The sequence below is a fragment of the Zalophus californianus genome, chromosome 4 (assembly GCF_009762305.2).
Source record: "Zalophus californianus isolate mZalCal1 chromosome 4, mZalCal1.pri.v2, whole genome shotgun sequence".
NCBI lineage: Eukaryota > Metazoa > Chordata > Mammalia > Carnivora > Otariidae > Zalophus > Zalophus californianus.
The window spans coordinates 86,497,045-86,569,133 of record NC_045598.1 but is presented as its reverse complement, the minus strand read 5'-3'; the positions used below and the strand labels follow the sequence as shown (position 1 = coordinate 86,569,133).

The following is a 72,089-nucleotide window of genomic DNA, read 5'->3' as shown; positions in this document are numbered from 1 at the left end:
AAAGAAAAACAAACAAAATAAACAACAACAACAAAAACTATGAAAACAACATTTGCATGCCCCAAATTGGAGATATTTGGTACCATTAAAGAAAGGCATAAGCAGATTTCATATGCCTGAGAGGATCATTATATTAGGAAATATATTATTGTTTCCACTGATGTCTTCAAGAAAAATTAAAATGTTTAAGTGTTCTTTTGAGGGGAGATACAATTATATACCTTAATATACTTGAAAAGATCTGCATCCCTTCATTTATTCAACCAATAGATATTTAGCATTTTCTATTATAGACATCCCAACATCCTAAATGTTGGGACTCTAATATCAAAAAGAAAGAGAGAGGCAAACCAAGAACCTTAACTATAGAGAACAAAGTGATGGTTCCCAGAGGGGAGGTGGGCAGGGACATGGGTGAAATAGGTGATGGGGATTAAGGAGGGCACTTGTGATGAGCACTGGGAGCTGTATGGAAGTGTTGCATCACTATATTGTACACCTGAAACTAATATTACATGTATGGTAACTAACTGGAATTTGAATAAAAACTTTAAAAAAATAAGACATATAGACCTTGATCTCTAATCTATTAGGGTTTGGATAATGGGAGGCAGAAAATTCTCTTCTTCCTCAAACACAATGGAACATCATGAAGCATAGCTTGGTGAGTGGATTACAGGCTGTATTTCAATCTTTCTCTTTTTTTAAAGATTTTTTAAAGATTTTATTTATTTATTTGACAGAGAGAGACACAGTGAGAGAGGGAACACAAGCAGGGGGAGTGGGAGAGGGAGAAGCAGGCTTCCCGCCGAGGAGGGAGCCCGACGTGGAGCTCCATCCCTGGGATCATGACCCAAGCTGAAGGCAGACGTTTAACCAACTGACCCACCCAGATGCCCCCATTTCAATCCTTCTTTACTGAGTTCCCTTGTGTGGGAATGACCTGTCCTAACATGTGTGATTACAGGGTACTGGGCATGATAAGAGCATTTAATTCAGTCTGGAAGTTGCAGATGAGGGTTTGACAATTGATAATATCTGAGGGAAAGAAGATCAAGAATGAGAATTATTATAATACAGGGAATGAAGCATTATGATGAAAGTATATACAGGGGATATATACATCAGAAAACATCTTTCCCATATTGGGGAAACTTCACTTTGAGATACCTATGATGAGCCTGGAAAGACCATTAACATATAGCCAAGTAAATAAAGAATAAAATACATTCTAAACAGAAAAAGCATTTTCTCTTTAATGTTTTGTGCTTTAAAGAGTAATACAATCTGTTTTTAAAATATTACAGTTTCCCATAATCCTTGTAGTCCTTATAAATATTGTAATTATTACTTTACCAAAATATACCAAAATCTATGCCAAAAGCTGGGTATAATCAATACAGTACTATTTAACTTTGAATGCAATTGGAAATGGAAATAAGGAAATCTAGTTTTATATTTGGGTGGTTTGACTTATCAGTGAGAGCCAAAAGAAGAACTGATTCTGCATGGTTATCGGCTTCAATGCCTGTTTTTATTTTAAAATATGTAAGAAACTCTTACAAAAGCAAAAACTGTCCTAGGTAAAGTTAAACAAACAAGGAAGATTTTATTCAAGATTATTGCAATAGGGAAGAGAGACCAGAATGCGTTTTAATGTCAACCCCAGTGAAATTAAAGGTGTGATGGTTTTAAATGTTAGGGTGAGCTAGTGAAAAAGTACTAGGGTACAGTGTTGGGGGGGAGAATGATCAATGGCATGTGTGGGTTATTTCTGAATTTGTGAATGTTTTTCCCTGTGGTTAAACCATCCTTTATGCTAATTGGTGTCTATGGAAGTTAGGCTCCTACTCTCCCACAGAGACTAGAAGACGAAGGAGCTCTCTTCCTTGATGTTTACATTTCAAAAAAAATGGATCCTAGGTCCTTGGGGAAGACATTCTTTGGTTTCAATACTGGCAAGAGACTTTTTAAAAAATTTACATATATATCAAAGGGGCAGAGAAAGAATTCACAATCACATGTTTTCTAAAGAAAATACTCTGAGAAAAGGGAGGTCAGGGTCTAGAGTCAGGAAGAAGCCTCTCTGAAGTCTAATAAAGCTGCAGGAAATATTAAGGCTGTCTTGGTGAATCCAATTCTACCCTTGGTTCTAAATTTAGACCAAGTCACCCTGTTCATGAAGAGTACTGAAGGTAGGATTTCCTAAAAAATTCTTTTGTGATTATCTCTTTGAAATGTAAAAGCTACACCCATAACTTTAGCTATTAAGTATAAAGTTCATTTGGTTTGAATATCCAGTGAAACAGACAAAAGACATTATATTTGTTAAGTAAAAAAAATCCGGACTTAGGTAAGAAGAGATTTTATTCCAAAAAATGACTGAAATAGGCGGATGAACTATTACTATCGAATGTTTCCATGTTAAGAGCTGTAAGCATCTCAAAGTTTAGGCAGAAAAGACAGAGTAAGTAAACATGGAAAGAACAGTGTGTGGGGGAATGGGATGAGTGGATAGCATGATAGAACAGTTGAACAGAATATAGGCATATAGGATCCAACATTTGGTTAAGTTCCCGATACTTGCTTAAAATCAAGAGTGGGTCAAAGTTCAGGGACCTGGGGAGAAGAAGAGATACCTGATTAAATTTTGGCCATTCACATTTAGAGGATGTTTTATTCATTTGGGTTGGTGGGGACAAACAAATGTCTAGCCTTGTCATAGGTAAATCACAAGTCATCTGTGAGTCTTAGCTAAATCAAATGGGGAAGGATGGTTCTTTGCAATATACCATTTCCTAGCACACAAAATTGTGGCAGGATTTTTCAACCATCAATATATCCGAGGAGCACAGGCTCAGATAAATTTCAACATTCTCATATTAAAACCTAGGCATAAGAATATAATTTTATCATTTGATATTTGAATCCCTAAATTTGAATGGTAAATAAAATAGAACCAAAATGAATTAATCTCACTTCCATACCTTTTAAAAGTAAATAAGCCAAAAAATGTAGTTCTTACTTCTGACATTACAACTTTAGAGAAGTTGGAGCAGTTCAAGTTAAGACTCCTTCAATGACCAGGACCTGTATGGGGAACTTAAAAATGTCTGAGCCCTCATTGTAGCTCCAAATATTTGGAGGTAGAATTGCATTGATCCAGTTTCACTGAGGGCCTGAGATCCAGACTGAAGTTTCCAATTTTCCTCTACCTAAGCAGCAGTTACTGGGGGCAAAGGGGGCCAACAAACTGAATCATGATGCTAGTGGAGCCATTAAGACCACCTCCAACAGTACTTACATTAAAATGTTTAAATTTTGATACAGCATTATTTCTGTTCATGTCCCTTACACCATCTAGCAATCTACTGAATTTTCCTCTTTCTCTTAGTCCAGGGTAAACTGTTTTTATTAAAAATCATAACACCAACGAAATTCTACCTCACTATTTATATAATGACTGTCACTTGTATAGTTGTTCTTAAATATATTTAATTGTTGGAATTTTATATCTCTTTTTATATATTTGTATAATACTTTGCCTATTAGACTAAAAATTCCTTGAATATGAGACTTAACTTCTGAAATCTTTTTCAAAGTCCAAAACAGTAATTTGTACATAGTAAATTAAGATGTCATTTATTGTTTAGTTTTTACATATGTTTCATAACATATGTAAAATGTCTCATTTAGTATATCTTTAGATATTTTCTGATATTTGATCAGTTAGTATGTTATGTTCCTTACAAAATAAGTTATTAGAAAGCATTAGACACTGAAGGTTATTTAATTCAATTCACTTATTTTATTGAAGAGGAATTTGAGATCCAGAAAGATTAAGTTTTTACCTCAGTAACTAGTTGGGTGGCATGTAATAACCAATTTTGATGGCTACTTAATTTAAGTAATAATATTCATCATTTCTTCACTTACTCAAAGGGACTTCTGACCACCGCCCACTCCCAAATGGTTAAGAAGTACTGACCTAGATGATTTCTAAGAGCTTTCACACTTCTCACGTGACTTAAGCACCATTTTGCTCTGTATACTTACTCATGCAAGTGAGAAGTTGGGATAACTATTTAAGTAATTCAAATTGTAATTGTTCAGATAACTCAGTTCAAAGTGTCAAAGTATCTGGAAGAATTGCATCAATTCTTTAATTTATAATTAAATCTACCTTTGATGAAGCATTGTTGCATAATAAATGCTTCTACTCAGACCAAAATGCTTTACAATTAGAGGACATGAATGATTGTTGGCAAGATTAAACCCTTCAGGCCATAGATAACCCACTGCAGTCTCAGTCACAGGAGATACCAGACAAATGCTTCTTCATCAGTAGGAGTCAGAAATAATTTGAGGACTCATGCAAGCAAAGAAAGGCATATTTCCTTCCTGAGGAACCCAGAGACATAATTAGACATATGGATGCAACATTTAACCCTTAAATGGGCATTTAGTTATTTAAAATTTTTGAACTGCTGTCTCATCCTGGACTAAAAATAAGTACAGATGTACAAAGTTCATACATTAAAGAAATAGTTCTTTGGAATAAGCAGTTAGGAAAATATTATAGAAATGCAAAATTCATAAACATGAAAATTGCACAAAATTAAGTGATAACTTGCAAGATTTGACATTATGTTGCCTCTATCCAGAGGCCTTCCTTGCTTGTCAACATGAAATCATTTGAGAAACAAAATAAAACAAACAAGAAAAAAGATCTGGTTATCAATTATCTATTGATGATAAAATGTTTAGGATAATATGAATTGATTATTTTTTAAGTGTTTTGAGGTCTTAGATCGTGTGTGGGGCGGTAAATCTTCTCCATCAATATAGATACATATATATACATTTAAGACAAGATTTTGCACACATTTTACAGTATTCTTTATTAATTCCAATTAGGATTAAGTTAATAACCATTGAATTGATCTGGATAAAACACTTAAATTCTCTGAGGATTAGTTCCATTTTCTATAAAAGTTATGCTAGATTAAAGAAGACCAATTTGGAATGCAGGGGAAAAAATTTACTTTCTTTTGGCGCTTTAATAATGGATTTCCTTGTGAACTTCACTCTTGAAGAAAAACATTCTAATAAGGCTTCAGGACAGAGTTAAGATTGTTTTTAATTTCACCCTTTGAAACTGAGTCACAATTATGACGTTTTCAGCTGTTTGTGAAATATAAAGTTGAAAAGCTTCAGTCTTTGTCTTCAACGAGCTTATAATTGAATGTTAGAATCAACCATGTGAATAATTATATTACTGGATAAAATGAAATTAAGTAAGAAATATAGGCATGAAATCATAAAAGAAAAAGTGAATTAACTCTGCTAGAGAACATGAAATAATTACTAACAAAGGTGGTAAGAACTCTAGCTACTAAAATATGTTTACATAGTAGAGTGAAAACGCTAGTTAGGGAATGGCATGGAACACAGGACACAAAGTTTATAAAGAATTAGTGTATGTCTGAGTACTTTCAAAAGACAAACCTGTTAGAGTCCAAAGCAAAATGCTCAGAATGGTTATCTCTACATGATGTTAAAAAAACATATATATTCTGACCCTTGTTAAAATGGTAAAAGAAGACTTTATTCAAGACTGTTGTAATGGGCGGAAGTGTCAAGAGTATTGCATTTGGAGAGAGATCAAGCCTGACTCTACCTACAAAGAAAACAAGGGGGATTTATCACCAGGGAGCAGGCTGGGGGAGAAGATCAGTGGGTGGAAAATTACTAAGAGGAGACATCAGGGGAAGAAGAATTCTTGCTAAAATTGACCTCACAAGATTCTTGTTGAAGGCAGGCCAGGATGATCAGATATCACAGGTTGGAAGATTTTCTCTACACTGACTTAGCAGGATTCTTGATAAAACTGGGCTCTGAACGGATAAACATGAAAACCTAATGTCAAGGCCTAGTCAAGAAAAGGGTTCAGAGGAGCCTGACTAAAGTCTGGTCAAGGAGAGTCTTTGTCACCATCAAGTGCCAGGGGCAGCAGGAGTGCTTGAGTACAAAGGAGCAGGATCCTTTTTTGGGGAGTTATAGAACTGTTCTGTATCTGAATTGTGATAGTGCTTACACAACTTTACATATTTATTAATATTTGTAGAACTGCACATTGAAATAGGTGTATTGTCATGTAACATATACCTCAATAAAAAATAAAACCAAAAAATCAAATGTATAAAATGTAGGATAAATAAATGTGTGCCCCAAAAGTATCATACACACACCCTGGGACAGCTTTGCTGCTGAGCAGGTGGATGATCTATTTGTAATTCTGGACAGCAGAAATATATAGGAAGGGCTAAAAGGAAAACAAAGGCAGATTTTGGCTCAATTAAAGAAATGCTGTTAATTAAAGTATCACTATCGAGTATGACTAGTGGTTCAGTGACACTGTTATCATAAATATTGTAGGAGGGGATTTGAACATACAATTGGGAATTGTACTGGATAACCCAAGGCTCTTCTTGGATTCCTCCTCAAGTTCCTATAATCCTATGATTTTAAAATCTTTCCATCAAAGTAAAGAAAAGGGTAAGTGTTGGGGGTATGTCAAGCCCTTTCCAGTGGGAATCAGAGAGGTGATCATGGAACATAAACAGAGAACATAGACTGAAAATAAGCTTGGAGCACTCCAAAAGACCTTTCCAGTTCTATTGGTTGGAAAACACTATGCAAACTTGGAGGTAAAAAAGGGAAAGCATGAGTCATGCCTCTTAGTGTCCTACCTCCTGGGAGGGTGCAAAACCCACTTTTGTATTCAGAAAAGGATGCAAGAGTAACATCTTTCTTTTACCCTAGATATTTTTAGCTCTTGCTTATTTTCTGTTCTGTATTTTACTGTTTTCTTTTTATGTTATAATGGACAAAGAAGCTAGGTATACATGGTAATTACATCATTCAAATGATTATAGTAACCAATATAGATTTGACATTTTTATGCTGAATGACTTAACCCATTATCTGAGTAATAAATATTCATAAATGAATGTGGTTATAAATTATGAGTTTAAAATATTTACCAATCGATTGAAACAAAATAATTCAGCAGAACATTATCAGAAGCTTTACCCTTAAGATTCCTAAACACAAAGATGAATTATTGCTTATTATCCAAAATTTGATATTTTTTGTGTCTTACCAACACTCTTTAAGGCAGAGAGATTGATACAATCTTCCTTCTTAATTACTTTCCATTACCAGATGCATGACACAATTCCTGACAACTAAGACTTCTTATCTGTTTTTCATGTAATTGTTGGCGTAATTGGAAATTTTTCCTTCTGAAAATCTGTGTTGATCCCCCCCATCTTTTCACTACATTCCCTGAATTGTATTTTTTGTGTATTTCTCTTTTCGATTTTCAATATTATATAGACACATAAACACACATACATTTTAAGGAAAGAACACAGTTGAGTTCCCTATGGTCAATCAGAATGCAAGTAATATATCTAGAATAACACATAGCATAGAAGAAAATATAATTTAATAATGATATTTTTATCTTCACACACACATACATATGTATATGTAATCATAGTTCATAGAAAAAATTATTATTGTTGGGGCGCCTGGGTGGCTCAGTTGGTTAAGCATCTGCCTTTGGCTCAGGTCATGATCCCAGGGTCCTGGGATCGAGCCTCGCATCGGGCTCCCTGCTCAGTGGGGAACCTGCTTCTCCCTCTCCCTCTGTCCCTGCTGCTTCCCTTGCTTGTGCGCTCTCTCTCTCTGTCAAATGAATAAATAAAATCTTAAAAAAAAAGTATTATTATCGAAAAGAACAACAGGAGCTTTTTTATTCTTACAAAGTTAGAACCCTAATTCAATCCATACTTCCTCAGAATTATGTCTCCCCATAACTTAGTGATCTGAAAAAGGAAAACAATCATAAATAAGTGAAACATGTTTTCTTTTGGTATTGAAAACCCAGGGAGATATAGAAACTCATTTTTAAATAGCTTATTTAATATGGATTTAACATCATGTTATATTCACTATTCTTTTATGTAGGTAGATTCTTTAAGAAACTAAAGTTCAGAGATTGGGTTTAAAGCTATGTCATAATCCTTAATAAATAAAAATAATATCATATAATTGTCAAAAATTATTAGTTAAAATCTAAGAAAGTTTTTAAATTTTTCAATTTAAATCCAATTTAATTAACATATACTGTATTATTAATTTCAGAGGTAGAATTCAGTGATTCCTCAGTTGCATGCAACACCCAGTGCTCATTACTTCAAGTGTCCTCCTTAATGCCCTTCACCCAGCTACCCCATCCTCCAACCCACCTCCCCTCCAGCAACACCCAGTTTGTTTCCTACAGTTAAGAGTCTCTTATGGTTTGCCTCCCTCTGTTTTTGTCTTATTTTATATTTCTTTCCCTTCCCCTATGTTCATCTGTTTTATTCCTTAAATTCCACAGATGAGTGAAATCATATAGTATTTGTCTTTCTCTGACTGACTTATTTCCTTTAGCAAAATACCCTCTAGTTCCATCCATGTTGTTGCAGATGGCAAGATTTCATTCTTTTTGATGGCTGAGTAATAACCCATTGTATAGGTTTAAATTATTCCATCCAACTGAGCCTCTGATAAAGGACACTCTCAGGGCACTGGGGTGGCTCAGTCAGTTAAGCATCCAACTCTTGATTTCAGCTCAGGTCATGGTGTCAGTTTCATGAGACAGAGCCCCACGTTGGGCTCCCCACTCAGCGGTGGTCTACCTTTCTCCCTCTCCGTCTGCCCCTCTGCTCACATGTCTCCTTCTCTTTCATTCTCTCTCAAATAAATAAATAAATAAATACATAAATACATCTTAAAAAAGAACACTATCAATGCCAAAAGAGTGACTACTTAGGTCCAGTTAGTTAAAGAGCTAGGACTAGATCACAAAATTCTGATTCTTAATCTCATTTTCTTCACTCTTTAGTCATCAAGTACTGTCATATATATTTTCAGAATAATTATCTAAGTGTACCAGGGATGTTATTAAACTATTTTTGCAGGTAAGAAATATGACACTTAGAACAATTCTGTGATTTTATTGGAGTTGCACAGAAGGCCTTACTTCAGAAAATCTTCTGAGACATTCTTTAACTTAAAAAAATTAATATACATTCATTATTTTGTAAAGCTTCTTAAATAGCCTCCCTTCACCTTCCCCTCTGTATCAGTTTGAATTCAGCCCAACTTTATACTGCCAGGAGGAAAAACCTTTCCCTACCACCTTAGATTTAGTAACTGGGGGCTTGTGAATTAAACTAATAAAATAAATTAACAGAAGAAAAGGCACACACTTTTTATTAATATTTATCTGCATGGGAGTTCACAGAAAAGAAATGATACTCAACGAAGAAATTCAACTTGGGGGCTTATATAACTTTTTAACAAAGGGAGGGGGGTTTGGGTTTCAAGGGATGGTAATATGTGGGGAAGTAACTAGAAAATATATGAAGGAACTAATGGAAGATAGGAACTATTTTAGTAAGGACTGCTTATGCAATTTGATCTTGGTATCAACTCCTCATCTGAGGTGATAAGAGTCCCTTTCTCTCTCTCTGATGCAGGCTTTCCTGAAAGGGAAATTTATGCCCAGCTTTTGGGCAGATAAGAGAAGGCAGAAAACCCTTCCTACGTCTGTGAATTCTCAATTGCATTCACATCAAAATAATACTCATGCCGAAGTGGCATACTCAGGGTTCTGGAGGTGCTTCACAGTTATCAGAGACCCAAATCCCTTCCATATATCTGCTCTGAATTTCCACTGCAAGTTCATGCCATGGTCCAAGATGGCTGTCAGAGCATCAGTCAGATCCATTACAGGCTTCAGGAAGAAGGAAGAGGGTGCAAATGGAACATTCCAGCTAGCTCCATCCTCTTGTAAGGAGCATGACTTGAAGTTCCACCCATCAATTTCTATTCATGTCTGAAAGAGAAGTTAATCATGTGGCTATGTACAGATAGATGCAAAGGACATTAGAAGAGCAGTCTTTTAGCTGGGTGTTTTCCTACTCTGCATAAATAGGATCATTTTTATGGAAGGAAGGAAGGAACGAAGGAACGAAGGAAGGAACGAAGGAAGGAAGGAAGGGAGGAAGGGAGGGAGGAAGGAAGGGAGGAAGGAAGGAAGATAAGTGGTTCTGCTGCATAATTTCTAGTTGCACTTCCAATCTACTTCACATCATCATCTACTTTGTTTCTTTCCCCTAGGAGGCTAACTTAACACAGACTGCATCATCAGAACACCCTTACCCTCTGGCTGCCAAGTAGAGTTAGCCAACAGGACAAACAAGAACACTGAAGGACAGAAGTAGTTAAGTGTTGTGGATATTTATTCTCCATGCTTCTTTCCTGCCAGCCTACAATTCTTTGGCAGCTACATTCAACTTCTTGAGATGATAGCTTCTCCAAGGGAATCTTTTTCTACAGTAACAGCTGCCTTTGGACCTAGAAGTAGGGACAGTTCTTTAATTTGTTTGTCTGGAAGTACTCTACCATTCCTATCTCTGTCCGCACGTTCATGAATAGACCTGTATTAGTTTGCTCGGGCAGCCAAACAAGTACCAGAGACTGAATGGCTTGAACAACCGAAATCTATTTCCCTCACAGTTCCAAAGGCTAGAACTGTGAGATCAAGGTGTTGGCAAGATTTCTGTATTCTGATGTCTCTCTCTTTGGTTTGTAGATGGGTGTCTTCTCCCTATATCTTCACATGCTCTTCCCTCTCTACCCATCAGTGGCCGTATTTCCTCTTCTTATAAGGACACCATTCATATTGGATTAAGGCCCATTCTTATGACCTCATGTTAACTTTATTACCCCTTTAGAGACCCAATTTCCAAATACAGACACATCCTGAGATACTTGGGGCTTTAATATAGGAATTTCTAGGCAGGGAGAGGTACACAATAACAGCCCATAACAAGTCACTTCAAGGGAGAGGTACACAAGTCATAAGCCCATAACCTTTCTTCAATTACTCCTTGGGAGTCCATTTGTCCTTGATGGGAGGCTAACAATCTCTGTCTTGGTCTCCATAGCACTTATGGCAGTGTTTCTCAAACTTTAATGTACATGCACATTACTTGGAAGTCCTGATAAAAATACATTTGGATTCAGTAAGGAGGAGGAGTATTGCTATCCTGCATGCTTCCAAATGATGTCATTATAATGCACCACATTTTGAGTTGCAGAGTTCTCTCTCTCTCTCTCACTATTTTTAATTTTTTTTAAATTGAAAAAATTTTGAGAATGCTTTAAATTTCCCAGTTTCTGGGAATTTTTTTTTAATTTCCCAGTTGCTGCCATGAATAATCATTCCACTCAGCTGGTCCTGTCTCACCTTGGACTTACTGAGGCTAATTGATGTTCTGTTTTGTTTTATTTTGTTTTTTTTTCCTGGGTTCCCAATAAACATCTTGACATGAGGATTCATACATCTTCATTTAATAAAACAGTGTGACCTAACTTACTGGAAGTGTGAGTTCTGGTTTTCAGTGCAGTTCAATATAACATAGATAATGTTTATTGTAACTTGTTTATAAATGTCTCCCCAGAGTAACATGTTAATGAACTTTCACTTTAATTCTTTAATTCCTCAAAGTTGTTTGAACTAAAATGCAATCTAAGTGGCATTATAAAATAAAGAGTAAACATAAAATAAAACATTATAAAATCTTTATAAATTAAATACATTGACATTTCCTGGGCTCTTCTTATTTTATAATAGCTCATTAGCACAAAAATAAAATTATTTTAATTTGGACTTAAGAATTACTATCAGTCACTCCTCTGGGAGTTAGGCATTACTGGTTTTCTCAGGAAGTTCACATTTTTAATCTTAAATAATAATGTAAAAGAGGGATGCTGCCATCAATGTTACATTATATACATAATGGCAGGTTTTTTATAACCATTACCTTAAAACTAATAAATATTAACATGTCAGTTGAATTAATGGATGGATATATAAGGGACTGATTGGTGGAGTAAATGAGTGTGATATATTTACAAAATATCTAAAAATAAAGGTGAAGAAGTATTGGTGAAACATCTAGTTGCATTGTCAAAGCTGTTAAGAGTCTTTCTGGGGAGTTTATAGTTGATAGTGTAGGAAATGAGGTCATGAAAGTTTTTGGTTTTAGATACATGCTTCCTGATGGGGCCTCTTTCCTCAAGTCACATGAGCTTGTACTAAAAATATGGACAGCAGAATAGTAAAAATATGGTAAATCTGGCTTCAGCTACACCGGCAAGACGCATGAACAACAGCCCCTGTACTTCCCTGAAGGAAGCTCACGTATTTATGCCTGCTCATGAGAGTCAGCAGCAGAGCCTCTGCCGATCCCCTCCATTATTTGTTTCCTTTAGACTCCTAACAGCAACTCCTGCTACTTGTCACAAGCTTGATACACTCCCTATTGACATCATCTCAAATTTCTTCTGTCACCATTTTGAAGCGAAGGAACTAAGACAAGTCAGAGCTGCCTTAGGCCCCGAGTGCATGCAGATACTTACGATGCAAGAGGAAAAAAAGATGAAGCCACGGGGTGAGATCACTGTACAAATATACACTGTCACATTCTTCACACTAGCCAGAGGTAAGTCACAAATTCCATTATCCGAAAAAAATGAAACAAAATCAGCTATATTAATCAGATTATATTCAGCCATAAAACTTGTCATTTATTCTATATAGGAATATTTTTCAGGCCCTGAAAACTACTGAGAAAAATCTACCCCTGAGGAGTTTCCCAGAATATGGCACATGAAATGTGAATAGCATTATAGTCTGTCCCGTAGACGTGATTCAAGGAATATTTATTGATTTATATAATTGATTTGCTAAAACAATTAGAGTAAGGTATTAGTTCCTCAGTGTAGGCTAAATAGACACTGTCATGGTTGTATAAAACTAATTTAACAAAGGAATAATACATCTAGATTTTAAATCTTTAATGATCTGACTTATCTGAAGTGTAGAAGATCTAGAGGAATAAATGTGTTGCATTTCTTTAGTAAAATGTGTTTACTATCTCATTACTGTAGGCTGAGCATATGGTTTCACAGTTGCTGTTAATTTCCCTGAATCACAGGTCTTGGGTGACAAAATGTACTTCAAAAACAAAGTAGTAGAGTTCTAATTGTGGGAGGAAAGACCAATCCTGTCAATTCTGAATTTATTTTATGATTACATTACTTGCATACCACCTTAATTCAGGGTTCATGTACTGTGAAAGACAATGGCTTAAGTACTGAGGGTGAATACGAATAAGAACAGGCTGTACCTACAGTTCATAAAGTAAGGTAAAAATTTAATAGACATGATGAACAATTTGTTTGTCTAAACCCAAAAGTTTATTTCAAATCAGGTTGCATGGAGTCTATAAAATTATCATATACACATAAAGAATTGCTCTCACTCCTCTAAGTAGGTTATATTCAAAGAGAGAAAGTGAGCCCCACCACTCCAGGAAAGAGTTTTCTAATAATTTCAGTGACCCAAAAGGAAGTGGTTCATGCAACAAATAGATGGTTAATTGCTCTACAAAATTAAGTTTAGACAGCCTGTGAAAAAAACCTGAATTCTTGTACATTTCAATAATACAATTAGGAAGGGATACATCCTTCAATTCACTTTTACTTGTAATGTTCTGATACTTACCCATATATGTTCAGTTACTTTTTCAAAAACTTAAATATTGCTATGTTCCACTAGAAAGTTCAGAGAGCCCTAGGGTACCTATTGAGTGAAAACATTTGAAGTCATAGCACTAAAATAGCTTTAAGAAGATGTAAACATTACTTACTAACAATTTTCTTGAGAAATGTAGACCTTTATAAACAAATATTGGTTAGGAAAATGGATGTCTAATGTGGGACACATGCTCTAAAACAATCCTACTGATGTCCATTTAATTAATTTTGGTATTCAAATGTAAAGCTGATTTCTTAACTACCTCTTATCCCTAGCAAATTATGGTGGAAGGTTTTGCTAAAGGTTAGAGCACTAAACACAAAGTTACTCCCAGTACTTAAAGGAAAAGGGACTAAGCCATAGTGAAACAATTATAACAGGTGGTGTGCAAGTAATGTAATCATAAAATAAATCCAAAGAAAAATCAGTTTACAAATGAATATGAAATTACTGAAATCAGTGACATTCTGAGAAAGTTAATAAGAAAAATTAGGGCCATTCTTAAAAAAAAGATTATATTGAAATAAAATTATGTAAAAAATAATTGAAATGTTATTGAGAACTCTCCATTTTAAATGTTTGTCTTTATGGGGTAAGATTGTCTTTAGTTAAATACCAGGCCTTCTCAATAGAAAATAAGAAGATAAGTATACTCCCAGAGACTAGTCATACAATTTTAATGAATTAGTTACAAAGAATTTTGGAATCTATCCATTGTTTGAAAAAAATGCATCAATATTCTATATGAAAAAACTAAAAGTAGTTGTTTCTAAGAGGCAGTTTTTAATTTCAGATCTTTTTTATTTCTTCAAATTTATTTAACAGGAGTGACTGAAATAAAAATATATTAAGTCTCATCATTATGGAAATGGCTTTAAGAAAAAACGGATCAGATGAATATTATTGCATCCCATTTTGAACCAGTAAATAGTTGCCACTGATAAACAGCTGATAGTCTGTCAAAAATACTCTAGGTATGTTATATAGTACATGCCTGTTCACAGGGGAAAAAACTTGGTAAAAAACTTACCTGAACTAGTTGATTCCATCGCAAGACAAGCACAAAAGCACCACCCATGCCTCTGAGAACATTGCACCATGCACCCTTGAAAAAAGATTTGGCTCCTTCATCGAGAGCAATCTTCCTCTAGTAGTCAAGCATGCTCGTGTATATGAGGTCAGTTCTTTTGCGTTCTGACTGCATCATCATACTGACACAAACAGTGTCAAATGGATAGGGAGTCAACCCAGCAACCGCTGTGATGGATTGTGCGATCATCCAGCTGATGAAGATGTGAGTATTCTTGGGGTCTGGAAGCATGCTCTTTGCAGTGTCAGAGATACCAAAGTAGGCAGCTGGGTAGATGAGAATACCTTGGAGAGACACATTAAGGCCTGGTACAGGCCCTATATCCTATCAGATTTGTAGATCTTAACCAGGCAGGCACCAAGGCCTCTGAATTTCCTTTCAACTCTAGCTCTGCCCACATCAGCTGCTAGATGGGTGTGGGCAGCATCAAGAGGATACACAAAACACAAGAATGTGGCCCCACTGGTACCACCTAATGCCAGACTCCCTGTAAAGTAGTGCCACAACTGGGTTCTCTTGTCCACACAACCCAGGAAGAGCTTCTTTTATCCTTGAAGGCAAAGTTGAGAGCCTGGGTGGGGAAGCATCTCATGACATTGGTCAGGTTACCATGCCAGAAGGACAGCACTCCCTGCTCCACAGGGGGATGAGCCACACAGTCTATAATGCCCTCCCTACTGCTTATCTGTGGTGATTGGCCTTCTGGCATGCCGCACTTGCCGCAGCAGCTTGACCCACTTGATGGACGCTACCATGGTCTTGGAGATGGCCATGGCAATTCCACCTGCCAGGCAGTCCTTGGCAAACAAAGGACACAGCGCCATCTGTCATGTTGAAAGGAAAGAGGCGGTAGGAAACTGCGGGACTGCAGTAGGAACTGGCTGGGACTTTAGGAGATATATTTTAATATTTAAGGAGTCATTGTCAACTCCATAGAGCAAATTGATATGCTTTCTTAGCTTGCAATTTTTAAGAGCTTTTAAAAGCATTATTGACAAAAAATATTGACATAAAATGGATTGTACATATTTAAAGCTCTGGGAGCCTTTTTTAAGATTCTTTGTGATTATCTGTATAGACAATCATATCTTTTGTTTTATTTCTCCTCTTTTTCTTTTTTTAAAATATTTTAGTTATTTATTTGACAGAGACAGAGAGAGCACAAACAAGGGGAGCGGCAGGGGAGGGAGAGGGAGAAACAGACTCCCTGCTGAGCAGGGAGCCTGATGCAGGGGCACATGCCGGGGCTCAATCCCAGGACACTGAGTTCATGACCTGAGCCAGGACAGGCGCTTACCTGACCAAGCCACACAGGCGCCCCACCTCTCCTCTCCTTCTAATCTATATGCCCTTTTATTTTCCTTTTCCTTTCTGCCTTATTGCAAGTCTTTCTCACTAGCACATCAACATAACGTTGAATATGAGTAGGGAAAGGAGACAGCCTTGCTTTATTTCTGATCTTAGGCAGAAAGTAGTCTCTCCTCAAATATGATGTGAGCTGAAGGATTTATTGATGTTCTTTATTGGATTAAGGAAGTATCCTGCTTCTAGTTTGTGGAATGTTTTTACCAGGGACAGATATCTGATTTTGCCAAATACATTTTTCCTTCATCTGTTGATAAAATGTGTTCTTATTTAGTTAGTCTGTTAATATGATAAAATACATTTTTTTTTCAAAATTGAACAAACTTTGCATTCCTGGGATGAGCCTCACTACCTCACTGTGAGGTAGAGCTGGGTTTGTTGTTGTTTGGGTTATCCTCAGTGCATCAAATGCTACAAATTCTTCTAGTAATATCTTTTGTTTGTCTCTCCACTTAGTTTTGAGTTTTCCTTTGCACTTCTCCCTAGAGAAAGCCCATGTTTTGCTGTTCTCCCAGATGTCTTCTGCTATTAGTTTTACTAGATGCCTGTTAGCTTGTTGGTAGGGAGTTGGGTGGGGTGTTTGATGCTCTGATAAGCCTCAGTCTTAAGTAGACACTATGAGCCTTGATCTCAGCCATGTGCCCTTTGTAAGTATACTGTCCCTTCTCCAGATGCACAGCTAGGGCTAGTGAAGTCCCTAGAGCTCCTTCTCCAAGTATAAGCATTTTTTTTTAATTCCTTGTTTCCCTCCTTAACTGCAGTGCTTTTCCACTAGTACCATTAGTTTACAGTTTTGAGGCCCTAACTCCTACAGATTAAGGATTTTGTTCCTTAGATGAGATGGGGTGACACATCTGGGAGGGGAATGGGTGGCAGCCACCAATTCCACCTTGAGTTGCAATGAATTTTCACCTCTGCACCTGATCTACAAATTTGGTTGTCTTCCTACCTGCAAAATACCATGAAGAAAAAAACTTTTATTTCATGAGGGAGATAGAGAGAGATGGGTCTGGACAGAGTTTTGGCAGTGGTTATCATCCTGCAACCCCAGGAAGAACCATGAAGGAAGATTTTTTGGTTGTTTTTTTTGTTTGTTTGTTTTTTGCATTATTCAGATTTCTCCCTGACATTTCCTGAGCACCTTGTGGGGTTCCTAGAGAAAACCCTCTGCAGAAGGGACACAACTATCCTCTGTCTGTGGCCCTCAGGGGCTTTATAGTTTCACACTAACCATACTCAGCCTTTTGCAATTAATTAACAATGTCTACCTTAATATTTTCACTGACTCATATGGCAATTGGGTGCATCTAATGCAAGTAAACAAATGGCTGTGTCCTGCTTCTCCCTGCCTGTGTTTTTTTTCTCCAGATATTTGCTGAGTTCTTTTCCTTCCCACTCCAGTTCTCTCTAGAGTTCAAGAAAAATCTAATTTGCAGTCTGTTCAACTTTTTTCTCTTGTTTTAAGAGTGAAAATGACACGCTAGCTCTCTATATGTCTGAACTAAACCCAGAAGTCTGTGTAATGAAATTTGGTTACTAAACTTACAAATGATGCTGTTCTGAGATACCTAATTTGCTGTCTGCATTCATATACTGTCCAGAGAGGTTGAAGTGATGCAGAATAAAATTTCTGTGTTTTTTTTTCATTGTATTCCTAGTGGCTAGGACTTAGAAAAGTGGCTAGCAAAATCCAATGAACATTTACTGAATAAATGTCTTATGAGTAAATTAAATTAAATATATCTTTAGTTTGTTATTTAAAAAGTTATTTCTCACTTGCCTACATATCAAATTTACCAAAATAGGCAAATATATTGTTAATATTGTTTATAGTATATTGTTATTCCCTAACAAATCATGATCAATTACCTTCCTTTTCCATTTTGAAAAAGCACCCTTAAATTCAATGCAGTAGTGATAGGAGGGTTAAAACTATGTTATTTCCTTAACAATAACACTTGAGTTACATATTTAACCCAATTTAATTTAAAATAAATCACATCAGCAGGCAACAGAAAACATCACAGCATTATTTTTTCTACTTTGATATCCTGATCTTATTTTGGATCTGGCGTCTTATGGCGATCATTTGAGTACATACTCCATACACAATTTTTGTAATTTGAAAGTCTTGCTAAAGTGCACAACTTTGCAAATTAACAGAAAATTTGATGAGCCAGTAGAATAGTCCCTAACTATCCCTCTGTAATTGAAAGTTAAATAAAAATAATCCTTCCCCTGCTCACACGAATGCTTCCTTCAGATTTACTCCTGTTGTTCGAAAAGTAAGCTTAATTGCATTACATAATTTCTGAGATGAATACATAAAAAATAGTAAAATTAAGCTCATTTGTCCAATGAAGATGACTAAGAATAAAGTAAAATGTAAAATCTAATATCACATTAAAACTTTTGAACAATCGTATTAGACCAATTATCAAATTACCCCTATTATATTTTCTATTATGTATAGCATGTATGCACTAGAAAAATTCAAGAAATGCACAAGAAGACAAAAGACAAGTTAAAAGATTCACTCGTCAGCATCAGCATAGAATGATTTCTTTTGCTTGAATGAAAGACATTTAAACATGACCATATCAGTATACAAAAAAAGATTTAGAAGACAAAATTTGAAAATATTGGTGAGAGAACAGGTCATTACTGGGGCAAGTTTCCCAAAGCAACAAGAAGAGGTATGATACAAATTTTGGCATTGGAAATAGCCTTAGATGGGAGGCAGAGCACCACTTTTTCACTAAATTAGGATTAAGAGAGGAGGAGGAAAGAAAAGTGAAGGAGGAAGATAGAAGGAAGATTGGTGAGCTATAGATTTGACAATCACATTTCAGGAGATAGCAGAGAGAAAGACAAGGTCCCTACCATGATCTTTCCTGTGAAATAGGAGCCAAGGTCATCTAAGATCAGAAGGTATAGAGTAATAGGAAGTTGACTGATGAATTTGGTCTAGGAGAATAGCAAGAGGGAGAAAAAGACATAAGAAGAAATGCCTCATGTAGGAAGGAATGTAAGTAGCACTGAAGGAGTTGTGGAAAGATTGGCAACTGTCAAATTGTAATAGTTTTGTAATTTTTTTAATTAAAATGTTGAGTAATCAGAGTGCAAAAAACAAGAACTCAGGCTATTGGTTTGAACTGAGTTGGATTCAAGTGGCTTGAGTTAGAAGGGAACGATTGGAAGGACAGTGGTAATAAAGGTAATAAAGGCAAATAATATTCTCAAATGCAAGGCAAAATCTGTGTTGATAATTCTAATATATGCTACAAAAATAAATAGGCTAATATTCTGGTTGCCTTTTGCTGTAACAAACCATCTAAAATCAAGTGCTGTAAAACAATTATTTTATTATGCTTGCAAATTCTGTGAGTTAGGAAGATAGAAGGAAGATTGGTGAGCTATAGATTTGACAATCACTTTTCAGGAGATAGCAGAGAGAAAGTCACAAGCCCACCTAGATACAAGGGGAATGGAGCTTAAGCACCCCACTCAGTGAGGGGCATAGAACAATAGTCATATTTTAAAACTGTAACAGCTGGATAAATATTGCTACTACTTAATAAAATGCTTACTATGTGCCAGGCCCTGTTGTAGGCATTTTTCATATATTAACTTATCTAATCCTCCCAATACTTTATGAGGGTGATATTATCATGACCCCCAATTTGCTGTATGGAGTTTAAGTAATTTGTCCATAATCACTGCTGGGGAAGCAGCCGTTGCATGACCTGTTGCGCTTCTCTGGGTTTGCCCAGTCAGTGCCCTGGGCCTGGAACATTCCCCAATATGGAAGCCAGGTCCTGAGCTATTGTTGGCCCAGATTCTTATTCCTTGTTAGGAGAAAACATTCTCTGTTCTGGATACTCAGTGAACTTCCTTGTATTACTTAAGAGAGTCATATGTTACCTGGTCAGTGCCACCAGTATATCTGTCCCCAGATGGAAGGGAACAGTCTTCCCCACAGCATGAGAGGGGCACGTGCATTGGGAAAGATCTACTAGCCATGGCAGATCAGCGCACACTAACAAACACTGATCTTAATCTGTGTTGTGTCTCTTCTCCTTTCTGTGAGTAAAATGTTTCAACCAGTGTTTTGTATGTTGAGTCCTCCCTCAGTGCTCCAAACAAATAGAAGATGAAGTAGGTCAGTCTCCCCAAGCTCCTACTTCTGGTGGCCGGCAGTGTTATGATCCTCTCTGTCACCATGAGGTGGGAATCCTCACCTGAGATTGGTAGCTGGATATTCATGCTTGACAATCACATAATCAGAGACATCTCCAAGATTAACCTAGCCAGGCAGGCTGGGCTCGGAGTTTCTTATAATGGCCTGAATCATTGTCTTTTAAAGCAGATGGAAAATGATAATAATAATTTGAAAATAAGTCCTCATACACTCATATATCTCAATAGAACAGGTAGTCTTTTCTTGCTCTAAACATCTCTTAAAGTGATTTTCTCAGAAGCCATTTTCAGTTCTCTTTGAACAATTCTTGTTCACTAGATTGCTAGACAGAAACTATAGCTCCATGATCTATATCATGTTATAGATAAATAATAAGACAATAGCATTTCCAAATGAAATAAAATATTATTGTAAGCCAATCTGTATATTTGTTTAGCTAAAACTTTTACATCGTTTCATACTTAAAGTTAAATGTGAAAGCTCTGGGCCAGTGATCTGAATGAGAAAGAGAGCAGACTAAGAAATGTGGTTAGAAATTAGAGCACCAAGGGGTGCTTAGGTGGCTCAGTTGGTTAAGCATTCGACTCTTGGATTTTGGCTCAGGTCATGATCTTAGGGTCGTGAGATCAATCCCCGGGGTTGAGATCCGTGCTCAGCTCCGTGCTCAGCTCCGTGCTCAGCGAGGAGTCTGCTTGAGATTCTCTCTCTCCCTCTCCCTCTGCTCCTCTCTCCACTCACTCTCATTCATCCTTATGTAGAAATACTTAAGAAAAGTTGAAAGCCCCACCAGGGTTAAAGTGTTTCTATATAGGTGTGTGAGAATGACTAAAATTCATATTTTATTTATCCATTCATGCCTGAGGATATGCTAAATACTAGGTTAAGAAGTAAATTCATTAATTAGAAAAGTAGCACACATAATATCATTTTCAACTATTAGTGGTTTATTATGAATTGGGGTATGTAATTAACAGGCCAGTAGCCTAATGAGGCTTTGAAAATATAAAACAAATTAGTAGTGACATTTAGCAGTGAGAAATCAGCAGGGCAAGGTGTAGAGTAGTATCTGCATTTAAAATGTAGAGGGTTCATGTAATGTATGGTGATTAATATAACATAATAATAATAATAATAAATGTAGAGGGTTCAGACTTCAATAACAGAATGGTGGAAAACAGGGACTAAGGGGTTTCTGGTTGTCTTTGATTAGAGGTTCTCTAACTGGTCCACACTAGAACCACCTAGGGAACTTTTAAGCAATATAGAGGTATGCCCTTCTTCCAAAGCAGATATTGATTGAATCATTCTCAGTTGGGCCAAGCAGCCTTATGTGTTCATGTCTTTCCCAGTAGGTTGTAATGTGCAGCCAGAGCTGGGAACCCCTCCCGTAGCTGGAGATTTGCTATAAGGGGTCAAAAAAGCTTTAAATGAGACACCTTTACTTTACAATTTTCATATAGGATCTACCCTAGATGAGGAAGATCACTACAATCTCTTTCCCTTGAAATGTCTTGTGTTATTTCCTTTTGTATCTGCTCGGCTGGGACAAAACAGTATGATATGTTCCAGTAGTTAAAGCTGGTTAATTTGGTAAGTTCTATTTAGGCCAAATAATTGTTTTTTAAAACCTGTAATTCATTAACTTCTAGGTAGTCACTCTGCTAAGAACAATCATATTTTTAGTAATTTAATAGTAACGAATATTTTCCTAGTTTACAATCTTTAATAAGTATTGAGACATACTATGTTAGATCGGATATGGTATTGTATTCAGGCAGATAAAGTACAATGAATGTTTTAAGAAGTATTTGTAGAATTCTGTATTATGTAGACTTTTGTTTTATTATTTATTTTTTATTTTTAAGTGAGAAACTGAAATATGACAAAGATGACATAAAAAATGCCATCTAGAATCATCACAATTAATTAATATGACTAATACCATTCTGCCACAAGTAACAAAGAATGCAATATGTAATATATGTCTTAAGTCTGGATATGAAAATATATGGTATATATATATATATATATATATATATATATATATATGGCTTGAAAATTAGAAACAGAAAACTTCAAATGTCAGAAATTCTCTTTACAATGGCATATATAAACAGATATGGGAAAATAGGCTTTAAATAAGGAATGTGTGAAAAGTAAAGATAACAGAGCTTGCTATTCATTTGTTCCTCATCGATATCTTATTTCCTGGCATCCTTTAAAGGTAAAATATTAATGAATTCTAGAATCAATTTATCAAGAGAATTTGGCCATAAAGAGTGCTTATTTATCTTAGAAGCTCAGTTTTCCGAATAAGTTTTGGACTCAAGTAAACATTATTTTAGCACAGGGGAGAATTCCACAGCCTGGAAATGTGGCTTTATTTGAACTCCAGAAGTGATGGACACATTTCCCCTGTGTACTGGGAAATGAGCCTGTCACTTTTATTTTAGCACAAAAAACAGTGTCAGAAGAGCTCCCTTAAGTCCAATCTTAAGGTAGTTTTCACACAGTGGATGTCATTTAGAAGATAACAGAATTAATTTAATATAATTTTTACTAAATCTCCTCCATTTTTCTTTGAAACTTACCTGACCCTAGCTATATGAATTTCAAACATTCTAACCCAGTGCTGTTCAATATAAATGTAATGTGAACTACAGGCAGACTCCTAAATTTCCTAGTAGTCAAACAAGTAAAAAGAAACAAATAAAATTACTTTTAATAATTACCTGTTTTAACCATTTAGCCAAGATGTATGTAATCAATATAAAAAATGTTTCATGGCATATGTTATATTCTATTTTTCATACTAAGCCTATAAAATCCAGTGTACATTTTACACTTATAGCCTGTAATTAATCATACTAGACAATTTCAGTGCTCAATAGCCACATGTGACTAGTAGCTTCCTTATTGTTCAGTGCTGCTCTAACCTTCTTAGTAGTCCATAAGGTAAACTGAACACAGACTATCATAAAAGTGAGTTTGCAAATCTTATTCTTATACAGTAATATTTTCATCCTATTTTCTTCAGAGCACTCAATTAAAAATTGTATGTGTTAATCTCTTAAGATTAATATAATTCTTGCTATCTTGAAATACTTGGGCATAGATAGCTTAAACAAAAAATAAAAATATAGAGAGGTGAATATATAGATAAATAAATGGTCATTGGATATCTATCAGCCAACAGATGATTTAAAATGTACATATGCAAACAACTTACAAATTGACTTTTAACCTAATTTGTACAGCTCCCAGAACAGCAACATGGAATATATGTGCTCTAATGATGATGAAGATGATGATTATGCTGACTGGTTATAATTTTGTAAACAGTGAATTAATGTGTCCTCAATGAGAGATATGGCATCCTCATGGAACACAGAGAGGATATCCTAACACTTCTCCCCCACTCTTCAGTAACATGTAAGTATCTCCTGTTGACCTAAATACCTTGCAGAGTGAATGAACTGAAATCATGGAATTAAAACTATTTCCAGGAGCCATACGTTCTGATTCTCTGTATTTCATAATAAGTAGTTCTGCCAAACACATGTCAATATCCAGTCAAATACTGTTGTGTATTGTAACCAGTTTAAGAAATTTAATGGTTATACTATTAATGGGAACATTTCTCATTTTCATGTGCATTCCCTCACCCATGGAATGATATTCACACCTAAAGGACTGGGATAATGTCTTTCACAGTGCTGTATCCATAGAATATTGAACAACTATGGACCTACAGTATACCTATAATTTTTCCCTAAGGATATTTCATTATATCCTATTTCCCTCTTAGTCTGCGTGCAGAACTGAATCGTTGACAGAATGGTGAGATCCTCTTGCAGAAGAACAAAAATAATTTACAGTTCAGCCGCAGGCCTACAGAATAAAATCATGTATCCTAGATAAAAGACATAACAAAGGGCAATGCTGTAGCAACCATTTAAGTATGTTTTGTTTTAATACTTCTAGAGAAGCTATACGCATATTTTGTTGAAAGCAAATTTGTTGAGATCCCAAAAGCAATATATTTTTTGCAGAAATATCTGGGAGAAAAATGACTAATTGTTGAAAGATAATTCATTGTATTTAACTCAGAGATGGGAAATTATTCTTTCACTTTGTGTGTGAACTCTTATACTCTAAAATATTTTATTAATATCCCTCCACATAGATATAAAAATCCATATGTTCAGTCATGACTTAAAGCTTTCAGAATTATATTTCTCCTGTTTGTAATAGTAATATTATTAAAACACATCAACCAATATTTTCTAATTACTATGAGAAAGTATGTTCTTATTGATAATAATTGTGACTAGCACTTTTAACTCTAAATTACAGCCCTAGTCAGGGTAATATTTATTGACGGTAGATGCACAGTGTCTCCTACTAAATGCCAAGTGGTGTGCTTGGAGTTGTAATAAAATAAATAGCAGAATAAAGTTTATGCCCTCAGGAGGTTAAGACACAAATATATGCAAAGATCATTTTAATAAAATTAATAAAAACAACTACCATTTTTGAGCCCTTACTACCTAACAGACACTAAGTATTATACAGATGATATATGTTAAATTCTCAAAGAATACCATGGCATAGGTGATTAATTTAGCCCCCTTTTAGGAAATGCTGTACTGATATGAAAAATGAAAAATGAGTTGAATCTTTTTTTTTTTTGAAAAATTAGTTGAATCTTAAATGATGATATTTCCTGGAAGGCAGGAGGGATTGGTCACTCCAAAAATCTTTGCTTAAAGACGGAGAAGCTTGCTTAGGATTGAGAATGTGTCTAATGTGGCGAATGGATGTGGGGTACAAGAACACGAATTTGATGGCAATAATGAATGGACCAGGACAGTGGGATAGAAAGTTATTGCTATCACTCAGATGGGAAGAAATTACCATACAGTAGACTACGTCGGTGTTGATGGGAACAGAGGAAAAGAGAACAAGTAAGAGACGAGCAAGAATAGGTATGTTGATGATAAAATGAGTTTAATATTGGTTGTGTTACGTGTGAGGTTGCTTCAAGATATCTCCATCAAGGTATATAGAGGCTAGCTGGAAATAGAGGTTTGCATATTATGGGGAGATGGTATTTGGAGATCTGATTTGAGGGTCATCAGCACTTTGGGCTGATTGAAATGGCTCACAGATATCATGGGGAGCACTACAAGATGCCCCGATTATTATTCACAAGTTTATAACTAGGTTACGGGAAAAGTCCGTCTATCTTGTATGTTTTGACTTCAAGAGCTGAAGGCACATTAAATAATGAGCTATAAAAATATGGGATGAAGATTCAATATAAGTGTATAAATATTACCAATTTATAAAGTAGGGTTTATGTAAATAGGAATATCTTCTGCAATATCTAAAGTAAGTTTTAAGTGACAAAATGCTCAAATGTTTCAATGCAAATTTTAAGAAATACACTTATTACATATGTAAGGCACACCCAAAATCTAAGAAATATGTCTTTGTAAAGTATATAATCTTCCAATTATTGCTACACAAAACTAAACAATAACAATGTGGCCTTCCAAATACTTTTTCTATAATGACAGAAAATGTAGGCCTCTCCCAACCTGCTTCCTCACTAGTAAATTATAATTGGGTATTTCATGAAAATGCAGTTGTGCAATACAGTCTTAATGCTTGCCATAAGTCTAACATTATACTGTAGGGGAGGAAAACTTTTTCTTTCTTCCCGTCTATGTTCTTCGGCTGGTCTATTAATTAAATTGACATAAGACATCAACAGGTGAAAAACAAATTTAATTTCCTATGTACAGGAGCCCATAAAAATATGAGACTGGAAAAAATGACGAAAGCAGGCAGGTTTTATACCTTTTAGACAAAGAACCGATAAATTTGTGAAGAATTAACAAGATAAAGAAGTGTGGGTTTGGGGTAGTAAATTAGTGAGAAAGTAACAAACTTTGTTTATATAATCTTCCAGGCCCTAAAATTCCTCTCTCTGGTGATAAGTGTGCCTTCTACCTTTCTGGTACAGGGAGGGTACCTTTCACAGGAGAGATTTAGTTCCTGCTTTCAGAGGGACATATTGGGGGTCAGAGTGTCCTCCTTGTGCTGGCTGTTTCTTAAGTAACTTTAATTCAAAATAATCAATATGTCAAAGTGGTATTGAATTTTGCTCCCCTTCAATACACAATCCCAGCTGTTGCTAGTTTCTATAAAGTTATAAAGTTGTATTTTTTTATGTTTTGTTTTGTTTTGTTTTTTCCCTAAGGTAAACTCTCCATTCTGGAGTTGGTGTAGGAACATGGTTTATCATAAAGTCAGGAGAAAGTTTAAAATTAATTGTCGTATCTACTCACCTCCCAACCTATTGTAAATATGGGCATTTTACTAAAGATCTATTGCTGCTTTCTTTTGACTTGATGGAAAAACGATTTACAACCCAGAATCCCATGCATAATTATAATAAAAAGTTGTGGTATTGTGATTTATAATAAGAAATATATATATTCAGTCTTCCACTGTTCCTGGCACAGAGCTCCTAAAATTCTTGGAATTTCCTGTGATAAGAGAGATAAGAGTCCTTTTTAATGTTAATGAGGTGACTTTTGGGAAGCCCTTAGGTAACCTAAGAATGGGGGGGCGCTGGTTGCCCTTGGAACCAATTCTATGATTAGTGGGTTGGAACTTTCAGTACCCCCTTAACCTCCAGGTAGGGGAGAAGGGCTGGAGGTTGACTCAGTCACCATTGGTTAATGATTTAATCAGTCATGGGGTGACTGGGTGGCTCAGTTGTTAAGCATCTGCCTTGGGCTCAGGTCATGATCCCAGGGTCCTGGGATCAAGTCCCACATCGAGCCCTGCATCGGGCTCCCTGTTCAGCTGGAAGCCTGCTTCTCCCTTTCCTACTAACCCTGCTTGTGTTCCTTCTCTAGCTGTGTCTCTGTCAAATAAATAAATAAATCTTTAAAAAATAATAACAATAATTTAATCAGTAATGCCTATGAATTGAAGCTTCCATAAAAACCCAAAAGGACAAGGTTTGGAGAGCATCCACATTAGTGTACACATGTAGATTTGGGTAGATCGGTGTACCTGGAGAGGGGATGGGAACAGTGCCTTGCCTTGCCATGCCTTGCCCTACATGTCTCTAACACCTGGCTTCCCCTGAGTTACATCCTTTTAAAATAAACCAGTAATCTAGTAAGTAAAACATTTCTCTTAGTTCTGTGAACTGCTCTAGCAAATTAGTGGAACAGGAAAAGAGGGTCTTGGGAACCTCTGATTCGCAGCCAGTTTGTCAGAAGGGCAGGAAAAAACCTGGGCTTGTGACTACTGTCTAAAGTTGGGGTGGGGGCGGCAGGGGATTTGTTGGACAAAACATTCAACCTGTGGAATCTGATGCTTTCTCGGAATAGATAGTGTCAGAATTGAGTTAAATCGTAGGACACCCGCTGGTGTCCGAGAATTGCTTGTGGGTGTGGGAAACCACCTCCTCCCCATCACACACCCTGAAATTGGCACCAAAACTTATTTAAAAGGCCCTCTGCATTTAATTTCTTCTGCAGAATTGTTCTTAAATGTAATAATTATGCAGCTTAATATGTATCTAATAGAAACTGGGCAATCAGAAATCACAATTTCATAAACTACATATACATAGAAAATTTAAAGCAGTCTAAAGATATGAGAAGTTTTGGGTGGCAAATAGCATACTTAAAATGAACAGTTCTATGATTTACTCCTTTTGTACTTAATTACTTAGACTTTGGCTCATTACAATTGACATTCTAAACATTGTAGTACATGTGGAAATTCTGATGTTCATGATTTTTCCCAGATAAAATGTAAAAAATAAATCTGCATAAACAATAGCAATATGCTAATGAAAATTTTTCTTATTACACTTTCAACATGAAGAAACAAATACTTCAATCTTGAAAATATCACTTAAAAACCAAATTTTGATATTAATTTTATGCTAAAATGAGTATGACAAACATTCTTGAATGTTTTCTATATGGAAGTTAAAATCAAATGATGAATAATAATTTTCTTGTTGAAAATCACAGGCAAATATAATACAAAATTAAGAATAGCAAGCTATACTTTTAGATAATAAGTTTCTTACTACTTGTGTCATGACTTTATTTTTGTCCCAACTGGCACAATTTAATGAAAATTGCCTTATTATTGTAGAGAAACACAGAAACACATCATAATATGTGGGAAATAGTCCACTATATAAAAGATAAAATATGCTTTGCTTTATTTTTCTTCCTCTGTGTTCTTTTGCCTTGACTTTCTCCTCCAGGGGATCTCAGAGCTATTTTGCAATTGAAGTCTACATGTTTGCGCCCTTTCCAAGGGTCTGAATGTGTTAAAAACAAACCAAAACAAACTAAAAACTTAAAAACAATACAAAAAAAAAAGACAAGTTTCTTATTGGATCTTTTTTAACCCTTTTATTCTATGGGAATATTATAACATCACCAATCATTACTTTTTGAATGACAGAGAGAGATAAGAGTTCTTAATAAGAACTTTATTGGTGGATCCTCTCAAGAAACAACTCTCCTTCTCCATGCAAAATAAATTCACCCCAACTGATGCCCCCAAAATTGTCATATCATTATAGCATCCAGCTCAGATCTTCCCAACCAAATCAAGTATAATTTATGATATCTTACAATTATGTAGGTCAGGAATTTGGACAGAGTGTAGCTAGGTGTTTTCTTCTCCTCCATCTGGTTTGCATGGAGGTCATTTGGTAGAATTAAACATTTATATGGGCCGATCTGGAGGGTCTGAAACAGGTTCAATCACTATCTGAATCCTTGGTAGTAATAGCCAAAAGCCTGGGCTCAGTTAGAACCGTTGAGTGAGTGGTAGGCTTACTTGTGACCTATCCAGCATGGTGGTCTCAAGGTACTCAGAATTATTATGTCAGTCCATAACTCCCAAAGAGAGATTCCAAAAGATAGGAAATGGTTCCAGAAACTGGTACAGCGTTGCTTCTGTTATGTTCTGTTTGACGGAAACAGAGCCCACACAAGGTTCAAAATGAGTGGCAAATAATTTTATGAACATTTTTCATCAGTCACAACATTTATATAAAAAAAGATATGGTTTCAGTTAAATACTCAAAAGAATCCTCACTATTGTCAATAAATAGGACGATGATGGCTGCAGGTCCTTCAAGAATTGAAGCAATAGGTTAACTGGAGAGGTAGTTTGATGTAGCTGTTACAGTTTCCTTTGGAGCTTTGTACATCTGGGTTTGTGTCCTGGCTTTGCCGTTTGCTAGCTCTTTGAGTTAGAAAAGTTATTTCACATTTTGCTCCAGTTTTCTCATCTATAAAATGATGATGGTAAAACCTATTTTACAAGATTAAGCATTAGTCAGAATAATTTGTGTTAAGACATGGCACAGTACTGTGACATAGCAAACATTCAATGTCTTGCAGTTATTATAATTGAACTATCAGTAGAATGGTAGTGAAAGTCCAGGCAATTCGGTGCACAAGTGCAGCATTAGAAGAAAGCACTGGCAGGAACAACAAAATTTATTTTATCTTGTAATTGAGAATGTTAACAATCAAATCTACCCTTGGAGTTTATGGTAAACAGTAGGCTAGAATATGTTATTCAGCATAAAATACTCTATAATTGATAAGTTTAAGAACTAATAATATGAAATTTTGAGGCTGTTAAAAATTAAGCTAATTATACAAAATAAGTCAGGTATGGGGCCCCTGGGTGGCTCAGTTGGTTAAGCATCTTCCTTCGGCTCAGGTCAGGACCCCAGCGTCCTGGGATCAAGTCCCATATTGGGCTCCCTGCTCAGCAGAGACCCTGCTTCTCCCTCTGCCTGCCGCTCCCCCTGCTTGTGTTCTCTCTCTCTCTTTCTATTTGTCTCTCTGACAAATAAATAAATAAAATTAAAAAAAAAAGGAAGAGGTCAGTTAGAGAAATGCAAATCATATGATTTCACTCATATGTGGAATTTAAGAAACAAAACAAATGATCATAGGGGAAAAAAAGAGAGAGAGGCAAACCATGAAACACACTTTTTTTTAAAGACTTATTTGAGAGAGAGAGAGCAGTGGGAGAGGCAGAGGGAGAGGGGGAGAGAGACAGAGAGAATCTCAAGCAGCCTCCCCACTGAGCAAGGAGCCTGACGCAGGCCTGATGCAGAGCTTAATCTCAACCTCAGTCAAAATCAAGAGTCAGGCACTTAACCAACTGAGCCACCCAGGTGCCCCAAAACGTGCTCTTTTAACTCTAGAGAACAAACTGATGGTTACTGAGGGGTGGGGGGTGGAGGATGGGTGAAATAGGTGATGGGGATTAAGAAGGGCACTTGTAATGAGCACCAGATAATATATGGAAGTGTGGAATCACTGTATTGTACACCTGAAACTAATATTAACTGGAACTTAAATAAATATTTAATTGAAAAAATTAAGCTAATTATAGAAGCTACTGTTTGGTGACAAAATAATACTTTGCAATTAGTTTGAATAGAGATAGATCATAAAATTAATTTGTGAAGGTGGGACTATGATATTGATACCTATGATATAGATAGTCCCAAATGATATTCGGAGATATCTATCTATCTATCCATCTATCTATATATCTATGATATAGATAGTCCCAAATGATATTCGGACATATCATTTTCTATGAGGCAGATACTGCAGAAAAGTCTTTTAAGCCTTCCCTTACCTACCCAAGATGAACAATATTTAGGAATCCTCCCGGATACATATATAGCATTCTTTAAATAACACACACACACACACACACAAAAACAGATCAACAGAATCCTTTTAGGTATTACAGTTTTAGTGTTAAACTTTTTCAGAAGTTTTAAAACTACTTTCCAAACTTAATTTATATAGAAACATTTTAAAATCCTGTTTAACCCTAACCTAATATTAATTCATTCTCTCAAGAGTAAACTTGGTGCAGCCCAAAATAATTGTCATGAAAAGCCACTTACTCTGATTAAACTAAGTGTTTTCATAGAAATCTACTTTATTGGAAAACAATATTCCAAGAAATGGCCTCAATGTTCCTTTTCTAATGCCACTCCAATGCTGTTGTTCCTGAAGGAAAAACTTAAAGAGATATAAAACGTTAATTAGATATGCCACATGCAAACGATTATAATTACTCAATTAGCAGTATCCCTTAAACTGGCACAATATGTAACCTAATATGTAGCTTAATGGCTTTGTTATTAATCAATTCTTAATGTAAACAGTTTGAAGCTCTTCTTGTTTTGTAATGTTCATTATAAATAGTCCCTGTGGGAAGCACAACTTTATTTCATTAAAACTCCTGCTTGCTGCTAATTGCTGCTAGGAAAAGATGCATGAATTAATTGTGTTGTAGAAGCCAATGATGTAAATTTATAAGCTTCTGCATTGATTGCTGGGGACTGCTGGGTTGTAGATCATTCTTTCCCACTGTGATAGATAGCATGCTATAGTTGGCAACACTGACCTGCTCTAAATCAATAACACTTGGTTAGTAAGTCTTACTACTATAGAGGTTAAAAAAAAAATGTTTGAAAATTCTGTTCATCCTGCCAGCTGGGACATAATATGAAGTTAGGTTATGGGCAATTAATTTGTAAGTTTTAATGACTTCTTGTGCAAAACAAACAGTAGTCTTTAGCAAAGATAACTGAGGAACATTAAATCGGTTAGTATTTTTAAAGAAATGCTCAAATATAAATATAGTCCTGCTTGTTGACAATTCCCCCCAATCTTTTATTGTTACAGATGTCCTGTCCAGCAGCGACCACATGAGATGAATTTAAAACCCCGAATATTAAAATGCTGGATTAAAAGGGAACAAACCACGCTAGCTTTCAAGTGCAGATTGAAACCAACGAGAAGAAACCTGTTTATATTCTCAGCTGATTGTCCATGTCTTAGCTTGTTGTTGCCACAATATTTCAGAATAATAAGACCATCTGTCAACAGGGAGAAAGAATAGTAACAATCTAGGCAGAAATATCTTCATACATGATGAAATAATATTTGCCTAATGGTTTTTTTTGGTCTTGGATGGTACTGTATACATTACTTTTTTATTGCTTTTATTTCAATTATTCAAGAATGAAATAAAATTACACCTTTTTCACAATTGTTTTCCTGTACTAATCCATACAATATTTTTTGTGAAATTAGCCATATACATTACCTGATCTCTGCTAAAAATACTCTCGCAACCTATGAAAAACCAAAACACACATGTAAATTGGATTCATAGCACCCATAGCTTAGTTAAGTGGGGGAAGTGAGCAAATCTTTAAGAATCGTCAAACACATTATGTAAATATTTTACCGAAGTAAGATGTGAGATGAAGTACAGACGACTTTGTGCACCGTAAAAATAATTTGGAGAGTTGAAAATAGTGATTTTGACAATTAGTTTACAATTTTAAATTACTATTCTTAATTTTTAAAACGCTTCATCATATATGTGGCTCAAAAAATGAAAAGCATAAAAAAATTATACTATGAAAGTATTCTTTCACCTCCTAGTATTTTCTTTTCATCCAAGACAGGGATACTGTACACACTGTCATATGTTTTCTTTTATTCATGCCAATGTATATTTTGGAGAGCTTTCCAATTCTGCATGAGGGTTTCCTGATTCTCTTTGAATATTTTATAGATGTACCAAAACTTAGATAATCAGTGCTCTATCAATGAGTTCTAATTTCCTATATTGTATTATAATTTTGGTAATGAAAGTAATAAGAATAACTAATGTTTAAAAATAATCTTACACATATTATTTTGCACATATGTGAGTATATCTCCAAGAAAAAGCCCCCGAAGTAGAATTTCTAGTTCAAAAGTATCTACATTTTTATTTTTGATAGATATTTTCAAAGTGCTAGAAAAGCCACGTACCAATTACACTCCAACTAACAATACATGAGATTATCTACCCACAGTCTTCTGAGATGAAATGTTTTCTAACTTGGATTTTTGACTATTTGATAAATTAAACAGTGTCCTCTCCAGATACTTTAAACATACATTTTCTAATTATCAGTGAGGATGAATAATTTGTAAATGTTTAAAAGCCAATTCTAATCCCACCCAACTGCCAACCACACACTTTTTTCTCTTTTTCTTTTTCTCTCTTTCTTTCTTTCTTTCTTTCTTTCTTTCTTTCTTTCTTTCTTTCTTTCTTTCTTTCTTTCTTTCTTTCTTTCTTTCTTTCCTTTCTTTTTCTTTCTTTCTTTTTCTTTCTCTTTCTTTTTCTTTTCTTTCTTTCTTTCTTATTTCTTTCTTTCTTGTGAATCATTCTTTCATTTCCTTTGCACATTTTTCATTTTCCTTCTTAGACTTTTTCTTTACAACTTCTAGTGCAATTTTTACATTAGAAAGATTAGTACTTCTGATATGAGTTGCAAATATTTTTCCCATTTGTATATCTATATTTTGCTTATGTTTATTTTGCTATTCTAAAGGGTTAGGTTTTTTTCTTAATCAACTATATCAAGATATACTTAAATCCAGTTTTAGTTGAATAAATTTTTATAAAATATATAATCATTACAATAATCAAGGTATAGAACGTTTCAATCACTCCAGAAAGTTCTTTTTTGCCATTTTCAGAGATAAGCCTATCTCTTACTTTGGATAACCATTTTTCTGTCATTACAGACTAGTTTTGCCCATTCTAGAATATCATATGAATGGAATCATTCTGTGTATATTCTTTTATGTTTGGCTTCCTTTGGCCTACATAATACTTCTAATATTCATTCATCTTGTTGTATATATCAGTAGGCTTTTGTTTTATATTTTGTTTTTGTTGTCACTTCTTATTGCTCAGTAGTATTCCATTACATGGCTAGACCAAAATTTGTTTATCTGTTCACTTATTGATAAAAATTTAGTTTCTTTCCAGATTGCAATTATTCTGAATAAAGGTTCTGTGAACATTAATGTTGAAGTTCTATTGTGAATGTATCTTTTTATTTATTTTAGGTAAATACCTACGAATGCAATTCTTATGTCATATAGTAAGTGTATTTTAACTTTCTAAGACAATATCAGGTGGTTGAACCATTTTACATTCTCAGCAGCAGTGTATGAGGGTCCCATATATTGGTATTTCAGGTTTTTAATGTAGCCATTCTAGTGGGTATGCCATGATAGCTGATACTTTTAAAATTTGCATTTACCTGATGACTTTGATGTTGACCATCTATCATGTACTTATTGGCTATTCATATATCTTCTTTTGTGACATCTCTGTTCAAGTCTTTTGTCATTTTTTAAATTAATTACTTGTTTTTTATTGAGATATCTCATTATTTATTTGCATGCAAGTCCTATATCACATGTATGTCCAATAAATTGGCTTATTTTTTTAATTTATCAGTTTTTTTTGAAAAGTAGAAATTTCAATTTTGATGAAGCCTAGTGTATTATTTTATTTTATGCTTCTTATGTCATTGCTAAGATTTCTTTGCTTATCTCAAAGTCATGAACAAATTTTTCCTATGTTTACTTCTTTATATTGTTGCTTTGTAGGTATATGTTTTCGTGTTACAGAAATAGTATTATTTAATATTTTATTCTATTCTTGCTATTTTCACTAAATACTCTAATTTTAGTAGCTATTCAGAATACCGTGCATATGTCTAATCTGTTGCTTCTGTTTAATATTTTTTGAAGTGTCTCCACTATATATAACTACTGATGACAGAGTGGCCCTGTATGCAGTAGATTATGTCTTTGTAGACCTCAAACCTCTAACTCTAATAGACTAACTAGAGCCCTACATATTCTATTCATAGTTTTACTCCTACAGCTCTTACATTGGAAGTGAACTTCCCAGGCTTCTGTCTCTACCTCTAACATTCAGAGCTGTGCCAATACCACTTACCTTGGAATTAGCATAAATGATTTTGCTCTCTTTCCTTCCTAATTCTGTTACGAACCAGAAGAAGATACACGTTCCTAGGACACTATCTCCTATCCTGCATTCTAATCTCCTCCTTATTCATTTCATCCTTTGTTCTGTTCTCATGTTCCATAACATTTCTGGAAGCCCCTTATGCCTTTCAAGCCGTTAAGACAACAGCAGAAAGCCGTATATCCCGGTCTTCGTCTCTGTAAGATTTCCTTACTTTCTTCAACAAGACCAAATCTGATCTCTCCTTGACAACATTAATTCCCCTGTAACCTTTTCTTTCTTTCTTTTTTTTTTACCCGTAACCCTTTTAAATTGTGGTCAGTTTTTTTCTCCTTTAACATGAACCTTGAGATAAGTTAGGAGTCTTTCGTGCTTCCCATGTCCACTTCCAGACTGTTCTTCCTCTCTCTTCTACAAACACTTCCAGCACTGAGTCTTTGCTGATTTGTTTACACAGCTGCTGCCTTATCTTTTTAGTCGTCTACACAGACCTCACATCACCTCTCTCATTTATTCAAGGTTTTAATTCATCTTATTATCACATTCTTCACTACTACTCCTGCCTTAATGCCTAACACTTCCTGTATCCACAGTTAGCATCACACCAACACCCTGGTGCCATATTTCCGTGAACTTCTTTTCTCTAATGTTCTTTTCCTGTTTCTCATCTTCACACCTACCTCAGCCAGTCACTCACTGAATGTACTCCTAGAACTTGCCATTACCAAATCTATAACCGGTTCTGACATGCACTCAATATTGATTACCCCCTTCTCTGGCTGCCATATCCTTTCTTTTTTTTTTTTTAAGATTTTATTTTATTTATTTGAGAGAGAGAGTGTGTGTGAGAGAGAGCACATGAGAGGGGGTAGGGTCAGCGGGAGAAGCAGACTCCCCGCTGAGCAGGGAGCCCGATGCGGGACTCGATCCCGGACTCCAGGATCATGACCTGAGCCGAAGGCAGTCGCTCAACCAACTGAGCCACCCAGGCGCCCTGCCATTTCCTTTCTTAAAAGCTAACTGCTTCTGGCACAAGATTCTGATAATTCTTCTACCCCACAGGGACTGCTAATCCGCGAATCCCACCAACATTTCCTGTGCCTTCAGCCTCCTCATCTATTTAAGCCCCTCCTTACCAAGGTAAGTTCCTCAGGAAATCACAAATATACTCATCATTCCCTTGCCCTTGTCTTCAATTTTTCTGCACTTCCCTCGCTTTCTTGTAATTCCAACCTGGTTAAATCCCATTGTCCCCTTACTCTGTTCCTACGTGGTCTGCCTGAGGTCCCTTCAATTGAATGCACTTTCCCCAGACATCTCTAAGGGTTACTCCTTTCCTTCTACAAGACTTCACAACAATGTTATTTCCTTAAGGCCGGCTCTTTCCCCTTTTAAATATTGCAGTACTCCTCCTTCACCCTTACGTTTCCTATTCTTGTCTCTATGCTTTGCTGGATTTTCCTCCATAACAGCTGTTACTTTCTAATATTCTAGGATTTTATTTATTTTATTTATGTACTGTCTCTCTTCCCTACCCTCTCACACATAGGATAGAATGTGAGCTCCAGGTACCACTGTCCATAATTGTTTTCACTGAGGTATTCTCAGTTTCAAGGACAATGCTTGCTTCATAGAAGTAACTTAATAAATATGAAAAAATATGTTCAAGAAATGAATGAGCAGGGCGACTGGGTGGCTCAGTTGGTTAAGCATCCAGCTCTTGATTTCAGTCATGATCTCATGGTTGTGAGATCCAGCCCACTTTGGACTCCATGCACTGGCCATGGAGACTGCTCGAAATTTCTCTCTCTCTGCCCCTCCCCCTCCCCCTAATAGAAAAAAGAAAGAAAAGGAAAGAGAAAAAGAAAAGAAAGAAGTGAATGAGCAAATGCAAATTGCCTTCAATAACTGGTACTTGCAGCACAGATAGTCTTGACATGAGCATAAATGTGCCTTCCCCCTTCTAAATATTTTTGAGGATTTTCAAGTGTTTTCCCAAAGTTGAAACAACTTGTAAATGACCAAGTCAATACTAAAACCTCAAATCTATAATTCTTTCCACTGCACTACCTAGCCTTGGGCAAATTTAATATCATTAGATGCTTAAGTGTGAAAACATCTGTCCTCTAGTATTTGTGGTATGTTGTACTTTTATTAAAATATTATTACCACCTATTCATATATTATAAATATGGTAAGGAGACTGAACAAGAAAAAACTTGTGACTCCAGATATCAAATTTTCTATAATAGAGAATGGATAATGAGACAAAATGATTCAATTCATTCTCAGGCTACTTTCAAAGCAGAGAGACAATATTGTGAAATAAAATGTATGTATGTTCTTTTCTAGGTAAGATGATTTGCTATAATTGCCTTATTGGGATTTTAATAAGCTCTTGGAGGCAAAGGAAGTTTGTTTTTAAATTAGAAAGAGGGTACTGTTTGTCTATCTTCCATAGCAAACCACAGCAATTTACTTTGTTATACAATGTTCAACATAATACAAACCATTATTACAGATATAATACCTAGATTATACAAGGCTCAGTACTTCAGGAAGCTTAACTTTCTTGAGCTTATGAATGTAGATTTCTCCTTTACATAGCCACGTATTGTGGGGGATTAAATAGCTAATAGAAGTTTGATTTACATTTAACATAACTTCATATTCATTTTGTAAATTTCTTTCCAGATTACTAATTAAAACATCAATGGCTACCCTAAAAGGTATTAAATCAGCAAGAAGTGCTCAAATATCTTTCTACAAATTCAAAATATTCAATTGTGCTAGCCTAGGTGATTCAGCTAACCCCTTAATTATTTTTTTCTTATCAATCTTAAGCATCTTGATGCAATGTGCAGCAAAACACATACATTTCCTAAAACCTTTGCAGATGTGCATCTTTTTAGCAGCACTTCTTCCTGCACAAATTGAAAATGGTATTTAATTTTGAAAGGCAAAATAATAAGACCCCGATTAATATCCTATTAATGAGAAAGGGAGGAAAGCTGGTAATATTTTCTCCAACATATTTTACCACTTGGTTCATGAAAGTAGCTATGATGCCTAATTGCTTTCTAGAATGTAGAAAAATTACTAATAAGCTCTTTTTTTCTTTCCTAAAGATGGATCAGTCCAAGTCACCAGCACTTTAAGACATTAACTGCAGGATACATAAGTAAGTCGTAGTTGAAATAAATGGACCTTTTTGAAAAATACATAAATCAGATTTAGGATCATCATTGAGTTTCAGGAAAAATGTTAATTTTGATCATCTTGGACTAATTAGATTGCCACTGTTATAAGAATTGAAAGGTTGACTCAACTTAATATACTATTGGGTTGATCGTTGGCTAATAATTCTTAATCTAAACTTTCTTGAACAATGTGGAGGTTGGACAATGCCCCCAAAAGTATGGGAGGCATTGTCCCTGCAACCCGGAATGTTACCTTACATGACAAAAAGAGAGGGCAGATGTGATTAAGTTAAGGATCTCCAGAATGCCAGGTTATCCTGTACTATCCGGCTGGGCACTAAATGCTATCATAAGTGTCCTTATTAGAGGGAAGAGAGAGATTTGGCACAGAAAAGAAGACCATGTGAGCAAAGTAAATGGAAGAAGAGGGTGGCAGAAGGAAACAGAGGCAGAGAGAGGTGGTACTTGGCTTACTTTGGTGTTGGAAAAAGGGACCTGACCCAAGGAATGCAAGTGATGCAGCTTCAAAAGCCTGAAAGAGACAAGGAAGTGAATTGTCCCTTGGAGCCTCTGGAGAGGGTCTGGCCCTGCTAGCCCCTTGATTTTGACCCAGTGAAACTGAGCTTAGACTTCCCACCTGCAGATTGTAAGAGGATGCAGTTGTGCTGTTTTAAGTAATTTGTTACAGAAGCCATAGGTAAATCATACAATGAAATAATGACATACACTAATGGAAAACACTAATCCACTAACAAAAATTGTCTACCACACCACAGATATTGGTGTGTAATCAATTGGAGGACTATAAGACTCAACAGCAGTCTGCAACTCATAACATACAAAATATATATATATATTTTGAATTTAAATTTAAATAATATTTAAAATAACACATACAAATATATATATATATACACACACACATTCTGGGGATAAACATAGGTTATGATTTTGATGAAAAATATTTTGTTAGGTTGTCATGAAATAAAATATAAATACATAATTTTGTACTTTAAATTTTATGATAATTGCTTATGTACCTGTAAACCGATTTCTAAAAAGAAAAATAAAGATAGGTACTTTGTTTCATGCAGTTCTGTTTCAACTTTACATTCTTCTTGCCCGTTAAGAATTAAGAACACCTTAATTTTCTTTTTAGCTTTTTTCCCCAAAGCAGATAAATATCATCATGTAAGAGTAGATAGGATTTTAGTGATGCCAGAAGAAAAAGAAACTTACTCTTATTGTGTTACTGTACAAAGCAGGGTACTTTCTGTTAAGATATACATTCATTTTTTTAATACCTCTGGGAAAACCAGAAGCTAGGCATTACTGCAATGTCTGTTTTAAGCCCTACTGTCCTTTTCCCATCCTATGCTTTTCCTACCATCTACCATTTTATATACCTTGGGCACCTGTTAATGATTGGCATTTCTAAAATTTGCAGTTTCCTTTTTTCATCTGGATAGACTTGCAAAGGCAGTTACCATATTCTTATGACACAAATACCAAATGTACTTTTGGAAATTTCTCATGCAGTTGACTTCATATGATTTATGTTCCTCTATTCCTTGCATGCCTGTGTCACATCAAGCTGCTGTCATCCATGAAGTGGTGCATATGTTTTCTACTCTGGTAGGGAGAGACCTGGAAGACTATCCTCACTTACCGAAAGCCTGATTTTACTACAGAAACTGTTTATAATGATTTTAAATCTGTTTTGAAGATTTCTTTGGAATTAATTTTTACAGTTCTGGATGTCTGAGTGTGATGGGGTTCAGGACAGTGTATCCCAAAATATGTATGGCACCTTAGTGTATTAAATATTTCAAGCTAAGGAGTTTGAGAAAAGGTTCCTGACCTCCCCCCAACCCCACTTTTCTTTCCTGAAACAGGTCATAAAATCCTCCTGTGAGAGATGCCCTGTCCCTCATACCCAGAGAAAAGAAGCATCCCTATCTTTGAAGACAAAGGGATGCCAAGAAGAATCCTAACAAACCAGGCCTTCTTAAGTGTCCCCAGTTCATTACGATTATTTCATACTCCTTAGCCTATCATATCCCTACACATCTATCCTTCATCAAACTTAGAGTAAAAACACAAAGGTCCAACTCTTTAGTCTTCATTTCCTTATGAAGGCTCCCGTGTCATGTAGAATTTACATTAAATAAATCTGTATGCTTTTCTCCTGTTAACCCATCTTTGTCAGTTTCATTTTCAGACCCAGCCAGGACCCTGAGAGGGTCAAGGAAAACTTTTTTCTCCCCTCCAAGAGTAAATCATGGGAAGTATATGTAGAGTCCTCACACTAGATAAAGAGCTATGAGTCTAGTTATGCACACTCATTAATAAGAAATAAAAATGACAGAATATACCTAAAGTGCCTCAGAATTAAGAATAATTTTATCATCCACCTTCTGTTCCCCAAAAATATTTTAGATCTCTAATGCTACTAATTATTTTTACTACCATTCAGTATCTCCATAATTTATTAGTGAAAGCTTCAGTATCTAGGCCTATTTAAGTATCTCAGTGTGTAAATAATAAGGGGTTTGTGATCACTTCTCAGCTAAAGGAAAGAATACCCTAAGTACCTATTCTCCTGATACTAGACAGACTAGAAACAGACAAGTAGATGCATAGCGTGGAAGGAGTTAGTAAATGCTGTGACAAAAAAATAAAGCATAGCTTCATAGGGACTCCTAATTTTCCACCAAAATTCACACTGATACTCCTTTATCTGAGGAATTAGCTAGCCGAATCAACCAGCCTCCAGTTGAGGCAAAGTATATTCATGTGATGGAGTTTCATTCACAGAAATGTGAGCAGAAACTATGTGTATAGCCCTTAGGTCTGGCCCATACAAAGCAACAACAACAACAAAAAAACTGCTTTGCTTTCATTGTTTTCCTGCTCATCAAAGAGGCCATAAAAACATAAAAGTTCTCACTAGCAGGGATGGCAATGACTCCAGCAAGCTTGCAAGCTGCATGTTGAAAATGGTAGCTTAGCTCCACTCAGACTAAGACCCTGAGCGCAGTAGTGGAGGAAAGTCATACCATGGAGGTATTTACATGCTCACCGTTATGTGAGCAAATTATGAACTTCTATTGTGTTTGGGTTTATGGGACATACCATTGTAGTGACCCAAAGTAAGGGGAGTGGCACTTCACCCAGCCTGGTTAGAGACGCCTCTCTAATAAAGTAGGCCTGAGAGCCCGAATGATAAGAGAGGCTGTCATGTGTCCATAAAAAGCATAGCGTAGCTGCCAAAGCAAGGGATAATTGCAAAGACCTGAAAGCAAGAGTATTTTTTGTCAGTTTTGAGGAAAAATAAAGCTGCCAGTGTTGCTGAAACACTCGCCTCAAGTGGGAGGAAATGACGTCAAAGAGGTATCATGGTGCTATGTCATACAGAGCCTTGAAGACCATGATAAACTTTTTGGATTTCATTCTGTGTGACATGGAGAGCCAGAGATATAACATAATCTAATTACATGAAGAAAATCCTCTTTTGGGTTGATAATTTAATGTAGGAGGCAGGTGAACAATTAGAAGGATATTCTAATATAAGTAATCAATGTTATAATTTTCCTTGTAAACACTGCTTTAGCTTCATCCCATAAATTTTGATATGTCTTGTTCTTTTTAATTCAGTACAAATGTTTTTTTAAAATTTCTCTTGGGATGGGGTGTCTGGGTGGCTCAGTCAGTTAAGCATCAGCCTCCATCTGTCTTCAGCTCAGGTCATGATCCCAGGGTCTGGGGATCTAGCTGCCTTGGGTTCCCTGCTCAGTGGGCAGCCTGCTTCTCCCTCTCCTTCTACCCCTCCCCGTCTCGTGCTCTCTCTTGCTTTCTCTCTCTCAATAAACAAATAAAAATATCTTTAAAAAAATTTTCTCTTGGGATTACTTTTTTGGCCCACTCATTACATAGAAATGTGTTGATCAATCGCTAAACATTTAAGGGGTTTCCAGGTTTCTTTCTGTTAATTCATTTTAGTTTTAATCCATTGTTATCTAAGAAAGTCGTCTGTGTGATTTCTACTTTACATTTGTTAAGATTTGTTTTGTGGCCCAGAATATGGTCTACCCTGGTGCATATTTCATGTACACTTCATGAGGATTCTTATTTTGTTGTTGTAAATCATATTCAAAATATTATGAAGCCAAAAAGCATTTTTCTCACTTTGCAGATAAGAAGCCTGAGTCTCAGAGTGTTTAGGAAATTTTCTAAAAGCATGCAGCTACTAAGCGGCTTTGCTGACACATGAGATCAATATTTTGAATCTGGTTTCAGTCTTTCTACTACATGCCAAAATGTTCCAGGTTTCTATCCTTAAAAACAACAAAACAAAAAATCCTCCACTGAGATTGTCTTTCGACCATCAGTGCTCTCTTTTTACTATCTTCTCCCTTCCCTCTACTATGAAGTTGTAGTACAGAAAATATGATGTATATATATCAAAAAAAAATTTTAAGTACCTCTATATTTCCTCCCTCTTATTCCACTTGCCTTTTAAGGTAATACTGATGCATTCTCCAGGTGCAGTTATCAGATTATGTCTTTCTTCTGATATCTAGTAGTAAGCATTAATCTACCCTTGAAGGCAAACCCTTGAAAAGTTGTCAGAAATTTGTGTTTTTTAATATTATCACATTTACACTAAGATCTTGAGGATTTTAGGATTCACTTTTAACTTCATGGTTTCATTTATGTATTTTTAAAAATTGTTTGCCGCTCAGAGCATGTGAAAGGATGATTAAACATCAATTTGAGCCAGTTCTAGCAAGCAGTTCATTCTCCCAACGCAGTGTGCAGCCATGGGTGACTATGACTTCTGGTTTAGAGTTCCAGTGAATGATTGAATCTGTGCTTATGAGATTGAAGTTTGAAAAATTTAGTGCCATTAGATTGATTTTTTTTTCAAAAAGTACATGTATATATATTAAAGACTAAGTTGAAACCCTTAAAAAGTAGCTCTAGAGTGAAAACTTACTGTTTCTAGTTATGAAGCTTCTGGTTTTAAAAAATGAATTAGATCATTACCTTGATATATATGAAATTTTTATAAATAGAATATGTATATATGTGCTAATTTTCTTAAAAATATAAAAATTCCTGTGTTGCTTTGCCTTGCATATATATATGTATATATGCAATTTTATATATATAAATGCAGTATCTATAAATATATGTATTCATGTATAAATTTATATATAAAATTTATATATATTATATATTTATATATAAATTCCTGTGTTTCTTCACCTTGTATGTATGTATGTATATATGCAATTTATATGTATAAATATATATATTTATGTATAAATTTATAGATTTATAAATATATAAAACAAAATCAAGAAAAATCTAACTTGGATCTTTGTAGATAAGCAAAAAATAGATTCCTGATTATATTCTAATACACCATAACATAGTTTTAAGAATATGAATTCAGGAGATGAACTACTCAATTGCTAAGCCCTGCTTAGCCCCTTATTAGCTACAAGATTGGTATAATATTCTCTGTGCCATGTTTCTTTCTTCTTAAAATGGTGCTAATAAAAATGTCTACCTTGTATGTTTCTTTTTTTCAATAAAGATTAATGAAAATATATGCAAAATGCTTGGAACACTTCCTGGCATATAAAAACACTGTATAATTATTTGCTTTTTTAACTCTCTTTTGATTTGTGGTTTGAAGCCACAATTTCTACCCCAAATTTCAATGTTTCACAAGTATATTAGAAACAAAGGAAAACATATGTGATTCTTTAAAATCAAGAAGAAGTCAACAATATACACTACCACTGCTTCTTTTTATTTTTTTAAGATTTTATTTATTTATTTGAGAGACAGAGAGCACAAGTGGCGGTGAGGGATACAGGAAGAGGGAGAAGCAGACTCCCCACTGAGCAGGGAGCCTGATACAGGGCTCCATCCCAGGACCCTGAGATCATGACCTGAGCCAAAGGCAGATGTTTAATGGCCTGAGCCACCCAGGTGCCCACTACCATTGCTTCTATTCAGCATTGTACAATAGGTACTACCCAGTGGAGTAAGAAAAATAAAAAATAAATTAAAATGTATAAGGATTGGAAAAAAAAACTGTGTAGTTATTCACAGGTAATATAGATTTAAAGTCAATATTACATATTCAACTTCATTTATATGTACCAGCATAAACAGTTAGAAATTTAAATATATTTTAAAACTATCATTTATAATGACTAATAAAAACTAAAGTATCCAGGAATAAATCTAACATATTTTCAAGACCTAAAGGTACACAATTAAAAAAAAATATTGGAAGGCTTTTTATGAAAACTTAAATATTCATGGATATGAAGATTAAATATTGACAAGATCTCAATTCTCTTCAAATCTAGTATAGGATGAAGGCATTTCCAATTGAAATCCAAAAGGATTTTGTGGGGAACCTTTCAAGTTGATTTTAATGATTATATATTGTAGGAAAGTCCTCAAAATCGCCAACACATTCCTGAAGGAGAAAGATTACATAGTGGTACCTGCACTACTAAAACTCAACTTACTTTAAAATTTTACTAATCACTAAAGAGGATCAAAAGTAGTTTGTTTTTATGTGGGAAGAATAGGAGTATAATTCACTTTTTGGCTCTGGGACTATCTTCAGTTTTCATTGGTACACTCCAGGAATGGCATTATGTTACTCAAACCTGGTGAACAGAAGGTGGTAGGTAATTTAGGTGTCTGTAAGTGTGCCAAAGAGTGGACTGCTTAAAGCTTTTGGGGTATATGGTCTGGGGCATGTAGTAGAAATAAAGTGGCCATGAATTGTACTTCCTATCCTTAAAAAAAAAAAAAAAACCTCTGTGTTTCTTTAGATTTTGGAGGCAACATACTGTTCCAAACTAGTTACCGTGTGACCATGAAGTCTCAAGTGGGACAAAGAGAAAAAGAAAATGTTGCAGTAGGTTCAGGCTGCAGTGTAAGATGCCTCTATCAGTGGCATACGTCCCAGGAAACCAATATGTTAGAGATGTCACATTTGCATAAGGATGCTGTGTGGTCTTCGGTAAACCCAATAGCAGATGTCTGGGATGTTTATAGGGCAAGGCAATGCCATTTGTGATTAAAAAAACAAAAAACAAAAAAACAAGCAAACAAAGAACCACCACATTCTCTTTTTTTGTAAAATAACTCCCAGTGTGCTGATTTCCTCTCCATCGGACCTGCGTTCTCCATTTTGGGTTGAGTATTATCAAGTCTACTGAATGTAAAGCTGCAAGAGCAAAGAAGCAAGCCATTGCACAGTGGAAAGAGAATAGGGAAGATTGGGTTTGATAAGATCCAGAAGGCGTGAGTAAAACTACACGATTACATGGCCCAGCCTTTCATGCTACTTAGCCATATAATACTAACATATGTGTGTATCTCCAGAGAGCGAAACACACACACACTCACAAGCTTTATTTTAGCCACTGATTTAGGGGGAAATTTTGAAAATGAAAGAGGGAGAGTGTGTCATTAGAAGCTTATTACAGATGTGATCCAATATATGAAACTGTAATTCAGGAACAGGAAATGAAGAGTTGTAGACATTTTATTAACTTCTTTTTGTATACTGTGTTTATATTTCTTTAGATATAGAGTCCACATGCAGTCTGTAGTCTACTTAATAACTAATTTCAAAGATTATTAGCACATATTTGTGATAAATCTAGTACAAATTTTGTCAGGCTTAATATTCGTAGCACTGCTTTTTTTATTCTTTATTATGCCTTGGGTATTTGTTCATTATATTGAGGCACATTTAAGGTCTAGAGATTAATCTTTCAAATGGGTCACCACTAAAAATGATTAGCATTTTATAGTTATTGTTTACTTATATTAAAAAAATTATTATTAAGGATCTTGAACTTTAGCCTATATATCTATCTTTGTATTTTCTAAATGACTTACTCTTTGTGAGGTCACATACCCAGGAAGTTCCTTTGTCCAAAATGACAAAATAAAACCAACATGTAGAAAGAAATAAAAGGATCTCTTAATAGCCTAAATTAATATTATAGCATACAAATAGAGCTAAAATATTTTACTAGATGAGAATAATTATATGGCTCTCAGTATTTCTGCAGTTATGTAATGAAAGGCCAGTGGTTAGCTAAACCTCAGTCCTCTCTAAGGATTCCAACACGTGGCAACACACCAAATCGTAGAGTCCTAAATATCAAATCCTTAATATCTCAGTTCAACAATCAAACTGCATAATGTTCTTCAAAATCTTCTTCAGAATGAAATGATTACATATTTATTCTGAGGTACTAAGTAAATGTAAAAACGTATTTTTATTCATAATTTGCACACACAAAAATAAACATGTCCCTAATGTGTAACTTTGTAATGTCCAATTTGACATTTTAAAACACAAGAAAGTGGAAAGGAATCTCATTTATTCAGCATCATGGTAGAATTACAAATTTTCCATAACTTTCCAGATAACATAATTTATTCATTTCAAGTGCAAAAAAAATCTTAATATTCCCATTTTTATTTAATTATTTAAGTTTTTCTCATATATTTCAAGGCCTATTTTATTTATTTATTTATTATTTATTTATTTATTTATTTATTTATTTATTTTTAGGTTTCTTAGGTAATTCTTTTTTTTTTTCAATACCTATTTTAAAAAGTATGCTAAACATAGTTTAGGATTTTCCATTTTTTTCTTTTGAAACATCTTTTCTTATCACCTTCATTCTCATTGCCATCATTTAATTCAGAACTAAATGATTAACTGCAATGTCATGTATCATTTTCCACATTCGTTTCCCTGTGCCTACCTTCCTTAATATTCCCCCATTTTCAGAGTCATATAGCATATGTGGCACATTAAATTTTGTATTTAACTCAATGATATTTTTATTGCTTATAGTATTTTATGCATATTAATTTTGACTCTCTGACATATAACTACACCATATACTCCTTAAAGGCAAAGGTAAAGCTTTCATTATTTAATCAGTACTCTATTTTTTTAAATCCTAGAACAATATTGACTATATAATGCCTTCTGACTAAATAACTATTTTTTTTAGAATAACAAAAAATATTTTACTAAAACATAAGATTTACAGAAGTTTCCAGACAAGCCATACAAAATGGTCACAAGCTTTTTCTTGAAGGAAGGATTCTACACTTGACAGCAAGTCACAATGTTATTAGTGAGGGCTGTGATGTTTGTTTAATATTCCCATTTTGGTTCAAACAATCAAGCTTGTCCATCTACAGCGTCTAAATAAAGTTAGACTTGGCTAGAGAGCATATTCTAAAGAACTGGTTAGCTGCTTTTAACCAATGCAATTAGATCACCATAAAAGGGGGGAAAGGAGCCCAAAAAATTAAAATAAAACTACCTCTCCCCCTTAAAAAAAGTAATAAAGAAAAACACCCACACCCCTGCAGCTAACCCTGACAACTACCTTCATTCACAGTGCTTTATACTCAAACCATGATGGGGAAATGAATAAAAGCAGAGAAGGGCCACTGCTTTTAAACGTTTCACAACAATCCGGATGGTACTTCTAGCCTCTGCTCATGCTTTACAACAGTGAATCAGGAAAAGACATAGGTTTGCTAATGTGCATTTAATCACCAAAGGACTGAAGATGTCTGGGCTTTTATTCTGTAATGTTTCTAAGACTGTGTCCATTAAATGCAAACAAAAAAGGAAGAAGTCTTGGCAGAGCAGGAGACAGGAGAACTTGATAATCAGATCGATTTTAAATATTATTCATGGCACATAGCCTAGTCCATGCTCTAGCTGTTTCTATGGCTTGGGCTTCGTTGGTCTTCCACTGCTCCGCTACATCATTTGCTAATGGATCATCTGGATTGGGAGCACTTAACAAAGCCTGGATCGATAGCAGAACTGTGCGGATCTGCAGTACGGGGGACCACTTATCTTTCAAAATATCTAAACATATTCTTCCCAGCTTGTCTACATTAGGATAATAAATTTTGGTCATGAAACGTACTTTAGGGGCTGCCATCGGGTATTCTTCTGGTAGGAATAGTTCAAGCTTAAAAGTCCCTCCCTCAAAGGGGGAATCCTGGGGGCCAGCAATGACCACATGAAAATAACGGGCGTTGCTCTCATCTGGTTCTGCTTTAATGCCAGGAACTGGTTCTGCCAGCAAACGCTGGGTTTCCTTGATAATCCTGCGGGGCAGCCCCGCCATCTTGTCAGATCCCGAGTTCGGCCTCTGGTCTCGACTCCGGCTTCGCTCGCCTCACGCACGAGTAGAAGTCCAGGGCTCCACTTACTAAATAACTATTTTTATGTTTAAGTTCAATTACAGTCATTTGAAAAATGATATCTTACTTAGCTTCATATAAGTAGTTTCAAATTTTCTAAAGCCACAAATCTCTGATAGAATGAGACTTACATTTAAACTAGAAAAATATAAGTCTAACAGCTTTCATTGAAATGAGTTGGGAGCAACAGAGGTCACAAATTTTCCTTGTTTTCAAACAGATGACCTCTGATGTATTGTGAGTTTTAAAATGTCTTTTCTATAATATTTAGTCTTGCTAAATTCTAGTATTGACTGATCAACTATTTCAGAATATAAAAATGTCAAAAATATAAAAATACTTTCATATGATTAGTATTTATGATAATTTGTCACTTATGTAAACCTTGTGTTCCTACTATATTCAAAAGTGTGTTTTGGGTTTTGGTTAGTTTGGGGGATCAGAAGTAACATAGGCCATCCAGCCAGCCAACACTCGTTAAGCACTTCCTCTATGCTCTATAGGCACTGGGGATAAATAGCCAAAGGACAAAATTTGCAGAGAGGTCCCTACTCTTAGGTGTCTTGTATTTTGTTGGGGAAGACAAGTATAAAACACGCATAATGTCAGGTGTAGTTAGGGCTTATGAAGAAAAAAATGAAGCAAGGTAAGTTTGAGAGAGATGGAGAAGATGAAGCTGCTGCTCTATTTAATAGAATGGTTAAAGCACAGTCTCTGCAAAAGTGAATTTTGATCAGAAATCTGAAGGTGAGGGGCGCTTGGGTGGCTCAGTCGGTTAAGTGTCTGCCTTTGGCTCAGGTCATGATCTCAGGGTCCTGGGATCGAGCCCCGCGTTGGGCTCCCTGCTCAGTAGGGAGACTGCTTCTCCCTCTCCCGCTCCCCCCGCTTGTGCTCTCTCTCTCTCAAATAAATAAAGAAAATCTTAAAAAAAAAAAAGATCTGAAGGTGACGAGGTGAAATGTAGTGCATTCATTTCAGAAGTTGGTTTATATCTTTATTGTTGAGCAGCAACATCTGCTATGTTACAGATTTAGGGAAGGCTGTTTTTAATATAATCAGAACTTTGATGCTTTTAAGATTCTCAATTCTAGTCTGATGTCCAAGTTCAAGTGGGAGAATACTCAGGAGTCATGAGTATCCATTTGTCTTGTTTTGGAAAGGTATGACAAAGCTATTTGTATCTAAAGCACGATGGTTCTTACAGAGAAGGGACTCAACCTTGAAGCTCCAGGATTGAGATTTAGCATATTTAACCATTTGTTCATAGCATCGCAAATTGCATAATAAAATAATATTAACTTTGTGTGATGAGTATATATCAAAACTTTTTCTTTGTTATTAAATTAGAGTAAGAACTTTAGTGTTTTTTATATGTAGGGGATGCAGTTTTGAAAAAAGTTGAGCACTACCAGTTTGACATCTGGCTCAAACATACTATCAGTAGATTATACTTATAAATAATAATTCTCTAAGCAACTCAAAGCCTTTCGGAGATCTTTCTCATTAATCCATACAACTTTAAGGAAAATTTCAGAGACCGCTACCACTGTTTTTTTTTCTCCCAGGGGCTGAAAGTAAGGCACAGTCAGATTAGCTGCCTTGCCCCGGGCCAGTCAACCTTTTAACAGAAATGAGAGTAGAACTGAGCCTACTGACTTTTTCCAAGGAGCTAGTTTCAAAACCTTGCCTCACTGTTAGAAGAGTGTGCTTTTTGTCATTACCAGAGGCAGAAAGGTAAAAATAAAAAATTGCCTATGTCAAAATCATGCCACCTTTAGAAAGGTTAGCTTTCTCATGGTTCACAAAGTAGGCTTTTTGCCTTTTTTTTTTTTAATACAGGAATCCAGAAACAATAATGAAGTTTTGGGAAACCATTGAACTTGATTCTTCTTTATATTGCTATATATCAATGTCAATATTTTCTATAAAGTATGCACATTACACTGGACATTGTTAATAAGGTGAACAAACAAACACTTGCTAATCCAGTCTGTAAAGTATCCATTACTTTCACAAATGTTATTGAGACCTACTTTGTAGGAGCAGGATATGTATCGGGAGTGATAATGATATTTTTTTTTTTTAAAGATTTTATTTATTTATTTGAGAGGGAGAGAATGAGAGACAGAGAGCACGAGAGGGAAGAGGGTCAGAGGGAGAAGCAGACTCCCTGCTGAGCAGGGAGCCCGATGTGGGACTCGATCCCAGGACTCCAGGATCATGACCTGAGCCGAAGGCAGTTGCTTAACCAACTGAGCCACCCAGGCGCCCGGGAGTGATAATGATATTTATAAAAGATTTTGCCCTTTGTTCTACTTGAAAGGAATTTCTAGCATAGTCAGGGCAATAACTCCATCTATCGAGCACATGAAAATGTCCTAATATATCATATATAAAGTACTGTGCTACTTCACCAGAGTGAGCGTCATTCATCAATTGGGTTTCACAAAGGTTTCATGAAATGCCATTGAAATTTGGATTTTGATGGCCAGATATTAGGGCAGTGGGAACTACAAGCATATTGTGTGGTCACCCCCTGGATTTGGGCTGAACCCTAACCATGTGTTCTGTGAGCGAGATTTTAGGTAACAACCACTGTTACTGGAGGTCTTTTTTCTTCACCTTTGGCCTGTTGACTAGTACTGCTGCCTCCTAGAGAACATGCAACTCTGAATGGCTGTTCTTTGGCTGGAGGGCTCATCGAGCTATGTAGCTGCCTGCTAGCAAGCTTGCACTTTGACCTGTCCTCCCTTGCGCTGCTTTGTGCTGCATCTCCCGAACCTAGCAAACCTCTGTTACAAATTTAACTGACCAAAGTCAGACATTTTGAGAATTGGCATGGGATATGGGCTTGGGGCCCTTCTTAAAGTGGCCATGGGTTGCTTGTCTCTACCCGTGCCTGTGCGTCTCAGATTGAACTGTGTGTGTCAATTTCAGTAAGGGGAAGAACTGATACTAGGCTTAGGGGAATGACTCTGATCTTGTGACTAGTGGTTGTATGTCCCATCTAGGCCTTGAGCCTGTACGGGAGGGCACTCGGGAGAAAGAATGGGACACTATGCCATATATGGGCTCATCAGGCAGTCACTTGTATAGAAGAAGAGTAGTTACTATGCACTGTGAGAGCCATATTCCTCAAAGCAGATGGCTCACTAGGAGTCTGAGAGATGTCTTTGCTGGGGCCGCTGCCTATGCCTCTGTCGCCAAAAGAAAACACACAATGTCCAAAATGCTTGGGATTTTCCAGAAACACAGATAGCCCAAGGATGACTGAAACATAGGAGTGCCTATGAAAATGGAGTGAGCAATAAGAGTAATGGTAATAATGACAGTGACAGCAGTAGAAATTACTGTCAGCTGTGCACAGTGTGCTAGGTACCAAAAAACTCAGTATAAAATCATCGGTGGTTCTGCAAGAATAGGCTTCGGGTTTAAGGTATTACTAGGAAATATTGAACTGCTGAAGTTTTTGGAGCAGAGCTGAGCTTTAGAAACACTAATTTGGTTGTATTGTGATACTATCATAGGCTTTATAATCAGTCAATTATTTTTCATTAGATTTTTTCTTCCTAATAAATCAGACACCAACCAAGTTTTAGAGTTTCTGTTTTAGGCCACTTACTATAGTAGTTCTATAGACATGTCAGTCATTTTACAGGAACTAAAATTCACGCTCTGCTATTCACTGTTGCGTGAGCCTGGGGAAAGTTAATCTTCTCTATGCACTCAGGTATTATAATCTTTAACATGAGGATAGTACTCAGATCTATTTCATAGAGCTATGGTGAGAATTGAGTTAATATAGTTAAAATATTTACAACAGTGTCTTACAGACAGTAAATCCTGATATAAAAGTTGTCATTTAAAAAACACTTATTAAGGGGTGCCTGGGTGGCTTTAGTCAGTTAAGCGACCAACTCTTGATTTCGGCTCAGGTTGTGATCTCGGGGTTGTGACCTCACCATCATGAGATGAAGCCCCACCCCGCATTGGGCTCCATGCTTAGCACACAGTCTGCTTGTGCCTCTACCTCCCCCTGCTTACACGTGTTCTCTTTCTATCTCTCAAATAAAAAAAATACTTATTAAGTAATATCCATTCAACAAATATTTATTGAGTGTTTATATTCAAGGTACTGTTTTAATGTCTAGCAATATGGCAGGGAATAAGCAGATGAAGCAAACAAATTGTCCTCTTGTATTGTAATAAAATACACAAAACTGTCCTCACATATTGCAAAACAAAACAAAAACTGTCCTGTGTCTTGTAACAAAATAGTTGTATCTTGGGTGTTTAGGGGTTTGAGGAAACAGAGGAGGATTTTGAAATAGAGTTCATAACAGATTTTTGTTGATATATTGAACTATTGAACATCTGACCTCATTTCTGTTTGGGAGGAATGTCTGTAGTGTGTGTGTGTGTGTGTGTGTGTGTGTGTGTGTGTGTGTGTGTGTATTGGTAAGAGGCAAAGCCCCAGCTCACACTAGGAAATTTAAAGTTTCTGTGCTTTCTTCTTTCTGCCGTCTGGCAGTTGAAGCATTGGACTGTGACTGAGGCTCTCCCGGTCAGATGCTCTCCACAAGGAACAATCAAGCAATAAGGGCAGAGGATTATTCACTTGGTGCCCAGTGGAATCAAGAGCCCAGTGGTGCTAGCCGTAGTGGGAGTTCAATGTGGCTGGGTCAGCGGCAGCGCTGTGTGAATGACAAGGACATGACACAGGTTATTTTATTTGTTAGCCTTAGCTCCCTTTCATGGTCTTTGGACTTCTGGATATCCTTCCGTATGATTTTCACTATAGTCAGTGTCAGTTTCTTTGTTTCCAACCAAGCCCATTCACTGGTATACCTTTGATGATAATCAAATCACTGTCATTTACAGCATGGCTACAAGAGGGAAGTCATGAGGAGACTTGAATTCATTCAACCCAAATATATGAGCAGCTTCTCTGAGTTAATCACCATAATTGAGCAAAAACAGGTATCATCTCTGCCCTCTTTAATCAAATATTACACATATAAATTTAAAATTGCAGCTATAATAAATCTTTTGAAGGAGAGGTACATTATACATGATTATTTAAAGCAGGAGGATTTGACCTGATCAAGGATGTCAAAGCAAGCTTTCCCGAGGCTTTGACTACTGATTTGAAATTAAGAGTTGAAAGGTTAACCAAAAAAAGGGTGGTGGGGGGGACAGTAGTATTTCATGATCAGGGCACCGCTTATTCACATTCCTTAAAGTGGGAAGAAGGATGGGGAAGGTCATTTAAGAGTTGTTAAAAATGTCAAGGTTGTTAGATTATAGTGAATTATAGAGTGAGTCTAGAGAAATAGGGGGCAAAATAACCAGGAGCCATTGGGTTTGGTGCAGGATTTTTTAGCCCAAGTAATCACTTCATTTAATGGTAAGTTAGAGCCTAAAAGCAGAAGGAAAACCAATGAACTATTTAAATTGTGTGTGTGAGTAGCTTAGGGGTTTTTTAAATTGTATTTTAGAAATCTAATTTTGTGTGCAATGTGAATAATTAATTGGATGGGGAGTAAAACAGATTTAGATAGAACACTTTAGCTATAGTAAAATCTAACAGAAACTTCTTCAGTGATGTAAATGTTATATATCCAGGCTGTTCACTTGAAATGTGACTGAATTTTAAGTTTTAGGGAATTTAAATTTAAATTTAAATAGCTATCTGTGGCTAGTGGCTACCATATTGGGTAATGCAGAAAAGCTATTGCAACAATTCAAGCAAGAGGTGATAGCAGGTCAGATTATACTTAAAACAATGGGGATGGAAAGAAACAGAAAGATTTGAGAAATTTATGAGATAATGTTAGATATGAAGATGAAGGAGAGGAAAGAATCAGGATGACTTGGTTTCTGGCTTACTTAGATTCATATTGATGTCATTCACAGAAGGGAGAAACATGGAAAATACCACCTTGTGGTCATGAGGATCATGATTTCAGTACTGGGCTTTTTATGTTTCAGGTATAAGGTATCAGGTAAGCAGTTGTATTTATTAATCTGGGGTCAGAAGAGAGCTCTGGGTTAAAGACCTGATTTTATGAACACAATTTTATGATTGTATGAAGCATGAGACAGCTGAGGGAAAGAATCTGAATGAAAAATGAAAGGAGGATAAAATGAACTTGGAGAAAATCTGACTAGTAATAGGTGAGGACAGAAGAATGAATTATCCCATGATGAAGACTAGGAGAATATCATGCCATTATTTTTCTCTCTTTGTGACTCAAATTTGCTTATCAGATAAATGGCTTGAAGACATTTGGTAAAACTCAATCATCATTTAATCATTAAGAAAAAATGCTATTTTTTTTCATCTCAGATATTGATCGCTCTATAGAGGATTTTAATTTTTATGTTTCTGTATGGTTAACTTTGTGAATACATTTATTGGAATGTGGGTTAATAAACAAGGCTTGGAAACTAAGAGATGACTCAATAGGTTTTGAGAACTCAGAGATTTGTCTCCATGAGGTATGTGTTTACATTCAAAAGGGGATAAAACCAAGAGCCATGAAAATATTGCAAGGTGTGTAAATGCAGAGACACTTGTATTATCTCCCCCTTGTAGACATTTACTTATTTTTCAATGAGTAAGAACCCAGGATTCTTCCCCTTCTATTTCCAAGGAGAATTTGTTTATAATAGGGAGATATCAGGAGGGAGGAGGTTCAACATACATAAGCTACCATGTTCATATTTTGAGGTTCATCTCCTGTGATGCAGACCCTGTTGTATGCATAGAAATGTCCATCTGGCTGTCATTGTGTAGACCCAGAGGAAGGGAAGATTAGGGCAAGGATGACCATTGTAATTATTTCTATAGGAAATAATGATTTTCCTTGATCAAGAAATGTCACGTTTACTTTTAGGAAAATATGAATATTTAATATAATTAATATGATTACATATTAAAAGTTAGCCATTTCACTAATATTTGTTACTCTTTTGGCAGTTCTTCAATATAGATAGGTACTTCCATTTTGGAAATAAACAGAGATGGAAATGATCTTTATAAAGACAACATGTAAAAAAAAATTTCCAAAAACCAAAAAACAAAAACTTTGAAATTTTCTATCTGTATAATCTTACACGACTTTGAGCTACCACCATACATTCTTCATATTTAATGGTGCTTAACTTATTTTCCTTAATAATTCTTATCTGCCTATTTGTAGTAGTCCTATTAAAATCATAAGCTAATTGAAGACCAGGGTTATATCACATTTATTTTTCCTTCTACTTCTGTATTGTTTTGCATTGGTGAATGTTTGTATAGTCTAAATTGAATTGGCCAGAGTAGATGTGGCTTGAAAACCTGTATATGTAGCCCTGAGGATCATGAAGAAAGCTCACTTTCCCTTGCCTCACTCTCCCTCACCCAATTTTCCCATAGCTCTATATTATCTGTATGGATCTATTCAAACCATTACTTTGGGAAAAGTTTTTAAAATTTATTCACAGGGTGGGGGAAGGGCAGAGGGAGAGGGAGAGAGAGAGAGAGAATGTTAAGCAGGCTCCACACACCAGGCACAGAGGCCATCTTGGGGCTCAATCTCATGACCCTGAGACCATGACCTGAGCCAAAATCAAGAATCAGGCGCTTAACTGACTGAGCCACCCAGAAGCCTCTACTTTGGGAATATTTAGCAGATAATTCTATTTTGTGTGTAATGAATAGGGCTTGGATTTGCTGAATAAATTTACTATTTGGACAAAGATCATCACTAAAAAAAAAAAAAGAAGGCTCTAAATTATTGCATTAGACGTATGTATCATTCCATGAGTATTTTAAGAGTTCTGAGAGAGTTTTATTGTGTCTTTCCCAAAAGATAAGTAACTTGGCCTTATAAGGAAACAGCTTTCTATAGAAAAGAGGAAAGAGTATTCATAGTTTTTTTTTCTTTCCTTCTGAGAATCTTTTTTTTTAAAACAATCTTTTTTTTTTAAGATTTTATTTATTTATTTGAGAGAGAGAGCACATGAGAGAGGGGAGGGTCAGAGGGAGAAGCAGACTCCCTGCCAAGCAGGGAACCTGATGCGGGACTCGATCCCGGGACTCCAGGATCATGACCTGAGCTGAAGGCAGTTGCTTAACCAATTGAGCCACCCAGGTGCCCTCCTTCTGAGAATCTTATTTAATGCCTTCCATGATACTTTAGTTGGAGACATATAGGTATGTTCATTGTAAGAAATTGTTTCTTTTGGTTTATAATTTGCTTGGGTAGATATTTTCACTGATGTCTTTTCCAGAGCATTCTATCTTTATAAAATCAAATTTAGATATTAGCTGCTCCATTGAATTATTGTGGTACTCAAGGAAATCTTGTGACTGAGTCTGTCTAAAATTTGCTGGGATTGCATCTCATATATTACATGGCTAAATGATATTATCAACGAGAAGACACTGTGGCTCTTTCTTTCTTTCTTTCTTTCTTTCTTTCTTTCTTTCTTTCTTTCTTTCTTTCTTTCTTTCTTTCTTTCTTCTTTTGACATTTATTTTATTTGAAAGAGAGAGAGAGAGAGAGAGAGCACAAGCAGGAGGGGCAGAAAGAGTCTTAAGCAGACTCCACACTGAGTGCAGAGTCTGACACGGGGATCGATCTCAAGACACTGAGATCAGGACTTGAGCTGAAACCAAGAGTCCAACGCTTAACCCCTTAACTGACTGTGCCACCCAGGTACCCCACTGTGGCTTGCTTGCTTTCTTTTTTTTTTTTTTTAAGATTTTCTTTATTTATTTGACAGAGAGAGACACAACAAAAGAGGGAACACAAGCAGGGGCAGAAGGAGAGGGAGAAGCAGGCTTCCCACAGAGCGGGCAGCCCAATGCAGCGCTCGATCCCAGGACCCTGGGATCATGACCTGAGCCAAAGGCTGACACTTAACCACTGAGCCACCCAGGCGCCCCGTCCACTGTGGCTTTCTGAAGTCTAGGGTTAAATGACAGGGGCTCTGAAAGAGGAAGTGAGTTAATGGCTCCAATATAGATACCAAGAACAGGAATAAGAGACAGTGTTAGGCTGTTAGTAATAGAAATATTTGCTCTATAACTTCTTTTCTATCCTTCAAAGTATTTTAGAAATCCTAACTCTTTGCTTCTTTGATTGAAAGAGAAGATAATTCTCCAATTTCTTTTAAGCCTAACAGGTTACTGATAACATGTATTTCCCAATCCAAATTAAGTATACTTCTACTACCAATATCAAATATTTGCATACTGAGAAAAATGGTTCAAACTTTGACACAATCTCAGGATTTTAATGTCTCTTCAGAAAAGAGTAAAGAGACATAAAATATCTATCCGCCTTCCTTCTGCATACATTCTGTATCTATAAGACAGTTTAGGACTGCACATGTATTTACTGAATGGCAAGTTATACTATAAAATCTTCCAAAAAATCTTAAAACAATTGTCTGAAGAAAAACAATTCATAAATTAAATAAATATCAATATATTCTATATGCCAGACATTGAGTTACCCTTTAATGGGAAGAAAAATATAACAAAGAAATATATAGTATGCAAGGGTTAAAATATTATGGGGAAAGGGAGCCTGGTGGCTCAGTTGGTTAGGCAACTGCCTTCGGCTCAGGTCATGATCCTGGAGTCCCGGGATTGAGTCCCGCGTCGGGCTCCCTGCTCGGCGGGGAGTCTGCTTCTCCCTCTGACCCTCTTCCCTCTCGTGCTCTCTCTCTCTCTCTCTTAAATAAATAAACAAAATCTTAAAAAAATATATTATGGGGAAAAATAAAGCAAGGAAGGATGGGGGGATAGGTTGCTGTGGGAGGGGGTATCATTTTAGATAAGTATGGACAGGAAAAGCCTCATTGACAAGGTTCCATTTTCAAAGCAACTTAACTGGACTAAGGGAATAGAAAAATTGGGGGAACAACAAGTAAAAAGGCGTGCTGATTGAATGTGATTGATTTACTCCAGAAGTAGTGTGGGAGTCAATTATGATTATGTAGGACCAAGAAAGGGATGAGAGATCAGGTCAGAGATATATACATATACCCAGTGCTTAATTACACAGAACATTTGTGGCTATGTTGAATATTTAGGATTTACCCTGTGTGAGATTGGGGTCCACTGGGGCGGTTTTGAAGTGGGGAAAAATACTTTATTACATTTTAATAAGATTAGTCAGCTTAATGGAGAACAAGTATAAGAGAAGAACTTCTCCATGGAAGAGGTGATAATGGTTTGGAGAAGATGGTAGCTGCAAGGTGGTGAGAGAGTCAGACTTGGGATTTATTTTATAAGAAGACCGTTACACCACTGACCAGTAAGACATGGGTGTTAAAAGGAAGAAAGTTGCCTTAAATTACATTGAGAGAGAAGAACACAGGAGGTGAAGATTTGGGGGAAATAAATCATTCAATCTGAGGACACATTAAATTTGAGGAGGTCTAAACTTTACAAAGGAGATGTAATGTGGACAGTTGGACGTTCGAGTGCAGACCTCACATAAGAGATCAGAGATGAAGATTAAAGTTGGTGGTCATAACTCATAGTGAATACAGAAACCTCATGTGCTAAAGTGATGTCATCTGGGGAGTAAAAATAGAGGGAAAAGAGGACTGAAGACAGAGCCCTGGGTCACTCCAATGTTTAGAAGCCAGAAAGCTGATAAATAACCAGCAAAAGAAGATTGAAAAGGAGTATCTGGTGATGAAAGAATAACCTTCAAGGAGGAAGTCATTAACTCTGGCAAATGCTTCTGGAAATTCAAATAAGGAAAAGAATACATTGGACCGTAAGTTTTAACAGTGTGTGGGACATTAAAGGAGGCATTCTTCCATTGTATAGATGTAAAGTTAATTGCGTATTTTGTAGCTGTGGTATAATACCATTGTAATATCTGGAACAGCAGCTCATGGAGAAATTTTAAACAATTAAATCCTGAAGTAAAAACAAATAATTCTGTCTTGCTCCTAAGTAGCCATATAACCCAGCAAATAGTGGGTTACACAAAAACTGTACCAAAGCTGAATGTGTGAAGGAAACTGGAAAGGAATGCATTGTTCTACATAAGAAAATAGAAAGAATTTGCCTTTAGAAAATGTTTATCTCTGTTTTTGCCCTTTTGTCTTTGATTTATACATACAGAGAGAGGGGTGATGGAAGAAAGGAGGGGGCGGAAGATTATGGACACTTGGAGGATGACCGAAGGACACAGCAGAGCGACTGAATAAATTATTTTATATCAAAGATAATTAATACTGCATTTTATATTTGTAACTTGTAAACTCCTTTATCACACCAATCTTTTTGTGAAATCTGCTCCATCCGCAAAGAGCTTGGGTGAGTATTTTGTTTTTCTTTGAACTGAAGGACTGGAGCTGAATTGCAAATTGGTATCAATTTCGGCACTTAGAAAAAGTAACAAATGAAAGATACAGCAGAGAGTAAAAATTCAATGGGAAATCATGTGAAAAACAGCACGTGAATAAGAGCAGAATCACAAGAATAAATAAAGGAACATCACTAGACCGACCATGAATATGACATGGAGCTTCAAAGCAAACTTATCTCAATGTGTTAAAGACCTTGTGACCCAAGATGTCTCTTGGATAATATAAGATGTTAATGCAAATAGATGCACCTTTCAAAGAGAAAATCAATATGCCACTTTCATCAATAGGTTTTGCTTGGTTAATTATTAAGTTTCTCCAAAGAGTGAATTATTTTTAGAAGTATGAATAATGATATGAAATAAAAGAAGGGAAAAATCATTCAGGCTCACCTTAAATAGGCCATTGTTATTTAAGGTAGGATTAAGCCAGATAGCCCAGAGACATATGGTCAAGATTTTTTTTTTAAACACGCATATTTCTATGTTCATGAATATCATCCATTTTATTTTATTTATTTATTTATTTATTTATTTATTTATTTATTTTAAACTAGCTGTACACCCAATGTGGGGCTTGAACTCACAACTCTGAGATCAAGAGTCACATGCTCTTTGGGGAGCCTGAGTGGCTCAGTTGATGAACACTCCGACTCTTCGCTTTGGTTCAGGTCACGATCCCAGGGTCATAAGATCCAGCCCCACACTGGGCTCCACTCTCAGCAGGGAGTCTGCTGGAGATTCTATTTCTGCCTCTGCCCCTCCCGCTGCTCTCTCTCTCTCTCTTAATCTAACAAATAAATAAATCTTTAAAGAAAAAAATAGGGTCACATGCTCTACTGACTAAGCCAGCCAGGTGCCCCTAGGGTCAAAATTTAGAAGTATAAATAAGGAATAAAGTCATCTCTGTTAAATTTAACCCTCCCTATATTTACAATCTGGTATCTTTAGGTTGGCAAATGCACTCTAAAAAATTTCTGGATTTTGACACATAGCACACAGTTTTGGGAAATGCTTTATAATTGCTACAGGTTTTGGCAGGATGAGGTTTTGGGAAGGTTTGGTTCTTAGAGATTTGGAATCATGAGTTCCTAAGAATTTGCTGTCTATTTAAAACACAAATATTCCTTTCTGCTTCCAAATCCAGTGTTCCGGGAATGTGGATTATTGCCCACAACAAAATCCTCAATTAGGTGCTTATTTAAATCTGTTACTACTTCATTTTCCTTTATCTAAAAGTTTCCAATGATATTGCTGAAATCTGTAGATTTTAAATGTTTTTATCTCCACGTGGCCATTTTACACAAGGCACCATGGTTCTTTTGTTTCCCTGACTGGGAATTTAGAATTTAGAATTACAGGAAAATTGCAGATAGTATAGAAATCCCCATACACTGGGTACGGTTTCCTCTATTAACATCTTACATTAATGTGGTCCATTTGTCACAATTAATGAACAAATATTGATATATTTTTTAAACTCCACACTTTATAAAAATTTCCTTATTTTTTCCCTAATATCCTTTTACTATTTCAAGATCTCATTCAGAATACTGCATTAATTTTAGTTGTAATGTCACTTTAGACTCTCCTTGGCTGAGGCGGTTTCTCAGACTTTTCTTGGTATTGATAACTTTGACCTTTTTCAAAAGGACTTATCAGGTATTTTTTGGAATGCCCTTCAATTGGGATTGGTCTGATGTTTTCTCTCCTAATAAGGGCAAGTTATGTGTTTTTGGCAGGAAGACCCTGGAGGTGAAGTGCCATTTTCATCACATCATATCAAGGTTACATACCATCCACATGACTTAGTACTGTTGATTTGGATTTTGATCACCTGGTTGAGGTAGTGTTTGAGAGTTGTCTCCAGGAAAGTTAGTCTTTCTCCCCCTTCCATACTGTACTCTTCAGAGGAGGTTACTGTGTGCAATTCCCACTTAAGGAGTAGAGAGTTATACACCACCTACTTGAGGAAGATGAGAGAATATTTACATACATCATTTGGAATTCTTCTTCATAGAGTATTTGTCTATTCTGCCCCCATTTATTTGGTTATTCAATAATTTATTTATATCAGTATGGACTTAATTGATATTTGTTTTATATTTTGAGTTATATAATCCAATATCACCTTATTTTATTGCTCAAATTATTGGGGTTTTGGCCATTTGAGTTGGCTCCTTGACGTACCCCAATGAATGTGTTGTTTGTTTTGGTTTGGTTTTGAGTACTTCCTTACTTTCTGTTACTAAAGGAAGCTCTAGGTTCATCTTGTATATTTACCGCCCTAGTTCCAGAATCATTCATCTTTCTAGGGAACCCTGGTTCCTATTTTTGGAGAATGGTATCAGAAATCAAGAGCTGGGCTGAAGTGTGCTTGTTGCTACTGGAGTATCATTGTTTGTAGACCATCTCAGGCTGACAGAATTAACAGATTATATGTGTGTATATTTACCCGTATATAGACACATACCTATAAATATTTCTATCTGAAAACATCTGTATCTATATTAAGCTAAATACAGGTTCATACTAACGTCTCCAACTTTAATTCATCACTACATAGATCATTATAGACTTTCCCTTGCTTGTCTTTAACCTTGTATGCCAACTGTGAGAAACCTGGCTCCCACCATCTGCCATCCCTTTATTTAATGGGTCAATTTCTTGTCTATAAGTATAATGATATCAAAATGGTTAACCCTGAGCCACTGGTGGAAACTAATTTTATCAACTAGTGCTTATATACAGCTCTTTTTGCCTTGAGTATTACAGATCCCAGTAATTCCCAAGGTTAATTAAGACAGTGTCCTTCCTCCCACGTTCTTCCAGAAGTTGTTTCCCACATTCATAATAAAGTTAGATTGTTTTGTTTCATTCTACATACTGAGATCCACTGACCTCCTAATGGACTTTCAAAATTTGCAAGTTAAAATTTTCTGTTAGTGATGTACAGTTCTGTGAGTTTTGGCAAATGCTTAATGTCATGTATCAATAATGACAGTGTAATACAGAATAGTTTTGCCAACCTAAACAATCCTCTGTGCTTCACCTAATCAACTCTCTGCCCCATCCCTGAATTCCTGGCAACCACTGGTCTTTTCACCATAATTATAGTTTTGTTTTTTTTCCAAAATGTCATACAATTGGAATAACATATTATGTAGCTCCTTCAGACTGGCTTCTTTCACTTAGCAGTACACATTTAAGATTCACCCATATCTTTTCATGCCTCGATAGATATTTTCTTTTTATTACTGAATAATATTCCATTGTATATATGTATCATAATTTGTTTTCCCATTCAGCTGTTGAAGGACATCTTGGTTGTTTCAGTTTTCAGTGATTATAAATAAATCTACTAAAAATATTCAGGTTTTTGTGTAGACATAACTTATCAGATAAATTGAGTAAATTCCTAGGAGCATGAATTTTAGATCCTATGATAAGGCTATGTTTAGCTTTCTAAGAAACTACCAACTTGTATTCCAAAGTGTTTGTACATTTTGCATTCCCACAAGCAATGAATGAGAGTTCTAGTTGCTCCCCTACTTTAATTGGTATTATCAATTAGAAAATAATGATAATGTTAACCATTCTAATATGTGCATAGTTATATCTTTTTTTTCCAATAATACAAGATTATTTCAACATCATAAAATCAGTGTAATTTACAGCACTGTTTGAAAGAGAAAATCTTATCTCAAAGGATGCACAAAGTTGTATTTTTTAAATGTACAAATGAGGAATAGAACAGAATTTCTTTAACCTGATTAGAGAGAGCCATTAAAACCTAAAACATATGTCATAATTAATAAGGAGATATTGAAAGCTTTCTTTCCGAGATCAGAAACAAGATTCCCCAGCTAGTTCAATAAAAGAAAAATAAAAAAGTGCCTAAGTACTGGCAAAAAAGAAATATACTAGTCATTATTTGCAAATTGCATTGTATGTGCAGAAAAAATTAAATGTTAGAATAAGTAAATGTAGCTAGCAAATCACTGGTTATAATATCTGCATACAAAAATCTAAGGAAACTTATTTCCTTATACTAGCAATAACCAATTAGAAAATAAAATTCTAAAAATATACCATATGTGATCAATGTTTTGCTAACTTCATAAAATTAATTTGAAAGTTTTCCTTTTTTATATGTTCTGGAAAGTTTGAACAATTTTTCAAATCATTTAAATAATGTTAAATATATCTCTCCAATAACGACAACAAAATATTCAAGTTGCTTGGGATTGTGGATATCCATAGAGGTATTAGGACTATCTCATTATTGAAGACCATTTTTAGATATAAATCACAGACTCCTTAGAATGTCTTGATTCCCTAAGCATTCTTTTTTTATTTACCAAAATTGACAAATTTCTTATCTCTCATTTTTAAGAGGTAACACAGGCATATTTAAAAATTTGCAATTAATGCAGACACGTTAAAAGGAGAAAATGAAGATAATCTACCAGATTCATCTTAACAATAACCACTTATGATATGTTGGTGTATAGCCTTATATAGTGCATAGTTATATCTTATTATTGTTTTAGTTTATAAAGAACTTTTGATTGAGCCTATCCGCAGTCCCTTTTTTTGTTAGCCAGCATTTGATGTAATATTTTATTATCTTTCCTCACTCTAGCCAGTTTAATCATTGTTAAACTTTACTTCTCAAAGAGACCAAACTTTTTTAGCCCATAATAATGGTTAAAACACAATTAAATTAATTAAAATACATAAAAAGCCACACCAACAACATTTAAGTATATTACAATAAATTATACATGCAAAGGAAGCAGCTGCAGCAGGAACGGTGCACACTATAGATTTATTAAAAATGAAAACACAAACAAAACTATGAGGTATCAATATGCTAAGTGTCCTACTATGGTTGGCTAGTACTGATGGAATGCCATCCAAATCATAAATTAAGTCAGAATTTTTAATGCCACTATGTGTTCTTTTTAGTTGATTTATGTCACTGATGCAGTGTCCAGTGGGGAGAAAAATAATGCAAATTATGGTTGTCAGTTTTGGTGGTGATACTTGGAAAGAAAATAAATGGGAAAAGGAACAACTGATATTTGGCATTGCTTTCAACACAGCTTTCAGAAAGGATGTCTTTAACTGTTGCCAAATCCTATCTGTATGATAGCCCTCCAATGGACAATTTTACATGAAGCTCAGGTGACTTAACAGTTGTGAACCCTTTTATGAAGTCATTTTGCACATCTCTTTGCTTAGTTGATAAAATCATACCATGTAGGGGGCTAGAAGTGATCTAATCTCCTTATCTTTCAAATAAGAAAATTTAAGACCTGAAAGGCCTTATTAATTTTTAAAAATCCCATGTACAGTCTACCAAATATGGGGTGAGAAGCCCAGTCTCTGGATTCCATTCTGTTTTGTTCCCCCAATGGAAGCACAGAGCAGTTGGCTGAATATGCAATTCATATGCAGAATGTACAATTTAAGGTAGACAGAGGGGTTGACTCTGGAAATGGCTCTCGGGAAATTGGATGCTCAGGGAGAGAGTAGACTCAAGTATCTCTGACCCTCATTTGCTTGTTTAAGTAATGGGCTTTTCCAATTAGGTAAACAAACAAAATTAGTTCTAAGCCTTGGCTTAGATTCTGACAGAAATACTGACTATTCTGCATCCTGGTTATCTTTTGAGCACCTGATCACCAGTCACAGCTATCAATGGTGATACAGCCTTTTGTTGATTATTCTACTGCTGCTTTACTTCTTCACTAACCCTCATTCTTGTCCCTGAGAAAGCCTTCACAGATAAGTTACTAACACACAAGGCTCTGTCTCAAGCCCTCTATTAGTGGAAGCAAGAAAAGGCAAACATCAAAATTATAAATATATATATATATATATTTTTTAATGCACAATTTTCAGTCCTGCTCCTCAGTTGCAAAAGTTTGAGCTTTTTTTATCTCCTTTTTGATGATTATCCTCATTTTTATAATAATATTCTTATTTTTTTTCTCTGATTGGTCCACTTAAGGAAATGGAAACTTAGTTCACTTGCATAATCAACTCCAATTCCTCTTCCCCATCTTCTTAAAAGTATCATGGGTATTAAGGAGGGCCTGTACTGCATGGAGCACTGGGTGTTATACGAAAACAATGGATCATGGATCACCACATCAAAAACTAATGATGTATTATTGTATGGTGACTAACATAACATAATAAAATAAAAAAAAGTATCAACTTCACTATTTTTAGTGAAGTTAGAAATCACCATTTTAAGCCTTATGATGATTTAATACTATTCACTCCAAAGGTGTATTTTATATTTCCTGTCTGAAAAAGTTGTTTTACCCCCTTGGGTTAATTTTATCTCTTTTTTCATTTGCATAATTTTGTACATACCTATCCATAATTCTTATTACATATTCTGTAACTTCAATTCACATATCTTTTCTAATATGTCGTTATTTTTCCTGAAGATCAGTATAAGATTTTCTGGGTTCCTGCTGCCATTGGGATGATGCTTACATGTTGTAAAGGCTCCTCTTTGCCTCTTTCTATTTCTGGAACACTCTTTCCCACACTTCCTGTTTTTGGAACCATGGCCTCCAGTGTATTCCAAAGAGGGAAGACATGGAAAGTAAAATTCTTGAGTCCTCTCCATTCTGAAATGTGTGTTTAAAAAATAATTTTATCTTTATTTTCTATTTATTAATAGTTTGGCTGGATATAGAATTCTAGGTTAAAAATATTTTCCCTTGGAGGCATAATTTATTTTAATACTTAATAGAACACACATAATTTATTTTAATACTTTAATAGAATACTTTAATACTTTAATATAGAATTCTAGGTTAAAAATATTTTCCCTTGGAGGCATAATTTATTTTAACACTTTAATAGAACATTTAATTTTTCAATTTATAGTCTATATTCCAATTTCCCTTAATATCCTTCAATACAAGATTTTTTCCTTTCTTCCTCTTTTTCTTATTTCTTTATTTCTTTCTCTTTTTTGGGGGGCGGGAAGATCCAAAGTCTTTCGTTTCTTTTAATCTAGAACACTTTTCATGTTCTTTTCCTTGCAAGATTATTTTTAAAGGCCAAATGCCAGTTGTTTTATAGACTGTCCCACAATTTATATGTGATGATTTTCCCATAATTAAATTGAGGTTAAACAGTTTTGGCAGATGATATTGAATCTCTTAATGCATCACAAGAGGAAACATAACCTGAGTTTATCTTATTAGTGAACTGTAAGGTAGAGTTTGATACAAATATTTACACACTGAACTGTAGGTTCACAATGTTCATTAAAGAACAGTTCACAGTGTTATTCATATGTGAAGGAATTGAAGATGTGTATTTGGGTACAGAAAATCATATCACATTCAATTAAAAAATGTGGAATATATTTTCACTAAATATTCAAAGCTCAAATGGCAACATGTTATCAAATAAAGCAACTATAAATATACAAAGCAACTACAAAATTTACCTAAACTGATAAAAAGCACATTACATGCACTGATTAAAGGATCTGAAATTATAACACTGATAGATTGTACAACTTCTCTGCAGAGACCCTACATAATGTGAAGGCCCAGAAGGGACTAGTCAGAACTTGGGTTTCCTTCTCTCTGTTCTTCCCGCAAAATCCCATAGGAGGTTATGTGAGGGCAGCCGTTTTAAAACTACTAATATTTTGAACAGTCATTTCCTTCTCATTAATTCTAATCCTCCCCAATACACTTGATATTTCCATGTTCTCCATCTGGGTAAAATAATAGGCCCCCCCTTTTTTTATTATGAAGCTCGGACCAAATTAGTATCTGTGGAATAGTCACTCTTAAATGAAAGTAAAAAGATCTTTCTCTGAAAAAGGCGTACGATATATGTGCAGGTGAAATTTGAAACTGGCCCCTGTACACAGAGGGCAAGAAGAGACCAAAGAAAGAGGCAGGCCACTCCAGATTGGTAGGCGGAAGGTTTAAGCAAAGGAATTTACATACAAGGTTTGTCTTGAGGGGCTGCAAGATGAATACATCTCTGGATCCAGGAACTCCATAAAAACTTTACATAGAGGCCTTAACTAAATTTACTCACATATACAATCCACATAGTCTCAGGGGAGAAGTTGAGGCGCTTTGATTGCTCGGGTCCAGCTCTCCTCAACCAGAGGTCATGTCCTCTTGATGACTTCCTCTAATACTTTCTGAGTCTAAAATCTGGCTCCACCTTTGCCTAATTTTGCTGAATCCAGGCCAATGAGTCAATCTCTCTCCTTCATGTTCCTCATCCAAAAAACGACAATACTAGCATCAATTGGAGAAGATTATTATAAGGATTAAATTAGTCAATATGTATGAAACACTCAGAACATAGTAAGTACTAACTTAAGTCTTAATGTGATTACCAATCTTATGGTATGGATGCACTTTTCTGTCTTTCTTGTTGAAAACTGTCAGTCAGGGATGATTTTCCTCAATTTCTCTTGCCCGTCTTCTAGGACCGATCTTAAATGCTAACTTCTCAGAACACACAGTCACAATCACATGTCTACTCCTTGGGTATCTGGAGTTTATTTGCAGTTCCATGTAAAGTAGCTATTATTCTTTTGTTCTTTGATAGTACTGCTTATTCAGAAGCTTTTCCTCCTCCCACTCTCCCTTCAGTTTGAGTTTGTTGCAATAATCCATGTTACCAGGATGACTTTTTCTTGTTACTTATGATCTTCTCTATGGCATGACATTGCTGCTTATTTTTTAGTTATTGAGTCAAGACCTCATCAACATGATGGCAATGGCCAGGGATATTCTTCAAAGAGATCTGTCTCTCTCCTACAGTATTATGCAAGACTATGTATATAGAATCATAGGTGTATTTTTTTTCTCAGAAAGGGAATGTATCCATCTGAACCTCAAATGTAGCAGAATCACTAATCTTTACACTGAGTAAAATAAAAATGTGATTATGCTTGGCTTGTTTTCAATATCTTTCTCATCGTTCTCTCTCACCTCATCACTATGTATATATGCCATTCTAATTAAACTGATTTAATTGAACTGATTATAAAATTAATTCAAAGGAAAAAAGTGGAACTTCACCTCATTTTTAATAATTAAGAACAAAGAGATGAAAGAAAAGAGAGAAAAAAGAATACAATGCAAAAGGAATAATTATATTGTGATGGAGTGTTCGGCTAAACCTAAGCTGTGTCTATGAAAGTCGACTGAACTTGTGCATCAAAGAAACAAAGACCTGAACATTTACAAACAGAGATGAACAGATACTGTCAAATAGTCAGAAAAGGATGGAATGCTTATAAGTGGAAGTTTTCAAGGAGAGAGCTTCTCTTTTCAAGGAGAGAAAGAAATGGATTACAGTAAAGCATCAGATGCTGAATTTAAAAGAAATAAATGGTATTTTGTTAGATATATATCTACTTGGAAAGTGCAACACTCAATATCATAAAAGTTAGTGACCGAAGAGTTTTGAGAAAAAAAAAAAAAGAAGGGAAGAAAATGGATAGAAACGAAAAGAGGAAGAATAAATGAGGCAAGTAGCATTCAGGCACAAATGGATGTGCCGAGCACGTTGTCCCCGAGCGCTAGATCATCCACACTAACAATCTACATCAGAAATTCCAACTTTTTGTTTTTGCTACACCTAGACTTTCTTACATAGTAATTTCTTTTGAGATTTCACTGTTCTTCTCTCATGAAAATCTGCCAAGCTCTCAATGACCTATTTAGATAGAAGGAGCAAGATGAATCTCAGCTAGTAAGAGTTAATTGCTTTTTTAACAGGAAAACAGACAACGAATATCCCTGACGTTTTGCCAGGGATCAGATATAATTCTTGGACATTCTTACATATTATCTTATGTCACCCTCAGAAGAGTTCTCTGAGTCACACGGACCTGTACATTTCAGCAGATACATATTGTGCCTTGATAGATAATTTTTATGTGGCTTTTCTCATGAAACAACCCCAAACACTCCAAACTATTGAAGTGTATGCCTACATATTTTCTCTCTTCCCAGTACCGACACTTGTACGTGTTTATAGTTAATTAAAAATAGCTTATGAGTGGGGTGCCTGGGTGGCTCAGTCGTTAAGCTTCTGCTTTCAGCTCGGGTCATGATCCCAGGGTCCCGAGATCCAGCCCTGCATGGGGCTCCCTGCTCCACGGGAAGCCTGCTTCTCCCTCTCCCACTCCCCCTGCTTGTGTTCCCTCTCTCACTGTGTCTCTCTCTGTCAAATAAATAAATAAAATCTTTAAAAAAATAAAAATAAAAAATACCTTATGGGTAATAATTCAAAGTACTGTCACATGTTTTCTATTTTAGTACACAAATGACAAAAACCATAAATTTAATAAGAACAAATGTACATTTTTTCAAACATTCAATTTTAACTAAATTCTCTGGAACTTCATAATCCCAAGGAAAAGCCACTAAACACTGTCACATAAATAACTAATTTCAGGTGGTTTGAGTAGAAATTTTTGTTCTGATTTTACAGATGAATAATTTAATGTTAGGAGAAGTTAACGGCTTTTACCCAGATAGTTCATCCAGGATTTCAATGTACAGGCAAAATCTATGATTATCTTTTCCTGAATATTCTGTGTTTTCTTAGTATTTTTTTTTCTATTTGGCATGGGGAATGTTTGGGATAGAGTAGAAATTCACACATAAACATCAATTGTTTAATTGAATGATGCCATTGGTATTTCTCCCTCATCGTATTATTTTTCTATTAACAGATATGAGAAAATCTATAACATTATTTGGAGAAAAATGTTCACTAAAGTTTTACTGTAGAACTTGATTATATGATGAGGTTATAAAATAAGCTTTTGATCTCAGATCATATGTCTGGACTCAGATTATACAGTAGAAAGGTTTCAAAAAATTACCTATTGGTTTATTTATATTGCCAAAGCAAGAATATCTTTTATATATTTATATCTTTGTCCTAACACAAAGAAAATCAATATTTCCAAACTGGAATCTGATTAATGAGATTAAATTATCCCCTCAGCTCTGAAACTTGTTTTTCTTTTTTCCAGGTAATACTTCATCCTGTGTAAAAAGTGCATTTGTATTATGATTTTTAATGCTGTTACCATATTCCGTTGATCAAAATAACTATAATTTGTTTAACCAATTTCTTATCTTCATTCACTTAGGACTGTTAAAATTATTTGCTGCTACAAAAAATCCTGCAGTATACAGGAATTATAAATATTACAGCCCCAAATTCATAGCCTAAATTTAATTATGAGGCCACATCAGACAAACCCAAGCTAAAGAATATTCTATAAAATGACTGAACTTCATTATTCAAAAATGTCAATATAAGCAAAGGTAAAAACAGGTTTGGGATCCTTCCATAGCTTTGGAGATTAAAGAGACATGATGATTATTTCCAAAGCATAATCTTAGATTATATCCTGGAGTGAGAAGAAATAGTTACAAAGGCATTATGGGGATGTGCATTAGCTATCCATTGTGAAGTAACAAATTAGCAGCTCAAAATTTAGCAGCTAAAAGAGCAAACATTTATACTCTTACCATTTCTCTGGGTCAGAATTTGAGAGAAATCTGACTAGGTAGTTCTGTTTCAAGATCTCCTGTGTCCTTGTAGTTACTACTTAGGTGTCATTGTTTCTAGATCTTCTAAGCAGACAAGTAGAATATATTTATGAATTCCAACCAATATATACACATATACCTATGACTGTTTCTGAATCTATTCATTAGTGTATATATTAAGCTAAACATAAGTTCATACAGATGTCTGACTTGAATTCAGTTCTAATGTTATTAGGGCAACTGACTCCCTTCAATGCAATTATATTATTCAT

At 35.5% G+C, this 72,089-nt stretch overlaps 1 protein-coding gene and 1 pseudogene across 1 annotated transcript; both read right to left on the bottom strand.

Annotated features, from left to right (window-relative positions):
* Window positions 1-9,703: 9,703 nt before the first annotated feature.
* On the bottom strand, window positions 9,704-15,647 carry LOC113926473 (annotated as a pseudogene).
* A 32,660-nt stretch (window positions 15,648-48,307) lies between these two features.
* LOC113937257 (ubiquitin-conjugating enzyme E2 N-like) lies at window positions 48,308-48,793 on the bottom strand. Its single transcript, XM_035727297.1, has one exon. The coding sequence runs from the start codon at window positions 48,764-48,766 to the stop codon at window positions 48,308-48,310; it is 459 nt and encodes a 152-aa protein (XP_035583190.1). The 5' UTR covers window positions 48,767-48,793.
* Between the last annotated feature and the right edge of the window lie 23,296 nt (window positions 48,794-72,089).

What these genes read in the sequence shown, in the direction of transcription:
- LOC113937257 (XM_035727297.1), bottom strand. Translation starts at nt 48,766, where the DNA reads ATGGCGGGGCTGCCCCGCAGGATTATCAAGGAAACCCAGCGTTTGCTG.